At 38.9% G+C, this 59,167-nt stretch overlaps 4 protein-coding genes and 1 pseudogene across 15 annotated transcripts in view; 3 read left to right on the plus strand and 2 right to left on the minus strand.

The window, feature by feature from the left end:
* Positions 1–1,303, plus strand: part of LOC122061649 — a 1,501-nt pseudogene extending 198 nt beyond the window's left edge.
* Positions 1–5,241, minus strand: part of LOC122061897 (non-structural maintenance of chromosomes element 4 homolog A) — a 6,411-nt gene extending 1,170 nt beyond the window's left edge. Inside the window, exons 1-6 of one of the 6 annotated variants that reach the window (XM_042625431.1) lie at positions 4,874–5,241; positions 3,253–3,325; positions 2,864–3,036; positions 2,639–2,719; positions 1,921–2,170; positions 1,719–1,818 (exon numbers count right to left, since the gene is read on the minus strand). In XM_042625431.1, coding sequence (XP_042481365.1) covers positions 1,719–1,818; positions 1,921–2,170; positions 2,639–2,719; positions 2,864–3,026 — 594 coding nt within the window. In that variant the 5' untranslated portion in view covers positions 3,027–3,036; positions 3,253–3,325; positions 4,874–5,241. Of the gene's footprint in view, positions 1–1,718; positions 1,819–1,920; positions 2,171–2,638; positions 2,720–2,863; positions 3,037–3,176; positions 3,329–4,873 lie in introns of all 6 variants that reach the window. The other 5 variants (XM_042625428.1, XM_042625430.1, XM_042625429.1 and 2 more) reach the window with 5 other exon arrangements.
* An 11,242-nt stretch (positions 5,242–16,483) lies between these two features.
* Positions 16,484–21,009, plus strand: LOC122061939 (shootin-1-like). The gene is made up of 3 exons (XM_042625522.1): positions 16,484–16,970; positions 17,167–17,908; positions 19,474–21,009. The coding sequence occupies exons 1-3, from the start codon at positions 16,627–16,629 to the stop codon at positions 20,572–20,574; spliced, it is 2,187 nt and encodes a 728-aa protein (XP_042481456.1). The 5' UTR covers positions 16,484–16,626; the 3' UTR covers positions 20,575–21,009.
* Positions 21,010–33,930: 12,921 nt separating this feature from the next.
* LOC122061915 lies at positions 33,931–42,453 on the plus strand. Of its 3 annotated transcripts, none has more exons than XR_006134750.1 (5): positions 33,931–34,223; positions 34,322–34,444; positions 41,629–41,723; positions 41,932–42,005; positions 42,092–42,453. XR_006134750.1 is itself a non-coding variant. In XM_042625475.1 (4 exons), exons 1-4 carry the CDS (start codon positions 34,101–34,103, stop codon positions 42,186–42,188), a joined length of 417 nt encoding a protein of 138 aa, XP_042481409.1. In that variant the 5' UTR covers positions 33,935–34,100; the 3' UTR covers positions 42,189–42,453. The 3 variants fall into 3 exon arrangements, 1 of the variants encoding a protein (XP_042481409.1); XR_006134751.1 differs by having other exon boundaries at positions 33,932–34,223; positions 41,649–41,723; XM_042625475.1 differs by lacking the exon at positions 41,629–41,723 and having other exon boundaries at positions 33,935–34,223.
* A 366-nt stretch (positions 42,454–42,819) lies between these two features.
* Positions 42,820–55,990, minus strand: LOC122061914 (protein EMSY-LIKE 3-like). Of its 5 annotated transcripts, none has more exons than XM_042625469.1 (10): positions 55,584–55,987; positions 49,085–49,290; positions 48,876–48,985; positions 48,505–48,757; positions 48,190–48,417; positions 48,041–48,109; positions 44,142–44,390; positions 43,987–44,067; positions 43,831–43,894; positions 42,820–43,280 (listed from the first exon to the last, which is right to left on the minus strand). In XM_042625469.1, the coding sequence occupies exons 1-10, from the start codon at positions 55,609–55,611 to the stop codon at positions 43,096–43,098; spliced, it is 1,473 nt and encodes a 490-aa protein (XP_042481403.1). In that variant the 5' UTR covers positions 55,612–55,987; the 3' UTR covers positions 42,820–43,095. The 5 variants fall into 5 exon arrangements, with proteins under 5 accessions (XP_042481403.1, XP_042481405.1, XP_042481408.1 ...); XM_042625471.1 differs by having other exon boundaries at positions 43,987–44,055; positions 55,584–55,985; XM_042625474.1 differs by lacking the exon at positions 42,820–43,280 and adding an exon at positions 43,290–43,701 and having other exon boundaries at positions 55,584–55,990.
* Between the last annotated feature and the right edge of the window lie 3,177 nt (positions 55,991–59,167).

Genomic DNA, 59,167 nt, shown 5'->3' on the forward strand with positions numbered 1-59,167 from the left:
GGGGGGGAGAAAAGAAATTTAGAAGAGTGGTTTACATCAACCTCCTCTGTCGTTTGCCGAAATTACATTTAAACCCACCCAAACTAACACCGTGGAAGAGGTGTTATTTCTTTTAATGGAAAAGACAATTTTAACCCCCTCCTTCTTTACCACTCAATGCCTTCTCCCTAAACTCTCCGGCACGGGTCTTCCCGTCATTCTCATCGGAAAACACGACAACCTCGTCCTCCTCGAAGCTCCATGACACCTCCAAGGGTACTACTCTCACCACTACTCTCTACCAGACCACTGGCAATGCCGCTGGTAACCTCGGCTTCGTCAACATCACAGACCTCAAAGGCGGCAAGGTTGGTTTTGGCTCTGCTGCTCCTGGATCCAAGCTCGATTCCAGCTACACCAAGAGTGTCAAACAGATCCCTTACAACATCTCCATCCTTGAGATCAATGCCCCGATCATCGCTCTAGGGATCTTGATTGCTCCTGCTCCCTCTGCTTCTTCCGTTAACATTACAGCGAGAAGCACAGCTGCAAGACCTTTGCTTCACTCATCCAAAGCTCTGGAGTGCTCAAGGTCTACCAGTCAGCCATGGCTAAGGGTATAACGTTGTTTGCGCCGTCGGACGAAGCGTTTAAAGCCCCCAGAGTACTGGATCTCAGTAAACTAACGAACGCCCAGGTGGTTACATTACTGCAGTACCATGCATTGGCTGGGTACACACCCATCGGGACTTTGAAGACCACCAAGACTCCCATTAGCACTCTTGCAACAAACGGCGCCGGCAAATACGACCTCACAGTGAAAACCGCCGGAGATTCTATCACCTTGGACACCGGTGTCGATTCCTCGAGGGTTGCAGACACGATGATTGATGACACACCAGTGTGCATTTTCACTGTCGACAACATTCTTCTTCCGAGCGAGTTATTCGAGAAGTCGCCTTCTCCAGCACCAGCTTCGGGGCCTGTTTCCTCTCCATCTCCTACTCGTGCAGTTTCTCCAACCCCATCTCCAGTAGCCGTTGAAGCTCCAGGTCCGTCAATTATGTCACCACCCGCACGGGCTATTTCTTTGCCGGAAGGTTCCCTGACAGAAGGAGGGGATAAAATCGTCTTTTCCATTTAAAAAACTAACACCTCTCCCATGGTGTTAGTTTGGGTGGGTTTAAATGTAATTTTTAGATTTTCAAGGGGGATTATGTAATTTCGGCAAACGACAGGGGAGGTTGATGTAAAAAATCCAATTTAGAAATTAGTTTAATCTAGAGCAATAAGAGGGCCGTGTGGTCAGCCATCAACAGGAACCCCTCCCCCTATGCACTTGCACCACATTGTACCCCGTATTTCATTGCCTTCGTTTCAGGAACTTTCAATTCCATGAAGTTCAATCAAACAATGGGGTCCTGTAGATCATTGACCCTGGTATCCTCTAGAGATTTCCCTTTAGTCTATATGTGAAGAAGGTCCCAAAGAAACAGTAATATTTCCAAACACAACCAAAAAAGAAGATTTAGCAAGTGGCTGCTTAAAAAAATACTCCAGATCCTATTTTACAGGATAATACTGCTGCATTTATGAGAAGTACACCTTTCTAGAATATCAAAACTAAGAAGTCATCTTCCAACAACAGTTTTTATGGGATGCTGTGAATGTAAATAGGATCCATGCACTGTCAGAATGCAATCAACAAGCATTACAGCTGGGAAAATTAAGAAACTCACCTCTTCAGGACGAGCACGTTCAGTAACTCCAGTTGGCCTCGCACGTTTACGTGAAACTGGAATCTTTCGCTGCTTTAATTCTGTATCCATCGGCCCAAGCCTTAAAAAATAAAAAAATAAATAAAAAAATCACCCCCAAATATCAAAATGTATGAACCAGGAAAATTATCTTTTCTAAAACAATGATTTAATTGTCATTTACATTGTGCAGCATCCAGAGATCCTCCTAAAAACATGACCAACAGTCTCGCCAATATCGCTCCAAGCCATCGAATTCCGATAGTCATCATGGTTAGCACCCCCTCCACCTTGCCCAAAGTCTCTCAGAAGAGAGGTTACGAAATCAGATGGAGTCACTCCCTCATCTCCATGTGCTTTAACAGAGATTACCATGGTGTTGACAAATTCCAGTAGAGCCTCTGCATCTGCAACCTGTTCTCTGGGCTTCTGAACTAAAAGCCAAATGAGAACAAACAATCAAACAAATGTAACTTGGTACCACATAAGTAAAATTACAAGCTGCAATAAACATAAAATTATATTGCAATATCCAGTAAAACTGCAATCTCCCTACGCAAAAGGGTTAAAATACCCGTGTCACGGAAAAACCAGTCTGCTCGCATCCCCAGAATTAAACACTAATAAAAGAGGTCCATCAACCCCGGCCCCTTAGAAGCCTAGCATCACTAAAGAATAAATAAATAAAACCTCCTCCACCCCCACCCCCTCCACTTTGTTGGTAAATGAGACCTTAAAACAATGCAAAGAAGTTGATACAATCAAGCAGGAGGCAGAGAGAGTGCATTCATCAGCACAAACAACATGATATTCCTGAGTACAATGGAAGTGAAACAAACATCTACACTAATCTGTTTTAAAAGTTTTCTTTTGTCTTTATACCATGAAGTTTCTTTCAGTACCTTTGGGTTGCAATACATCTAGTTCACCGAGGAACTCTTTGAATTCAGGAGTATCAGCTCGAGAAAGATCTTCTCTTTCATCTGCAGGACATTAAAAAATCCATATAGCAATCAAAAGGTCACATCCCAGAAATAGAAACGAGCAAACAGATTAATTATAGAACAATCCCCGCAAAAAGAGTACAGAATTTTCAAAAAGAAAAGTCAAGATAAAGCTGCACAAACCATGAAAACGGTTCTTCCAAGCCTGAAGTTGGGATCGAACGACCCTTCTTTCAGCCTCATTCTGCTGCTGAACACCCTCCATTGTTCTTCTATTCGCTTCTTTGCCTTTCTCTACCCTCGGCTCCTCCATCTCAGTTCTCTCCTGCCTCACAACCCTCGGCATCTCTCTGATTCTTCAACAAACAATAATAATGAAGAGTAAAAAAGCAATTCAGAAACCCTAACTTCCTGTAAAGAAAGCAGAAACCTGAAGAAACCACAATGGCACAATTGAGGAAAGAAAAATTCAAGTGGTTAAATCCAAAACTCTAACCTTAGTTGATAGTTGAGACTAGAGACTGACGATATTGGAGTGGGGGTGAGGAAGTGTGACCACCCGCGAAAATTACCAATTTGCCGCTATATTTATGTAAGCTTCAATTTGGAGCTACTCCTCTCAGTGGGGCTCCTTGCTTTCTTTGTCTTCTTCACAAAAGAAACAATATGATTGATAGCTTTCAAGAACCAGTGTTAAGGAAAAAGTTGTTCCCTGCATTCTTTCTTTTCCAAAGATAGGTAGTATTCTGGGCTGGCATAAAATATTTTATTGAACACAACCCATGGTTGTTTTCAAACATTTAAAGAAACAAAACAATACAAATGAGGAGGAGACAGCTTCTCCCTCCTATAATGGGTCCTGCGAATACGCCAAATAGAGACTATAAAATCATGTAAAACATTCCAAAACTGGGGAAAATAAACTCCGATTTCAATACATTGCTTTTGAATCAATTTTGTGCATCCTTTCAAAAGCCAGAACTATTCAGTCAATTAGCATTGCCACTCAATTAATAAAACTGATTATTGAGAACTGCCGACAAGTTTTGATGTCCAAATGGCTTGAGGCTAGGAAAAATATCTCCAGAGAACTTCTACACCAACCAACCCACCCACACACCACCACTCCCACACCCACTCCCCCCCCAAAAAAAAGAAAAAAGAAAAAGAAGTAGCCAGCGTAGAGAATGGAGATAGCATGTAAGTATGAATAAATCAGACCACTGCAAAGGGGCTTTGCAAGTCTTCATGAATTCCACGAGACCTTCCTCCAAGGAACAAAATGTACAGGATAAATGACTTGGCAAACCCCGAAGTTAGCACATGCATGAATTTATCAGGGTACAGGTCTGTATGTACCATGCACCTATGCCAGTGGAATTCACACCAAATTCAGACTATATGATTTCTTGTCCAATACCCAAATCGACGATGTGATGCACACAATGATTTCATAAGGAAACTATCACCCAATTGGTGCATTTTTAACCAGTTTCTGCTTCAGATGGCTTCTCGAACCTTAAGATTCCAATATTCTGAAAGGTCTAACCTATGGCAGAAGATGATAAATATATGATACCACCCCCCCCCCTCCTGGCCTCCATTGAACAGCCACAGTTGACTCCCTACAAATGACAATTATGTGGACAAGAAGAAGAACTGGTTTCCCAATTCTCCAGTCTCTACTTTAGAGATCTACCAGTAAAATTAAGATTCAGGCAATTCAACCAACTAGGGATGGAAAGTAGTTGTCCTAACCGATAATCAACCAGCCTTTCAGTAAAGTAAATTGATCAAATACGTAGAATACATTAGTTTAAGAGTACCGTAGCAACTGAAACCCTAACAACCCCAACAAAAGGGGGGAAAAAGTGAATAAAGAAGAACACAACAAAGGTAAACGTTAAGACAGACATCCATTCCTGTTAGAACTGGCCTAAACGGTGTCCAGACTCGTTTCTGGCTCTATATGGCTCCAAAGCCCTTTCTAAACTCTTGCACTCAAAAACAAACTATCCTTCCCAAAACCCAGATCGTTGAGGCCTTAGCAGAGAGAGTTTTTACACCCCCCCCTCTCCCCCTAAAACATAAATTGTCTTCCATGTTCATGATTTTCACCTAATCTTAACGCTCAAACACCGAGAGAAGGGGGGGGAGGAGAAAGAGAGAGAGAGAGAGAGAATAGGGCTTTACCTGAGTCGACAGTTACGAGGTTTCCGACGGAAGGCCAAGAAGAGGAGAAGCTATCCAGTAGCGAGAGGCGAGAAGCGGGTATCTCGATTCCTCGGTTCCTCCTGCCCTTTCTTCCCTGTTCCCCCCTCTCTTCTAATAGAGAGAGAGAGAGAGAGAGAGAGAGAGAGAGAGACACAGGGAAGCACAATAGGAAAGAGACGAAGAGTGGATTTGATGGTCAGCTGGACGAGCAAGAAAGAGGGGTTCGAGAATTTGAACTCAATCGCGGGAACCAAAAACCCGTTCGCGCGGTGGGAATTGCGAAAACCATAAAACCCAAACGAAGGACGAGGTCACATCCTCTGCAGCAGCGAGAGGTAAGATACTTTATTTTCCGCCGAGAAATCGTTTACGAAAATAATTCTTATTTGTATTTTTTATCTATTTAATATAAATCATTTTTACATTAAAAAGGGAGAGATCACTTATGCGTGCGTCATAAATAATGTCATTTGATTACTATTAAATATAACAATTTTTTTTCTTTGGTAGAAATTAAAAATATAATAGATTACATAATAAGAAGCCTACAAAACTTATGAACTCGTAAAAATCTAGACTTCTTTTTGGTAAAAATCTAGACTTCAATGCTATAGTATATACTATATATAGTATGGAAAAACTGATGTAAAGGATAGACAAGGCAAAGTAATAGCAAGCTCTCGCCATTCTTGTAGTGTGGGGTCCATTTCAATTTCTCGGTAGTTTGGAGAGCCATTCATGTGGAATCTTCACCTATCTGACCCCTTTATGATGGGTTTAAATCCTATGAGATGAATAATGAGTGATAGTGAGGATTCAACGACTGGGAGGGTCCCACCATGTACCCAATCTCTCCTATGAGAAGGTTCCCATGTGAGTGGAGGATCCAAACCCATTTCTCAAACCCATAACAATAGTAGGAAGAAGTCATGGGTGTAGTTGGTGAGCAATGAACTTAGTACAAGCCGTAAACTAGGACGTCCTGAGTTCGACTCCCACACGGCATACCTTGGGCCATTCACACGGGGTATTTAGTGTTTTTCACTGCTTTCAGTGAAAATTAAATGTTTCTCATTCAACCCTAATATGACCTAGTTCATGAGGTTGTGGGGTCAGTATGGACCCACGGGACTAGTCAAGCCAAAGGCCTAAATAATCGTCATTCAAACAAAAAAACAGAGGAGGAAGTCATGGGAGTGATATCCAGCATATTGTTGACCAAGCTATCAATGCTGGGGAAGAGAGAAGAAATATATGCTTGGGAGGAGAAGAAAAAATATACAAGACTAATGCAAATGGACCAATACGGATGGAAGAACCTAAAAAAAAAGAGCAAATTATGGCAACATCAAAAAAAAAAAAGTAACCCTAAGATGATACATTATCCCGATTCATCTCATTATTTGAGTAGGAGGAGTGAAGATGGTTGATTTTTGGATTTAATCTCAAAAATCAATGGAAATTCAAATTGACTCTATCACCCCTGTATTATGCCATTTAAGTCCATATTTGTATATAAAAATTGGATTGGATGGATTCATCTGTAGGGATCACACGGTCAGTATCGAATGAGAATGGTTATCATACGAAAACTTGATCCGCTCTCATGAAGTACATCTATGAATTGAAGATTTATTCTTTTCTTTGTTAATTCCCACCATATTCGATGTATTGGTCAGCTTTGATCGATAAAACCAGACCATCAAGGCTGGTTTTGGCAATTCCTTATTTCTTTTCTGCTTCTTTCTTATGTAAGGTTCTAAAACTCGGGATCAGTCTCAACCAATACTGATCCAAAATGGGGTCAATATCAAATCATTGGAATAGTTAGAGATCGAACAGAATTATCCCTGTTTTATTTATTTATTTATTTTTAAAGTACATTTTAAAACCATTTTACCCTTAGATTGTATCACTGGATCGATATCAGATCGGTCAAGACTCAGGATAGATCCCGATCAATACTGATGCAATCCGGGTGATTAATTTTACCCAATCCGATTTTCAAACCCATGTTCTCACGTCCCACCCCAACCCAGGTAAAAGTGTCAATTTGGAATCAAAATCCGAAATTGAAGTTGATATTGGTTGGTTTGAAAGCGATCCAAATCAAATTAGAATCGATTTGATTTCAAAGGTGGTGAAACCAAATAAGATTACAGTCACATTGATGCTGGAATTTCAAGGAGACATGCTAGCTTGCAATAGAATAAAATTATTAGTGAAAATGTATTTGTTGGTGATTCATGAATGGTAAACTAAGACCTAAATTGAATATAAAATAAAATCAAACCAAATCGAACCAATTTGATTTCATTTTGTTTTTTTATTTTTTATCCTTATTTACAGTGCAGTTTAGTTTTGGTTTCTTCATTTCGTATCTACAACCAAAATCATATAACTGAAATCAAATCAATTGACACCCTTGTCTTTAAATACAGATTCATGCTAGATTGAGGTTGGCTTACCCAATCTAGGTCTAAGTCGGCATTGAACTTGGACCGTACTTGGGTTGGGCCTTAGTTACTTGTCTCATGGGTTCATTACCATAGTAAGTTTGACAATAGTAATAATACAAGATCGAATATGTATGGTAATTAAAGGTAATAATACATTTAAAAAAGCCACAGAAGGAGAAGAAGAACAAGACCGTTGTAGTTGCCCTCTTGCCACTACAATTGCCCTCGATGGGAAGAGAAATGGAGAAGAGGAAGGGAGAAGGGGAGGATTTGGAGTTTTCTCCTTCGATGCTTGCTCTTGATCGCAGACCACCGGGAATAGAGACAGAGAGGGATTTAGGGTTTCCTCCTTCGAAGGGATTAAGGGGTGAGAAGGGGCAGGATTTGGAATCGGGATCCCCTCTCCATAGAGGGCATCGCCCATAGACTGCCCATAGAGGCATAGAGCCATAAGCATGACAGTGGGTAGATAATATCCAACGGTCAGGAATAGATCACGCTTTTCACCCATTTCAAACCTCAAGAGGTCAAACCCGACACTTTCAATGTCATCATTCTTGACTCAAGGAATTAAAAGAAAATAAGAAAAATTTTCTTATACCACCCTTAAAAATATTATTTATTTCATGTGACCCAAGATTTTGACATAATATTTCGTATCACCCCTCACTTTTACCAAACAACAAACATGCATACATGTATGTGTACTATCAAGCCAGAATCTCCAATTTGGTGGGTTTTCATTTTCGAACCCACACTCCAATTATAGCATCCTTAGTATGTGTTATGCTACCTGTTTGATAAAATGTTTCTGTTGGCTAGGTTCCCTTTTGTTCCTGTAAATATGTTATTGCGTTGGTAAAGGTGAAACAATATCCAAGATGATGTGAAAACACATCAGCTGCTCCTATGATTATCTGATCGTATGAGTCAGCATCCAACATATGTTCATTTTGTTTCAAAAAATACCTCTTATTATCATTGTAATGGCAGAAAGTGGAACAGGTGTTGGATGCTGACTCGTACGATTAAGCGATTGTAAGAATAGCGGATCCTATCTCCCAAGATGCTGGCCCGAATTACTTGGGATTTGGGATGTGACAAAGAACCCAAGAAACTAACTAATGATGTCTAACCTAAATGAAAGTGGGAAAATTGGCTTGAACAAATGATTCATGAGATCAAATGTATCACACATTAATTATTATTATTATTATTATTATTATTTTGCTTTCTTACTTTCCATGGTTCCAATTTTGTTCTGTTTCTTATGATTCTTCAGCCTGAGATGCAGAGAAGATCATCCCTCCCACTGATGAATCTATATTTCTATTTTAGAAAAAAAAAAAAAGGCTTCTTTCTCTCCACCCATGGTGAAGAGAGAATTTCTTCATATTACCTCAACTGGAAGGAGATACTGACTCTACAAATCGTTCGAGAACTGGGTTAACCATTGGATAACTCTGAATTGTTGAGACACCTTAAACGGGTTTGACCTCTTGTGGGTGAAAAGCGTGATCTATCCTTGACCGTTCGTTATTATCTATCCAGGTGTCATGTTACCATGGCTCTATGGGCAGCCTATGGGCAATGCCCTTTATGGAGAGGATCCCGATCCTGGGATTTGGGGTTAATGGGTTGTTTCTTTCTTTTTTTAAGAAACTTAAATGTTTTAATGTGTATTATACATGTATTATCCACGTATAATTCTTCAATCCTTAAGATACTCGAACAAATCCATATCTTTGGTTCTACATGACTAAATATAGTTGTTGTCATTATACATTTGGATATACATATAATATGCATATTATATACGTATTCACTAACTGTGCTCAGTACTCCCCTCCCAAGATCTTGGACATAGTTGAGCTAAAAAGAAAGTCTTTTTTTTTTTTTTGGGGGGGGGGGGGTGTTAGATTTAAAGAAGTTAATCACTCTAACATGGAAGTAGAGATGTAGAATTGATATAGTACAAATTAATTCCCTTTTTATTATCTTTTGTTAAAAACAAGATAGAAAAAACACTACCTTGCTAATGCCGGAAATGCCTAGACAAAATAAATGCGAAAAAACTATGATGTTCCCATTTTGCAGAGTGTTGAAGATGCTCCTACATGCCCTCCCATTGGCCCCATTGTTGGCATATATTTGCACCAATAAGGTGGCATTCTCTTACTCTTGAAACGTTATCAGGTAATAATCCTTTTTTTTTTTTTGGGTTGGTGGGGGTGTTTAGAAAGTAGGTGCTCAAGCATTCATTGGAAGGAAGGGGAAAAAACAGAGGGATCAACCTTTATAGGGAAATTTTCAGCCCGGATTGGTTGGCCAGATGAAAAACGATTAAAAATTCCATACCAAAAAAAATCAAATCCTTAATGGTTTAGTTTCTATTTGAATCATTATGAAACAAGCATAAAGTGCATCAGACTCGACCGATTAACAGTGATAACAAACTCAGCCTTATCCCAACTAAATGTGGTCGACTACATGGATTCACCTAAAAAAAACATTGCAACAACGATAACTCATAAATATCCCACCTGAATGGGTCAATTATATAGATCATTGCCCTCCAAAGAGCTCCATTCGAGGTCATACCTGAGTTAATATCTAAACTACGCATTTTTTTTCTCATGACTTTTCATAGGATCATTTTAGGCCTACCCCTAGCTCTTTTAGTCTCTTCAATTTGGATCAGATCATTCCTTAATATTGGTGTATCCTAGAGTCTTCAATGAACATGGTCATGCCACCTCAAATGAATTTTCTGAACTTATCATGTATCGAGGCAACTCCCAAATCATATCTAACATGGTTATTCTTTATTTTATCCTTATAGTTTTGTAGCACATCCATCTCAACATATTCATCTCTGTTACACTTAAAACTATATATATCACGCTATTTAACTACCCACTTTTCATCCCATACGTTGTAGCCACTTGTACAATTGTCCTATAGAATTTTTCTGTAAATTGAAGAATATGTCAATCACGTAACACTCTGAACGCACTTCTCTTTTTCATCCATCTAAATCCAACCAATTGATGCTAAAAATATAGAATCAAAACTAGGGGAGAAAAAAATACAAGACAAAGCGATCAAATATTATAAAAGAAATCATGTTCCCCATTAAACCCCTGATAGAAGATTGATAAGAGATTGTTAAGTTTCTTAATAAAATACTGAACTTTTATCTTATTAGTTTGATTTAGATTTGTCCTAATTCCTAACTGAAACCAATTTATCACGATTAAAAATAGAACCAAGCTAACTGATTGACCACCCTAGGCATGCGCGTTACCAAATTAGGGGTCACTAAGTGAAATTTGGCTAAATTGTTTTGGTACATAACAAGTTGCAATGAGACTTTATGCGCTTTTATGTGATAAAGGTTAATGGCTACACTCACATAATAGCTATACATCAACACACTAGATACACAATGCTCAACATGAAATTCACTTCTTGAAGAAAGATGAATTTATTGAGAAAGATATCCGAGTATGATTATTCTGAGCTTGGTGGCTATTTTTGTAAATAGTTTACAAAAACATTAAAAACATTAAATTTTATTAATATATACATTTTCAAAGTATTTTAAAGTGGTCGAAATTCCTTGATTAAGCAATTTCAGTAGACTAAGATGGTGATGGTAATTTATATTCATGACATAAACTTGTGAGGTGTTGTATTATTAAGTAGAGAGACTAAATTACTTAGTAATATTATTTAAAGGATTTTTACTTATATCTACCCTAGGGTGCACTTATAAGTTACCATATAAACCAAAGTGAACCTATATTATACTAAACCCTACAATCATGTATCTATATGAGTACACATCCTCTACAATGAGCAGTGAGGTATGTGAACATCACTAATACAATGAGCAATAATATTACTTAAAGGAGTTTTAGTTATATCTACCCTAGTGTGCATTTATAGAAGTTTATAGTCATCCGATTCTCCCTGCATTAATACAGCGGCTGCAGACGATTTTCACACGCTTACCATAACCCTAAATCCCTCGAGTCCGGTGAATACGTACGTGAACATCCCTAGTCTGTGGATATGACATCTATTTTCTCTTTCCTCATTTAATGGATGCCATTTCCACTAATCAGGGACATTCACGTACATTTTAATGTGAAGATTCACCATTCTTCCACTTTTTGTTCGAATACAATCAGCCGTACAAAGAACCATCCCCTGCAACAGATTGAGAACTTGGACTGGATTTACCTAATTGTAGAGAGAGAGAGAGAGAGAGAGAGAGAGAGAGAGAGAGAGAGATTCCAAATCCACCTTAATAGTTCAGGCAGTTCCTGATTGCCAAGTCAAACGTTCAATTCGCAGTTACGTTAGCAGAATCCCAGTTCGTGATATCAATAAATCATTAAGAATTTCCAGTTCTCAGTTCTCAAGTTGGTAATTGGTAGTAGAAATGGAACTCTTACCTGCTCCCTTTCTGTAAAGAAAGACTCTTCCTAACCAGTGACAAGGTTTCCGACGATGACCTGCGGCGGGTGGCAACTTTCCCTCCGAAGCGGCAACGCTCGACACCCCCATTATCGGCCCTGATTTCCAACTTGACTCAGTCTCTATCTCTTACTTCAACGCTTCCAAATTTAACCTAACAGCCAATTGGGATGTGAGCTTTAATATTACAAACCCTAACAAGAAGACGAGTTTCCATTACCAGAGTTTCAGCACTTTCATGCTTTACAGTTGTGAAAAACTCGCGGAGACGTCGGCGTTTGTGACAGATAATGCTACCAAGTCTATGGCGGCGGATCGGAGAAGAGGGGCAGTGATTTTCGATGTGAAGGTGTTGACTTGGAATATGGGAAGAGGTCTAACTTTGACGTCCGTTAAGTGTAGCAGTGTCAGGATCTCGTTTTCATCCGATTCTGGGGTTGGGTCTTTGTCTGGTGGATCTAGAGTATGTGAGACACACCACGCACAACAAAGAGGAAAGCACTAACGTCCCAATAGGTATCTAGGGCTAGAAAGCTAGATTTTATTTTTTATTTTTATTTTTTTTATTAAAAGTGCAAAACAATAGAAAAGTGGTTATCCAGCATTATGAAATGTATCTCTTCCAAATTGTTCTTGACATTCGATAGATAATGTAATGAATATTTCTAGATGGTGTAGAAATATATGGGAAAATCGTCTTTTAAGCCTAAGGCAAGTATATGTCTTCTCACATGTATTTTTTTTTTTTTTTTTAAGGAACAAAATAATGATTAAAAAATAAATATCATGAAAATGTGTAGACTGTAGAGTACCTTATTTGTTCAGAGAACCCTCTCTCATAATATTTTTTTCAAAAAAAAAAAAAAAAAAAATATAATAATATAGGGATTTTTTTCTTTATTAATTAATTGATTTATTTTAGTAGGTAGGGATTTTCTTATTGATACCACCTAAGATGTCAGTAGATTTTTAACCTTGTTTTTTTTTTTCAAAAAATTTATTTAATGCATGGCTAAAAAATGAGTTTTCAAAAAACTTAAAAGTTATTTAATGCAGTTTCTATGTGACATGACAAAATTATTCTCTTTGAAAATATTGTATTAAATGCTTTAAAGAATAAGAATGAACAACTAAATGAAAGTATCAAGTTCTAAATAAAGCAATAAAAATGTCATTTAGGCACTGCCATATAGTATATATTAGTAAAAATCTCTTTTTATTGTGTAATATTAAAAAAACAAAGGGCAAGAGAACATTAGCTCCTAATGCACTAAGGAGCAGGGCTAATGGGAAGATCTGTTCAAGCACCTTTAGCGTAAGGCAACATGGTCTTTTTGCATAAGTCGTATCTAGGCCTAGACACGCGCTGGGAGATAGTGTTTTCTCTTCCTAAAAAAATATGGGCAAGAGAATGCTACTTCTTGTCGTAGGTACATGTAAGTAGGTGCAAGCAATGGGAGGGAACTCAAGCATTCGGTGCTATTGTGTAGGCATAGGCATTATTTCTTCCAAAAAAATTCAATAACTTTTTTTTGTTGTTGTTGTTGTTGTTGCTTTGGGGGGTGTTTGTGTGTGTTAAGAAAGCAAGTGCTTAAGCATTCATCGGAAGCAAGATGGGTTTTCAGCTTGAACCAATTGGACAGATCACAACAACAAAAAATATATGGACTGAACCAAAGCGAACCCTTAACGAATTGGTTCCTCTTGATCTAATCGAACCGGGTTGAATAAAAAAACTATAAATTGAATCAAAACCAGAAGAACCCAATAAAAAAACCAATAGAAATAGATCAAATATTGTAAAAGAAAATATATTTTTCCCCTTAAATTTAAGAGGAATTGTCGCCCTAAATATTAAGTTCTCCACGTTTTTGCAAATATTTCACTCCCCTCCTCATAAATAAAAATATTCTAATCTATCGTGCCTCGGCGTTTGTTATGGACGACATCTGCAATTTTTTATTTTTAATGACTGAAATACCCCTAATCCCTTTAGTTGTTAAGTCTGCTACCCCATCCAACGGACGGCGCCGACGACTCCACCGCGCAGTGATGAGTCACGATCTTCAACGTGTGGGCAACGCTGGAGATTGAATAGATTGAACCTTCTTTTTCCATTCTCTCAGACCCGACGCCTCTTATTCTGGAAATTAATTCTTTTCACGGTTGTAGTCGGAGGAAGCTTCAGATCCTGTCGACCATGGGTTCGGTCGAAGCAGATGGGAGTAAGACCACCAGGAGTTCCTCGTGCCATGTGGTGGCGATGTCGTATCTAGGTCGAGGCCATATCAACCCCATGATGAACCTATGCAAGCTTCTAGCTTTGAGAGGCAGTGGCGGTGATGATGAGCGTGATATTGTAATCACCTCCGTGGTCACGGAAGAGTGGCTGGGTTTCATAGGCTCTGATCCCAAGCCTGCTACTTTGCGGCTACGCTCTATCCCCAACGTCATACCGTCGGAGAAGGGCCGTGCCATCGATTTTGCCGGCTTCGTGGAAGTCTTAATGACGACGATGGAAGGTCCATTCGAGGAGCTTCTGACCAGCTTGAAACACCACCGACGGCTATGATTACTGATAATTACTTGACGTGGGCCGTAGCGGTGGGGAATCGAAGGAATATTCCGGTAGCATCGCTTTGTATCAATTCGCCGTCCGTCTTCTCGATGATCCACCATCAACGCCGGAGAAAATTAGGTTTTTCAGCAAAAGGGCAAAACGTGATCGATATGAAATTGCTAGACTTAACAGCTAAAGGGATGGGGGTATTTCGGTCATTAAGAAAAAAAGTTGCAAACTTAACAGCCATGAGGGGAAGGAAAGTAAAATAATAATCCAGGGAGGAGAGTGACAATTCCTCTAAATTTAATGTATATATGTGAAAAAATGAACCGATAACAACCCAATAGTGGATTGATAAGAGGTCATTAAATCGACGGGATATAATACATAACCGAACTAGACTGAATTTTGTCTTTGGCTTAAAACCGTACCAAAACTGGTTTGATCCAACTAAAATCGGATCAAACTGACTAATTGACACCCCTAAGCCTTTTCCTTACCCAAATCAGTGGGCCAAGAAATGGGATTTAGGCCCAACTGTTTTGGTCTCTAGAAGAAGATCGGGGCCAGTTCCAGTAATGAAGGCCCGATTCACATTTGATTTCATAACTATCATGTTAATATGGGCTTATCTTAGTGTTACTATACCAGTCCATAGCCCATCCTGAATTTGCCCAATTCAGACTTCAGAGTTCCATATATGTAAACATGATTAAAGATGAGAAATAAATCCATTTAATTTGTTGAATTTGGTATCCCAAACTATAAGTTTAATATGTTAATCCAAAACTACCGAAAAGAAAAAAAATTTGGTAATCCACCTAGTTAATGAACTATGACTTTGCATATATTTGAATTGAAATTGTTGAGTTAATTATCCTTATAGACGCCACGTGTTTATTTCGTTGTGACGCAGACCAATATTTGGTCCTCAACTATATCGAGATATTGTGGATTGATTTATCATAAATTGGTTTTATACTTCTATATATATATATATATATTAAACCCTGATATTGTAAAGTAAAGAATATTAAACCCTGATATTGTAAAGTAAAGAATTATAATAATGTAACACTTCTATAGTTTTACAAACCTCTTAAGGTCCAAATGGATAACTTTGATGACATTACTTTTATTAAGAGTGACATTCAAGATCTGGATTAACATTTCCACTCCAACTTTACAAAGAACTTCCATCCCATTGAGGTAATAACATAGAAATGGAAAAAATATTCTATTAGCCATTTGGCGAGTATATACTAATACTTATATGTCTATCTCAATCCTCCTCACAATAAATGACCTTATGGCCCTCCAATATTTCGAAACAATTATTACTATAAAGGCATCTTTTCACACAAAGATATTTAAAAGGATTTTAAAAATTCAGAACAATTATTACCATAACGACACCTTTTCATAGAAGGATATTTAAAACTCAAGTATTCGAAGTTGACCCAGTGGATTCTGATCAAAGTTTTAAACAATGATTTTTTTTTTTTAATATAAGTAAAAGTTGGAAGTAGATAATAGCCAAGAGGCTTGAACTCGATACCTCTATAATTCATCAACTATGATAGACAATTGTTGTTAATTTTAAACAATGATCTCACCACTTGATCCAACAATTTGTGGTCTTGGCCTTGCATGAAGTTGGCCACCTTCATTCATTTCTTAAGCTCACACTCTAGGAGAATGTTTGGTTGCGAAGTTCAAGTTGCACGTCTTCAAGTTGAACCGTAGTCTATTATTACTCTTATAAGCAGTTCATAAAAAATCTCGTCACCAAACATCCCTTTAACAATATATTCCAAATCAAGAGATCGTATTGGTTGGGGGAGCTCCATTGGTATTGCGCTCAAACCATCATGGTAGCACGACCACGAAGATTAGGTTTTGTTCGTGTGCCTAAACGCACCCCATAAGCTTACCGAGTGGACAAAAGGGACACATAGCAGAAGGAATTGGATAAGTTGTTAGGGACATTTGTGTAATTTGAAGGTAGTAAAGAGAGAAATCTTAAATGAGTTGCGTGCTCGAGATCGAACCCTTATATAGAGGAGAGAGTGTGAAGGAAGGGAGAGGGAAAGAGAGGAGAGAAGGGAAAAAAAAAAAAAGTGACGACTCCGAAAACGACGAGAAATCCAAAGAGAAATAAAAGGGAAAAAACCCTAGTTTTGAAATTTTTTTGGAGGAATTGCAGAAAGGTTGATGGAGAAACCATGGCGAAACCCGAAGATGTTGTGATGGAACCATGGGGGACTTGGGAGGAGTTGTTGTTGGCATGCGCCGTTAATCGTCATGGAACCAATAGCTGGGACTCTGTGGCTATGGAAATACAGAACCGAAACACTTCCCTTCGTCTGCTAACGCCACAGAACTGTAAACTGAAGTATCATGACCTTAAACGCCGGTTTATGGCGAAGGACGATAAAACTGTCGTCGGTGAAGACAAATCTGAATCTCCCGACGATAAGGATGGCGAGATTCCGTGGCTCGAAGACTTGAGAAAACTTCGAGTGGCGGAGCTTAGACGGGAGGTCCAACGATATGATGTTTCGATCGTGTAATCTCTCGTGAACAATTCTTTGATTTCGAGTGTTATCAATCTTATTTCTGTTGTTTTTTTTGTTCAAAGATCTGAATTTGAAATCAGTATCTTTTTTTTTTTTTCCTTTTTTACTTGGATGCGTACGATTAGGATCTCTTTCTCTCTCTAACTGTCTCTAAGATCTCCGAGCTTTCGTTCTGTTTTTCTCCAGTTCCTTGCAATTGAAAGTTAAGAGATTGGAGGAAGAGCGTGAGCAGAGCATAAGAGGCAAGGAAAACGGCGAACAGAAACCAGATCTGGAAAATGATTCGGATAGAGACGGAGTCAAAGAGGAGGAGCAGGAGAGAGACACAAAACCGGAGAAATCCTCGCCGGCGAACGTCGCCGAAGCATCAGTCCCCGGCGAAGAATCCGACCGTGAAAACCAGTCGTATAACGAGTCTAATTCGACTGATCCGAAGGTTGAGAATCGTAAGAACGGCGTCGTAGAGGCGGAGAAGAAACCGGAAGCGGTCGAACCAGTTCAAAAACAACTGGATCCGGTTTCCGGTGATTCGAAACATGTCGCCGAGGGGTCTTACTCTCATCACGGCAGTTCGGATACGATAGCGAAAGAGTCGACGGCCCAGCCGGTCCGGAAGTCTCCGGGAATTAATAAGGCGACGAAAGAAGGCAACTCGCCCGAGTTGTGGGAATCGGTAGCCGAGTCCAAAGGTGGCGGAGAGGAGGGCCACAAGGAGAGTAGCGACGTACAAAGCTCCGCGAGTTTGTCGAGGAAGAAACGCCGGAAGAAGGTAATTTCAGGTAGTAGCAGCGGGGAAGAACGGGAGAACGATGAGGTTTCTCCCGCCATCAAAAGGATTTCTGTTAAATCACAACCGTTGATGTCCATCCTCGAGATTATCCGGTCTCACAAATCCGGCTCCGTATTCGAACGCCGGCTCGAAAGTCAGGTATTTACAACATTACCCTTTTATTTTATTTTCTTTCCTTCTCATTTCCCTCCTATTTTGAAAATATTTAAAGATTTAAATAATTAATAATTTGGTTTATCTATGATATAGGCGAAAAATATCATCCATGATCGCTATACTATAGTCTCGACGGCGATATGGCCATCGTCGCCGTTGAGTAGGTGGGACCGCTTATGTTTGGATCAGAAGATCTCTCTAGACTCTTCAGAGAGATCAGTTTCTATAGTTGGACGGTCGGGATCACTTCAAATTAAAGTACTTGAGAGTTGAGATCGTTTCTGGACTCTACTGAAGTGGTAAAGCCCCAAAGGGGTTTTTTTGGGTGGAAAATTCGAAAAAGATTTGAACGTTCTTCATTTTCCTCTTTGTAAAGGTGGGGTAGACGATATTATATAATGACGTGCACTGAATCGTCGGATTGGAATAATATTAACAAACCATGGCGTGGAGTAAAATCGTGCTTTCTGAGGATTTCCCTGCAGGTGTTCAGAAGTCTCGACGTCTTTAAGATGAGGACGCGCGTCGGGCGCTGAGCGTTCAGAGATTCACACGCACGGTTCATCAGGAACCGGCTGTTAATAGTTGGCTGGCCGCGCTCTTTTGAATCAAAATTCACAGCTCAAAGCCCCAAAACACATTTTTATTAATGCGATCGAAAGGTGGGGGCTGGCAAGGTCCATATAACATAACTATGTGTGGCTCCAACGTTATCTTATATGTTTTAGCTTACGTGTCCAATTGTAATTGGACACAAAACTCTCAAAAATGTATGGATGGTCTCCACTTGTGACTCAATGACGAGGTGCACTTGGCGCCAGCTAAATTCAAAATTTAATTAAAATACCATTTAAAAGGTTTTTTTTATCGTGGATTTTGTGTTTGACACATGGAAGGGCCAATTGTCTAATTCAGTTTAGCAGATGATTGCTGCCACTAAATTTATTTAATTGGGATAAAACTGAGTTTGTATTGATATTGACTGATATCGATACTATAACCTTCAATATTTTTGAAAACAAAATACTTATCTTGATACGACCGATCCATAACGGATCGATACGGAGGATACCCGTACCGTATGAAGGTAGTCTTGGATCTCTTTTATGAGGTCTCCAGCTATGCTTGAGTACTTGACGGTGCACTAATTGGGTCAAAGCCTTTGCTCTTGCAGTCTCATCCATTACTGGACCCCACTGGACCTGCTTTTCTTGACTTGAGAGACCTAAGAACCCGGTCTATATGGTGGGCTTGGTTTTTATGCTACCAGGCCCAATATAATAGGCCCACTCGTCAAAGGCGCCAAATCGCCAAATGGCCAAAGGCGCCAACTGCTTTGTTCGTAAAAGTAGCGAGTGGCTGACTGCGCATACGGTTTACGCAATAAGGAGAAATCACTTTTCTGAAATGACGCAAACCGGAAAGTAACAACTAAAATTCTTTACGTCTGCCCCCACTGAACGATTAACAGTAGAAAGTTCAGAAAAACAGCAAAACCAACAGAAAAAGATCAGTTCAGATGATGGAAATTGTGTTCAACTTTGCAGGAAACTTCAGAGTACAGGAACTTAATCAAGCAACATCTAGATCTCGAGGTCGTTCAAGCGAGGTTAGAAGAAGGGCGTTACAGCAGCTGTAGTCGGAAATTCTTTCGGGATTTGCTTCTTCTCTTTAACAACGCCATCGTCTTCTTCCCCAAGAACTCTTCCGAATGGGTAGCTGCTGTTGCGCTTAGGCAGCTAGTTTCTAAGGAGCTGGCCAACAGAAATCGGAAAGTGGGTCAGCCCAAGGAAGACACAACAGCAGCTCCTGCATCCCCTGTTCCACCTCCACCTCCAGCGAAACCGAGACCGAAACCAGAACCGGAACCTCCGGATTCTCAGCTCGCGAAGCCCAAGTCTTCTGGTCCGATCGTCGCCTGCAGAAAGCGCAGCTCGATCTCCACAAAGCCATCGTCTGCTATTGTAGATAAAAAGGGAGAGCAGAAAGCTGCAGCAGAGGCCGAAGAGAAGAAAGTTTCCGATCGGAAACAATCTGACTCCTCAGCTATTGAGGAACAGAACCTCACAAGGAAGAGGACGCGAGAGAGGTCAGGCTTGGGAACTAGAAGCTCGAGAACACGAAGCAAGAGCCGCACCAACAAGAATCTAAAAGCTGGTTCAAGCCAAAACTCCTCCCCTGGTCCGAATTCTGGTTCAACCAGTAAACGATCCGCCCATGACGAAGAACCAAAGACGGAGAGAAAAAGCAACACAACAGGGGCAGTCGCTAAGAAACGAAGCGCAGCGAATTTCTTAAATAGGATGAAACGGACTTCTTCGTCTAACGGAACGCTACTGGAGTCGTTGAAAAGCTCCGTGAACAATTCTAGCAATGGCAAAGGTGGTGGTGGAGAAGCTGCGGCGGAGCAGAAGCGAGGTGGAGGTAAGAGTGACGGGCGTAAGGACCATGGTAGCCGGCAAAGCTCCGGTGGGAAACAAGCGGCGACTAATCAGAGCAGTCCTGCGAAGAGGAGTGTCGGACGACCACCGAAGAGAGCGTCGGCTCCACCGCCTCTGCCTCCACCAGCCCCATCGAAACGGACGAGAGAAACTGTACATACAGAGGTGGTGACTTCGAGGCAGTCGAGGAAACGAGCACGGAGGTGAAGATGATTTGACGATCGCCACCGTTTGAAAAATCGGGAATAAGATGGTGAATCGGATCGGAATCGTCTGCGACCGATCGCGATTGATTCGATTGGGGCCAATTCATGGTCCAAAATCTTAAATTCGGTGAGTTTTCAGATCTGAGGGCCGATTTCTAAGATCTTTTGAGACCAATTCAGATTAAAATCGGCAAGGATGAATACGATTCCTGATTACTGATTCCCGATTCCCAATTCCCGGTTCCCGGTTCCGTGTTTTGAAATCTTAATTGATATCTTCTGTAAATTATGTAGTGGTTTGGGGGTTTTAGTATTTTGTAACAATTTATCATGTTCTTTGGGAATTCCCCCTCTCAAATTGCATAATACCTTGAACCTTCTTTGGGTTCAATCTATTTATTGTTATTACATAATACATTTCTTTGGGTTCGGTCTATTTAGAAGTGTTTAAACTTCTAGTGTCTGACAACCATAGATTAATTTTACTGTTTAGGTAAGGGTGTTAACGGTGCTATTTAGATTTAATTGATTTAGTTCGATTTAGAGTGTAATAAAGAGAAATCGAATCCAAAATCTAACAGTTCCAGTTTGTAAAACCAGAACTATTTATCAAACAATTTCGAATTTCTGATTTATAAAAAGTTTTTGTTTCACGATTTTAAACAGTTTCAATCTTGGGTAAGTTTCGGATTTGAGGTAATTGGTTCATAGACTGTCCTCAGATGGAAAGAAGAGGAAATTCGAAGACAGAAGGAAGAGGTAATAGATTCATAAATGATCCTTAAATGGTTTGGTTTGTTTTGGTTTAATGGTTTTTATGCAGGTTGAAATTGACGGTTTAATGGTCAAAACTGAACCATAGCATTTAATAACCTGTTTCTTCTTGACTCGTGGTTGATTATTCCTGATTCAGATTGGAATCAATTGTGATATCGATACTTGAATCGGGTGTCACAGGCCCTGGAGATATGGCTCTGAACATTTGATTGGTCCATATTCACTCTTCCTCATCAATTGGTCCCTGTAAAATTAAATATTGCGTGTTATTAATGCAATATGAAACACTAAATCTTATCAGAGTGATAGTTACAAAGTGATTAAATTAGAACAATAAAAAAAACACATGCTTTGAAGATTTCCATACTCACCTAAGCAAAATTCAGCCTTAACAAATAGGAAAACATCCAATATCACACTTCAAATCAAACTTGTCATATCAACATCTTCAGTAGCACCTGAAATATAATTAATGTAAAAAATAAAAAAAAATTAGTAAGATAATCCAAACAATAGTACATGTAAATAGTAACAACAATGCTATTAAATGAAATTCAACTTGAAAGCTTATTACTTGATCCAATCTCCTCAAGGTATTCTAAGTTTTCTTCGACATCAATATATGTTGGTGAATGTCTTAGCCAATCCTGTGCACACACCAAGGACTCTACGATCCACGGTCTCAGTGAACTGCGAAATTGGTCTAGAATACAACCACCAGTGCTAAAAGCAAACTCTGAAGCAACTGTTGAAATGGGAATTGGTAAAATATCCCGAGCCTGCCTAGACAGACAACACAAACACAAACCGGCGGGTCATACTGGTGGGTCTAGCACCCGTCGGTAGGTCCAGAGAGAACCGGTGGGTCATACCAGTGGGTGTGGCACCTGCCGGTTGGGCCAAAAGCCTAGGACTAATGGGTCACACTGGTAGGTCCGACGACCAACCGGTACTATCCGCCGGTATTTCGCGGGTTTTGCTGGTTTCCTTCCTTTCTTCATTCCACCTCTTGGAAACCTAATAGAGTGGTACCCACTTCATTTTCCACACATTCTAAGCTTCATCCACTTGATTATTCCATGGATCTAAATCATCATGAAGATTTTGGAAAAGAAATCATACCTTAGCTTGAAAACTCCCAAAACTTGGGATCCTTTTTCCAACTCAAAATGTCACCCCAATAACTTCCAAATCTTTATTTCCCGTCTTAAATCCTTCAAGGAAATTACACAAGGGTTCTCTTATTAGTTATTACTTTGATTTGACCATACACAAGAGGGTTTCATCACATTCCAACGGTTTAGGGTGTTACTTCAAAACGCAGATCTCAAGACACCAATCACTATTCCGGTGACGAAAAGGTAAGGTGCGCCTTCGGAAATCAAGGGGAAAGCCCTCTTCCTACTCTTCTTCTTCTTCCTCTTTTCTCCCTCCTCTTGACTCCTCTCACCAACCTTTGTTGAAAATCATAAATGGGAGAGAGAGAGAGGCATGAATGCTATTTATATCATGGCCAATAAATATCTTCTAAAACCCGTTTGGTTTTGCCCCTTTTTGGACCAAAATGCATTAACTTGTGATACCGGCTAAAATGGCCGACATTATCGGGCGTACGTGGTCTCATTATGACGAGGAGGTCGAAATACACGTGCTTACCTAAGTTGAGCATGCTGAGGTCCATGTTACCCTTACAGGTGGGTCACACCGGTGGGTCTCGCACCTACCAGTGACACCCACCAATTAGCCAAAACAAGCTAACCTTATTGTATTTTGGAGGGAAAAGCGAAATCTTACGCGTACCTCGCTCTCACCATGTGTTGTGGACTAAGTTTTCATCATTCCTTATGACAACATACCTTTCCTATTCGTACATGGCTTTGTGATACGTGCAAGGGCACGGCTTAGGCATGCAAACCACCTCGAGTACAGGCTCACTCTTGTCCGACCACCCCGCATTCGATGTCACCCTTGCTGTCATGTGTCATAGGGCACCAGTATCGACCCTTTCCGGTTTGGACACTACAAGACCAAACCGAACCAACCGGTCAATAAATCGAGTTTAAAGAGTAAGGCTCTACCGTAAGGTTATACCTGGAGAGAGTCTAACTGCTCAACATCGACTGTTGATCTTAGATATGTACCTTGGTACAAGGAAATGCAAGAAGACGCAACAAATCCTTCCTAAGATAAAATGGGGGCGATTACAAGGAGCGCTCCTAAATTCTTTTACCGATATGGTGATGTCACAGGGAAAGTAGAATTTTGACGAAGATGTTAATGAGATGTGGACTGGGATGACGACCTATATTAAGATTGTGGTTAAATAAGTTCTAGGGGTATTAAAGGGTGTGTGTCGAACTCCTAGAGAGACTTGGTGGTGGGATGAGGAGGTATAGGCTACCATTAAATCTAAGAAAGATTGTTTTAAGACTTGGCAAAGGACCAACGAGGTAGAGGATAAAATAAGATATTACTTAGTCAGGAATGAAGCTAAGAAGACTGTGGGGAAAGCAAGGGCAAAGAAATACGATAACCTCGATGAAAACCTTAACACAAGAGGAGGAGAAAAAGAGATACAGAATAGCCAAAATAAGGGAAAGGATGAATAGAGATATTGACCATGTTAGATGCATTAAAAGTGATGATGGCAGAGTACTTGTACAAAATGAAGACATTATAAAGAGATGGGGTGTTTATTTTTGCAACCTGCTAAATGAAGAGACCTTGACTAATAGGATAGACTCAGAAGTAAAATGGGATAGACATCAAGCTAACATTCCTCATGGAGAACTACAACATGTTGGTTTTACTAAAGTTAAAGAAGCCCTACGAAAAATGAAAGCACGTAAAATACTAGGCCCAAATGAGATCCCAATTGAAGCATGGAAGAGCCTAGGAGCACTGGAAGTATCATGGCTAACCAAGTTGTTTAACAAGATTTTGAGTTCTAAAAGAATGCCAGATGATTGGAGGAGAAGCATTGTGGTTCCTATTTATAAAAACAAAAGGAAATTACACTTCCCTCCCCTGGACTATGGCCTAATAGGATTTTCCCTCCATGTACTTTCATAAATGCCAATACCCTCCCCACTAGTTTGAAGATTCTTTCAATCATCTCATTAGTGACTGACGGTGTTAAAATGGCCCGTAAAAAGACTGATTTACCCTTGCCTCACTATGATCTCTCCACCAACACTGGAAAAATGCCTGCACAAACAAACAAAACCAACAAGTAGTTACATGCCATTCCAAATGAACTAAAAATTCTAACTGAACCTGGTAGCATGTAAGAGCGAGAAACTCTTACAATTTCAATGTAAATGAATTTCCGGTTCTTATCAGCCAACAACTTAGTGATCAAACTCTTTGATTTCCCACCACTACTTACGTTCTTGAACTCTTCTTTGTACCCATTTAGAATTTGCACTAGAGAACTCACATCTACTGCCATTATCATGAGTAGAATTCTCTTGGTTCCTCGCAGTTAAAGAACTTAAAAAATGAGAACCAGATGAAGAAGAAAATAAAGGGAAAAAGAAGGGATTGGAACTGATGGTGGTCGCCGGACGCTCTGAAAACCAATACAGCCATTATGGGTCCCTTAGTTTTTAACATAGTCGGCGACGCTCTGAAAACCAACCAGTATGGGTCCCTTAGTTTGTACCATAGCTGAGCTTCGCTGATGATCTCGGCACTGGAGTGCGATTTCTAGTCATCTTCCCCATGGCCGGTAACCCCCTATGTTTGTCATATTCTCCCTTACGCTACCGCTGCTCCCCGGAGCTACGTCACCTCACATCGACTTCAATTTTGGGATTTTAGGGTTGAAGGCAGAGCTAAAGGAGAAGCTTGGAAGGATGTACAAGGTGATAGATACAAACTCAATATTCGTTTTCAAGTTCATAACCCATTTGAGTGGTCGCAAGTCCACTAGTTTCGGTTTGATCTATGATTTTGTAGATAGTGCTAATAAGTACGAGCCCAAGTATAGGCTCATCAGAAATGGACTTGATACCAAGGTTGAGAAGTTGAGAAAGCAAATGAAGGAAAGGAAGAACAGGGAAAATGCAGGGCGGATGAAGAAAGCTTCTGTTTCAGCCTTTTAGGGCTCCAAATCTTATTTCGTGTGGGAAGGGTAATTTTGGTATGAAATGTAATGTCTAAAGCATGAGGTCATCACTTAACAGGGCTATCTAACGGAAGGGGTACGATTGGAAGAATCTTCAAACTATAGGGGAGGGTATTGGCATTTATGAAAGTATGTAGGGGGAAAGTGCTATTAGGTCATAGTCCAGAGGAGGGGAATGTAATTTCCTCTAAAAACAAAGGTGATGTCTAGAACTGCAATAACTACAGAGGTATAAAACAATCACACCATGAAACTATGGGAAAAGGTTATTGAAGCCCACCTCAAAGAAGAAACTACAATAACGGAGAACCAATTTGGTTTTATGCCAAGGAGATCCACAACAGAAGCTATTTACCTTCGAAGAAGACTTATGGAAATATTTAGAGCTCACAAAAATGACCTCCATATGGTCTTTATTGACCTAGAGAAAGCGTATGATAAAGTACCAAGAGATCTCATTTGGCATGTCTTAGGGAAGATAACTAGTTAATTAAATTATGTGGATGTAATTAAGGACATGTATGAGGGAGTGGTGACGAGTGTCAAAACAACAAAAGGCCAAAGTAACGAGATCCCTATTACAATTAAATTACACCAAGGATCAGCTTTGAGCCCTTATCTCATCATGGCTGATCTAACCAAGCACATCCAACACTAGGTCCCGTGGTGTATGTTATTTGCTGATGATATTGCTTTGATTGAGCAGACAGTGGAAGGGATTAATACTAAACTAGAGCTATAGAGATCAAACTTATAATCAAGAAGTTTTAGTATAAGCAGAACAAAGATAGAGTGTATGATTTGTCCGTTTAATTAGACTGTGAGAGGTGATGCAAGGGCAAAACTTGAGGAGCAAGAACTACCACAAAGTGATTTTTAAATATCTGGGGTCAATCATTAGCAAAGAGGGTGATATAGAGAACAATGTCTCCCACAGAATTAAAGTGGGATGGATGAAGTGGAGAAGTGCTTTGACAGTGCTATGTGACAAACGCATGTTTCTTAAACTTAAGGGAAAATTCATCTAGACAGTAATACGACCAGTTATGATGTATGGGGCGGAGTGTTGGGCAGTCAAGAAGAGTAATCTGAATAAATTGGGTGTAGCAGAGATGAGGATGTTGAGAGGGATGTGTGCAAGGTATTAGAGCAGCCAATCTTCGGCCTAACTTGCTTGTAAAAGGGGCAACCAAGTGCCAGAATGAGAGCCTTTAGAAAAGAGCTACCTATCGCAAAACATCTGGTGCTAGTAAATCTCGTTATAAATATATAGCGAAATTTTATATAGAAAATTTACTGATATAACCATATAGCCTTAAAACAATTTTCCCACTTTTACACGGATGGAATTCAATACTTTGTACCCCCTCCATGAATCTCTATATTTGAAGTAGAATTAATGGAAATTTAACCTGATTTAAGCCAATTCCTTACAATGAAAGGTAAAGTGGTCAAAAGTGGAGGCGATCCCACTTTTTAGCTATTATTTTCGACCTTTGATTACCAAAAGAAAAAGTGAAGGAAACTCAGGCTGTATACAACAATGTGATAAAAAAAAAAAAAGTGTTTTCGTGTCCTTTAAGAACACATTTGGAACAAAACATGTAACTGTGAATCTAATAAAAAATATAAAACAATGGACACTACAATTACTAAAAATAATGACAGGTAAGTCCACTGTTTTTTCTTTCTTTCTTTTTTTAATGGAACGGGTATAAAGAAAAAGCACATTTTTTTATATTCTTGAGAAACAAATTAAAAGTGAATTTTTTAGTAGAAACAAAAAAGATTCAACATAATAATTAACAACCCTCTATTCTCTCTAGTCTCAACTTTCACTTCCGATGCAACTTCAAACGCTTTAGTATCACTAGAAGATATAATTTTGTTAATATACATTCCATGCGTGATACCTTTTTTTTTTGGCAAATTGTTTTATTTTTCCAATTTTAATAGAAAAAGTATTTTTGACTTAGAAATATTGATTTGGAACAGAAACATTGTCATACAAATGTCTTAACCAACTCTAAAAATTTCTTAAACATTAAGCTCCCCCAACGCCCCCCCCCCCTCCACCCCCCTTCCAAAAAAAAAATCTACCTTTTCTCTAATCTCATGTTCCTCCAATTATTATTGGCAACAAATTCAAATCAAAATCCATGGTCTTGAACATAATAAGTGGTAATTTTCTATTGGTTAATGGATTCTTTCTTTTTAAAAATGAAAAAGAGAGTAGGGGATTTGTGGGACTCGTGCATATCATATTTTTCTCAATTTTAGGAAAGTAGTTTCAAATAAACAAAAGGAAGAGAAGTGCACAATGCCAGTGTGACAAAAACTCTTGCACGCCCTCTCACATCCCACCTATGAATTTCACATTTTTCTCTTCAATAAATGATCCCTTGGACGATCTATCACTTCCCCTATTACTGCAAATTTGCACTATGGCATCAAATGAAACACCCTCTCTAAACCTATAGATATCAAGATGCCACAAATGCAATTACCCAAAAAAAATAAATGCTGCAAGTGTCTTTTGAGTCATGTTTCTTCATTTTTGTTTGTAAATTAGAAAATTTACTCATTCTATTTTGAATTGGGCTATGAGTTACATTTATTAGGGACCACAAGAAATTTTTTTTTGCCAGAGGATCTCCTATAAAATGTACACCTCTTTTTATCCTTTAAGGTTTAATAAAATTTCCCGAATAATAGATTTGATGAGAGAGAGATGTTATGTGACGACATCTATTATATTTATGGAATTGAGTTCCATGAAAGATAACGTGGCTCCTACACTAGGTGAGAAGCCAATGAAAAAATACATTTTTTATTTTTTAATGGGGAGGGTGGATCGAAGGCCATTCTTAATCAAGTTTTTGTTAGTCTAGGCTAAAATGAATCCCACTCTATTTTTTCAAGAAATTTTCTCTGCAACTTGTTAATATATGATAATATGACTGGAAATTTGTTAAAAAAAAAAAAAATTCTTTTGTGAAGGAGGTTTCGTCCAACAACCAAATACTAATTGGAGCGAATGAAAGATCCCCATTACTTTCAATTCGACAGTTTTATTATATATAGAAATGATTAGCCATACCGACCGACCGTTAGCCGATGGCTTTCAATATGGCAGGCATCATATTGCTTTTTATATAGTGAATAAACTATTCGCTACCAATAACCTGTTTACCTTTTTAATCAATCTGCCACGTGGCAAATCTGATAGCCTGAATTTTGTGAATAGATAAGTCTTTTCCTCACATGTCAAATTTAAATGATACCTCTATATCCATATCATATTGATTCCTAAAACCGTGCTTGTGAGATAGATGGGCTTTCGTTATTTAACACCTAGAAGTCTAAAGATCGACTCAAGTCACAGGTGGATGTGCTTGGGTGCGTATGTTTCCCCCTTCTCTCAGAAATAGGTTGGCCATTAGTCCTATGATACCTTGTAAGAGGTGTTGTAGAATAGATTAACAACGTATGGAGAGTTTCTATGATAATAATAATAAAAATTCTTCTAAAAGAATAAAAGAATATTCTAAAAAAATCTTCTAGAAGAATAAAAGAATATTCTAAGTATGTCATGTTCTTTGTTTTTTTCGTGAAGAGTATGTCAAAATACATTGTGTGGTTGCATGGATTCTCATTAGATAAAAGAACAGGCGAAATTACTCTGCCACCTCTAATAAAATGGAAAATAACATCCAAGCATATGCCCTTGCCACCTTGCGCATGTGCTCTCAATGACCTATGCTGGTGAAGGGTTACACGATCAGGCAGGGCAAGCGATGGTTTGCGTCGTTAGGACCAAACTTACACCCCTATTCTTGTGCATGTGCTCTCAATGATCCTATGCTGGTTAAGGGTTACACAACGTGGCACGGGAATCACTTGCCCCACATTAGGGGTGTCAATCAGTCGGGCCTAGCCTTGGGCCTATGTCCTCGAACCATGACCTGCCTATTTAAGGAATTATTCGGTCTCGGTCGGTGTCGTGTTGGGTTCGGTTGGGTTCTGGGCTATAATCGGGCCTTAAACAAGGTAATATATCAGGGTAATATATCAATAAAAGCCTTAAACGGTCTTTACTTTTCTTAGATTTAAGATACTTTAATTTATTTTGTTAAATCATCAACAATTTTGAAAAGATATTAATACTTAATTACAGTCAACAATTGATAAAAATATTAATATATACCCTATTCTATCCCAAAAAAATCCAAATACCTATATAAATGGTCAGGCTAAACATGTCAGTCTAAGTCGGGCTTATAAACGGGCCGGGACCGTTGGGAGACTCATCGGGCTTACCTCTTGCACCGTGTTCTACCTATTTATAAACAAGAAGATTTAAATCGGACAATAAATGTGTCGAACTTGGTCGGACCTACTGGTGTAGGTTTAAAAATGACACCCCTACCCAACATATTAACAAAGGAGGAGGTTCCCACACTACTGGTGTGTACAGAAATAATTTATTTTAATAACTATGAAAGGACAAATGACGTTGTGGGAATCTATGAATGCATTCCCCTATTAACAATTATACCAAATGATCTTAAAATAATAAGATCTCCTTCCCGTCTATTCTATTGAGATGGGTTCTCTGACCATCATCGATGATTAAGAATTGGACGATAGCGGATCAGGTTTACGAATTAGAATGTACGAGAATTGTCCTAGTCCGTAGATATAGAATTAATTTTCTCTCTCTTCATTTAATAGATTCTATATTTTCCGATCAAGAGTATACGAGAACATTCTCGTACGTGATCCTGATCCGTTCACATTGAGACCATGATATTGGTATTATGTATCGGTATTATTAGAGACTGATATCGATATGGATAGATAGTATCAATGTACATTGAAAGTAAAATGGTAAAAAAAAATTCCTTTCTCCTTTATTCACCATTCACCACAGCCTTGAACAGGATGAACAATAGCAAACTGATTAAGATCCAAAGCAGGTTGATTAGGCTTTACACACATTTTAATTCTCAGATCCACCTAAGCCCAACCTGGTAACCAAGTTCCTCTTTTTTTTTTTTTTTTTAGGGCTTGGGTTGAGAAAGAAAAATATGGGTCCAAATCTCCAATCAGACTAGGGCATTGAGATACCTTCTAATCTCAACATCACTAAAACCAATCTACTAATCTTACAACAATATAAATAAATAAATAAATAAAAAATTCACTAAGATTTATTCAAAAAAAAAAAATTTTTGTCTAAAAAGGAGAAATGAACCCTGCCCCACTTGTGTGTTTCCACGCCCATATGTAGGAGGGAATGAAAAAAACGGTGTTACCCTGGCCTAGATGTCTCCGTCCAATCTCCCATTGGCCTACATGATGGTACAATGGCGGCACAAGTGGACATGGTTCGTATGCCAAGAAAAGGTAAAGGCAGCATAGCTATTACACCAGCACATAGACCAATGAGGCATAGGAACATCAACAACAACAAGATTTCCCTTTTTCATGGCATGGGGTGGCCATTTCGCATCTTCCTGTGCTTGGGTGTAGAGATCACATTGTCTTTTATGTTTATTTTTTCCAAAAAAATAAAAAAAGGAAACAAGAGGAGAAACCCTACCAATCTAGGGTTGCCTACACCTAAACATAGGCAGGTGCAAGAAAAGCACGCCACCCCTCAATCATGTCCACTAAGCAGGCTCCTGCACACCTTTTCATCGACCCGTGCATTGATGTTACCTACACCAAATTCGCATGGTTCTTTCTCTCTTAATAAAAAATTAAAAAAAAATTAAAAATAAAAACCACTGGGGTTGTGTTTGCTTGCTAGGTTACTTTTTTGTTTTTTTCTTCTTTTTGTTAGCAATAGGGGTGGGCCGGTGGGGTCAATGATTTTAAATTCAGAATTGGGTTGAAATTGGTCTTGCTGATTCTGATCCGGATCGATTTGAGTGGGTACAAATAGGTCTTGGAAACCCTAAAATCGATCCCTTAAATCTGAATCACTAGTCTTACAAAAAAAAAAAAAAAATCTGAATCACTAGGGAATTCATCCCCAAAACCCTAAAGTGGTCTGCAAGTGGGTGGGGTTGGGGCCTTGGGGGTGTGTTCTATAAATAAGGATATGTTTCTTCAAGGGTTGTCAAGCAAAGTTTTAAGAATCAGTATGAGATGGCCAATCCATATCGATATTGGCTGACATCAATATTGATACTTTGCCATTATCAAAGTTGGGGTACAGCACGAATAGAAGGTAAAATGGTCAAAATCCATGTTGGTATTTTGTATTTTTTTTTTCTAGGGCAAAAACTTCCTATACAATTGAAACAAATCAATATTGATGGATATTGGATCTTGTGATCTAAATCTAGGATCTCAAGTTAGTAATCAATAGAGTTGGGCTCGGCTCAGCTCCTTGTAAGAGGAGAGAAACTCTCTCTTCGTATGCTAGTAGGGCTCCCATGTGAACTCCACCAAATTAGGCACCTTCTTTCTCTAGGTAAAAAAAATAAAAAAGGTGGGTTTTTTTTAGGAAGAAAAAGTGAGACGTCTGGGTTGAATAAAAAACACAAATAATAGTAAAAAATGTCCGATAGAATACATGTGGCAGCTTACCAGCATACAAAGAGAGTAATTTATCTCCTCGTACGAGGAGCTGAGTCAGACCTAGATTACATTTCCCAATTGATAAATTGGGCAAGAGAATGTTACTCATTTGCTAATCACTGTATCAATGTATAGATCAATGAGAGGCTGCGCGAAAACACCTTCAACACATGAGATAAATGGCAGTGTAGTCTTTTCGTAGTTATTTGTGTCAAGGCCTACAAATGGGTGGGTCTCTCTTTCCCAAACTCATAAACTATTCAGAAATTGAATCGAAAATCTGTGTTGGAAACAGCCGAAGTCTTTACCATTAAGTTATGGCAAACATGATGGTATAGATGGACATAGTATGTTTTAAGATTAGGCTTAGAAGCTTTTTCAAAACTTTTAGTTGGATGGATACGATTCAGCCATCATATGCTTTAAACTTTTAACCTTCAGCCTTCTTAAATATTACATTTGGATCATAATAGTTCTTAGCCTTAAATCTTTTTAAACACTGGATTCGGATTATGATTGTTCATCCAACATTTTGAATCATGGTATTCTTCATTAATTGTCACACTAATTGGAAATTTAGGTTTAGTGGATTTTTTTGGGGGGGGGGGGATAAAGAGATTTATTGGATTATCAATGTTAGAAAAGATAACGGTTGGACATTGAAGTAAAATATTGGACCCCAGATTTTAACAAGTGGTGCATATTAAGATCAAGTGTCTATCTAACAATCCTTGGGTTTTTGGAGGAAGTTTTCCTTTGCCCACTATGAAGACGTGAATTAAGCATCTAAGATTATAGGGTTATTACTACTCTCTGTTATTTGTTAGATGTCTGAAACACCCCTAATTGTTCTTTGGCACCAATCTTGAGGTAATGAATGCATGTGAAGAAATTCATCCTTTCACCATGGCTGGAGGAAAACCATACTCCTAATGGCTCGTTATCGAAGTTTATATTCCTAGTTCAACTATCTTTAGTAGGGGTGAATTGATGCGTTCAGTCCAAATCTTGGTCAGAATTGGTATTTGCTGTCCATTGGCCCAAGACTGAAGTCAACCTAATAAGATGTGGATTGGTTTCATGTGAGAGAGAGAGAGAGAGAGAGAGAGAGAGAGAGAGATCAGCCGTTGGGATACCCAACATAGCATCCAATGGACAGGAGAACCCAAGCACACATCCCAACATATGTGTGCACACCTCCAGGTTCTCTCAATTGTCAGATGTGCACTAGAATACCCAACGGCAGGAGAGGATGTGATTCTAAAGATGCTTGCATACCTTTCTTTGGTGGCTCAAAGGATATTTTTCCAATTTCTATGGAGTTATGTTCGATTTTCTATCAATTTCAGTTTCAATTGGTCCAACCGATTTCTATTTCTATCGGTTTTATAAAATCCAGACCAAAGGAGTTGGTCCGATCCACCCGAAACCAGTCAAACCCATACGCCGAATCCATCCGAACCACTACGTTTCGGTTCGCACTCCCTAGTTCGAACGTCATTTGTTATTGTTCCATACGGTGGAGCTTACTGAATAAAGCCTCACCGGATAATAAGCCAAGAGGAAGAGGCCAACCACACCTTTGATGCACATACACCATCCGTGTTAGTGTGTAACTCATCAAAACGGCATGCTATGGTGTATTATTAATCAAACGGTCATATCCTTGCCATTTATCAATCAAGCAAACATTTTTGATCGATTATCGAATGAAGAAGCAAGCTTAACTCGATTCAACGGCCACGATTGGAATATAGGATATGGACCCCCCCAAAAAAAAGTAGGAGTTAGGGAATACCCTTGAGTTATGAATCACGGAATCCTACGGTTGCAAGCAACGCAATAAAATGGTTCTAAAACGAGTCATCAAGTTGGAGGACCAGAGTCTCGCCGTCTTTCATCACTTCTTCCATTTCTGTTTTCAACAATAAACAATAGCATCTCATCATCTGTATCTGCGCAGGCTCAGCACCTAACCCACAACCAGACCCTGTTCTACCCTCTTTTGGGTAGGAGCAATTACAGAGAAAATGACGAGGAGGAGTTCTGTTTTGTGGAGTTTTTTTGAAGTTGAAACCAGCGATGGGGTGAAGCTCCATAGGCGAATCTTCAAACCAAGAGGGGAACCTGAGGATAATTTGATAATTGTACAGGTTTATCCCTACTCGCTCTTGGGTAATTGTCAACCGATGTTTAAAGAAATTGCAGTTGGGTTAGCAGAGAGAGTTTATAAAGTTGTAACCTTTGACAGGTAAGTCGACCGGGAGAGCTCCTCTCATGGGTTCTTCCGAAACCCGTGGTCTTATCGCTGTCGGCAAATGGGTTTGTGAAAATATGTCCACTGATAGGATTTTGTTGGTGGGTTCTTCTGCAGGTATGATTTTAAAACCTACCCTTCTTCTTTTTTTTGGGTGGGGTGGGTGGTTGGGGGTTGTGTGGGAAGGGGGTATTCCCAGGATTCTTCTGATTATACTGCTTGTTTCATTGATGGATCTTTGGTGTTTTAAAGAATGAATTGGGTTTTGTACGAGGTGGCCATGAGATTCATGGAGGGCTTTGCATGTCAATAATGTTCTCTTACTTCTTTTTTTAATAGTTGTGTAGAATTCCAAGGGTAAGTTTCTTTTATTGACATATATAGGATGCTTAATCTACTGCTATGATGAACTATTGAGTTTGGTGAAGTGAATCTCGTTTATTTTCTGTTTTGATGAGATGGTCTTAGAGCTATTATTGCTTTTGCCCAAGTCTTGTAGAGATCTATATCTGATTGTCTCAGGAAGTTTTTATGCAAAGTATTTTCAGGCATCACGATAAAGCTTGAAGTGCTGGAAGTCTGCAGAGATTTTGGAAATTGCTATTATTACTTATGAGCTATTGGTAAACTCATGGATCCTCTATTCTAGCTAAGACATTGGTGGATGATCATCACATGGAACCAAAATCTGGGCATTTAAGAAAGGGTCTTTACAGATTTCTTGTACATTCTTAATGATTTGGATTGGATAGAGAATGAATATCAGGTTAAAATTTTTAGCAAGCATTGAGTTTCTTGGAAGTCAGATTGCACTAGTAAACTAAAGGCAACATATTGATGGATCATGTCAGTGTTAATATCATCATGGCGGGTTACCATGGCATATTAGGTCTCCGATGCCCACCTCTCAGCATATTTTTCTGGAGCTTCACTAGGATTTCCACGAAAGCTTTAAGAAAAAGTAGATTCCGGATTACTCTTGCTTGGAAACAAAGGACGGATCGAAGGAGGGTCTATGACGCACGGGGTCTGGGATCTGAAGATAGATCTTCATAAATAGTAAATTGCATAGGAATGGAATTATGGAACTGTGAAGCCCATATGGCGTTCAAACTAGAGGAGGCGACACAAGCATTTACATAGAGTTTATCCATGACATGTGAGGGGAGTAGTCTTGTGAGTAGTCATGGATTCGTACAAACTTTAACCATAAGCTATGGGATTAGTGATGAGAATTGAAGAAATGGGGCCATAGCTTGCGTAGGAGAGATTTAAGAGGAAATTGATATATCTTATCAATAGGTTGATGTGTTGGCCTCTAAATTAGGGTCGAGTGGTGCTCTAAAGAGGGAAGATCAGACCCCAAAGGCGACACAAGCATTTACATAGACATTATCCATGGCATGTGAGGGGAGTGGTCTTGTGAGTAGTCATGGCTTCTTACAAACTTTAACCATAAGCTATGGAATTCGTGATGAGAATTGGGGAAATGGGGCCATAGCTTGCGTAGGAGAGATTTAAGAGGAAATTGATATATCAAATTATCAATAGGTTGATGTGTTGGCCTCTAAATTAGGGTCGAGTGGTCCTCTAAAGAGGGAAGATTAGACCCCAAAATATCTCAGAATTTATCTTCTTCTTCTTCTTCTTCCTCTTTTGGGTAGAATTTATCTTCTATTCAAGCTAAGGAGAAATTTGATATCTCAATAGGCCGATCTGTTGGCATCCAAATTAGGGTCAAGTGGCGCTCTAAAGAGGGATGATTAGACTCCAAAATATCTCAGGATTTATCTACTGTTTAAGAGGTGTAATGGGGATTTTGGTATTCACGGACAGAATAGGGCAGGGGTTTGGACAACACATGATTGGAAGCATTTATGGACAACCTTTTTCTCTTAATGATAGCTAAAGAATTTATCAAGAAATTTGGAAGAAAACACATTACCAAGACTGATCATAGAGAGTGATCAGTTCCAAGTATACAGAAAGAGAAGGCGTCGTTGATTTCATTTCTTCTCAGTGACTGTTTGAAGCACAAGCACTTCCTTGGAGCAGCCCAAGCCTGTTAAGGAACCCAAATGGAGATGAACCAAGGACCAATTTAGTTTTGGTCCAATATGATGTTATAGTCCCTTTTTTTTTTTTAAGTTATATTTAGATTTATTATTTGGATTTATCTTTATCTTGTAATCTTTTACTTGGGCTAGAGTTATTTTTAGTTTTAGAATTTGATTTAGAGTTTTGTTTCGGTTTTAGATTCTAGTTAGGAGTCTTTTATTATATTCTTTAAACACGTAATTGAATGTTTCAGATTAGAATGAATTGAGTTTTTGGTTGAAGCCTGCATGTCTGGTTGTGTGCTTCCCCCCCCCCCCCCCCACCAAAAATAAAAAAAAAAAAAAACTTTGTTCGATTGGTACTAGCAGTACCCTTGTTTTTATTTTGTTCTCTTTCCTTCCTTACTTCTTCCTTCTCAGATCTTGGGTATTGAAGACCTTCCATAGACAATTCAAATCCCCCAAGACCCTAACCAGAAAGCCCTTTAATATTAGTTATCAAGCCTGCAACTGAGACGAGTTCTTCTTCTGCCGCCAGAAACAATTTCAGGCAGGTTTCCTTTGATGATTTGATGGCTGTTTCGCTGGTTTATCATTTGGATTTCATAGGGTTATGACATGTGAATCATGTCCCAAAGTCTTGCTATGGGTTTGCCATGTGGGAGTTCTCCTCATAGCAGGCCTCTCCTATTACTGATGATTCACGCTTCACGAAAGGAGGAAGACAAAGTTCTTCTTCATGTTACTTTACTCCCTTCTTGTGCACTTACATGTTACACTACCGTTGTTCTGTTATTACATTCTACCTTTATTTTGCTTTCGATTCCAAAACTACCCCTTCCACTAATACGTTACGTTCGCTTTGCTTGTGTCTTTAAGTTTAAAAAATTATGGTAGTGCTATTATTTATTACTCATCTTTTAATTGCTGATCGTTATAAAACTACGTATTTGCCATTACCTTTACAATTGAGACTTCACAAGCTCGGGTGGGCCCATAGGAACCAAATATGGTTTTGTGACTTGGGTTCCGAACCAATTTAATATCAGAGCAAACATGGCCATGGATTTCTTTGTGTTTAGGTTTAGAGTTCACTTGCCCAACAGAAAGCTTGTTATTTTGTTTATTGATTAAGGGCAAAGCAACAATTTCGTTTCACGATATGTGGTGGGGATGTTATCAAAGACTAACTAGATCATCATTGAGTTTGAGGATGTTGTCTTCATCGAGTTCTCAATTTCTTAATAATGTGATGGTACTTATTGTGAAGTATTTGATTCTTCATAGGGCATTATTAAATTTCGAGAGTGGTTGGAAGAACGAAGAGGCATCGTTGATTGCAACAGAAATTTGTGCACCCTACAACCTTTTTACATGCTCTAGACATTTGTTCTTCAAGGGTTGGCTTACGATTCGGTAAATCCGAAAGATCCAACACCAGCGATCCAACCTCACTAAGAATAGCTGAGAACAGCAATGGAAGGCAAGAAGATTGTGGAATATGTAGTGACGGAAGCTAGTTGGTGGAGTCAATTCTGTCCGTCATTGCTGCCCTTTAACAAAACTACGTAGTGGCTATTTCCAAGATGCGCTGGAAATAGCAGGAATCCATACTAATGAACTGCCAGATAGACCTCTAACAAGCTACGCAAACAAGCCTAGCTGCTACTGCACAATCCCTTTACCCGTAGCTCAACCTTTGGTTCCCCTGCCTCCTTAGCTACACCGATCTGCTTACTTAGCTCAAACAACCAGATTTGCATAGGCCTTTTCTTGCTGGAGTGCATTAGCGCATCTGGGTTATTTCTTGCTGCTGATCTACAACCACACTGTTGTTTACTTCACTGGTCACGACATGTTATCTTTTGATATTGATTGAGGAGTTTGATGGAGTTTAGCTTACTGAATCCATATGAGGTTTCTTTTTCTGCAAAGAATGAACAGGTCGAGGAAGGCATGGAGAGTAAAATTCCACACACTCATCGGCACCATCAAATGTATCATCCGTATCAGGAAGTAGTGAAGCTACTAGAGAAAGGCTAAGTGAAGTTCTTCTCGGGACTTCTCTTTTCGTCTTTTAAAATCTTCTCTTCTCTTCTTGCATATCACCGATTTTCCAAGTGTAGTCTATGGTAGGGAGGGCCATTCTCGTAGGAAGTAGCATACTCATGTTGCCTGCTTTTGTTCCTTTCATCTGGAAGGCTGGTTCGGTAATAGTTCAAATCCGGCAACACCAAAATTTCATATTTTTTTATTTTCTTCGAGTTGTAGAGAAGGAGCAAGCCCCCATTCGAATACTCTTATTCTTGCCCTCCTACAAAACTTGTGGACGAGTTTTTCTCAACACTGAGAGTATTAATGCAGGAGCATTTCCTTGGTCCGGCCCAAGTCTGTTGAGGAGCCTAGATGGAGATGAACCAAGGGCCAATTTTGTTTTGGTACAATAGTAGTTTATTTCTCTATTTAGATTTAGATTTAGATTTAAATTTTTTTTATCTTGTTGTCTTTTACTCGGGCTAGAGTTCTTTTAATTTTAGAATTTGATTCGGAGTTTTGTCTCAGTTTTAGAGTCTAGTTAGGAGTCTTCTATTATTTTCTTTAAATACATGGTCCTAACCGAAAGTTTCAGATTAGAAGAATGAATTGAGTTTTTTTGGTTGAAACCCACGTGGCTGGTTGTGTGCTCTCTCCCCCACCCCCTTTTCTTTCTTGCTACGATCTCTCTCATCTCTCCCCCCAGCGATACCTCCTTACTCCCTATCCCTTCTTCTTCTTATTATTTCTACTACCCCTACTTTTTTCTGTCAGTACTAGTAGAACCCTTATTTGGATTTTGATCTCTCTCCTACCTTACTTCTTCCTTCTCAGATCTTGGGTATATGAAGCCCTATCATAGGCAAATTCAAATCCCCTAAGACCCAAACCCCAAAGCCCTTTAATCTTGGTTTTCATACCCAGGGTTTAAAGTATCGGTCTATATCGTATTGTATCGTATCGGTATCGATATGTATCGTAACGGTGTGCCTAAAAGGGTTACTATATGATAGGTTTAAATTATTGGCCCTTATCGTATCAGTATCCGTGGGTATCAATACGATATGCAATGCCGATACTTTAAACCTTGTTCATACCTGCAATTGAGATGGGTTCTTGTTCTACGGATAGGCACAATTTCAGGCAGCTTTCTTTGATTATTCGATGTCTATTTCGCTTGGTATCTCTAGATTTCATAGGATTGTGAGTTGCGAATCTTGTCCCACAAAGTCTTGGATTGATTGGGTTTGGCGTGTGGGAGTTCTATCCCAAGCTTCTCCGTAAGAAGTACAAAACTACCCTTAATAAAGGGTACCCACAACTTAGACAAAAAGTAAGGGTATATGACAAGTATGCCCTTGCACCCTTGCAGTAGCACTACAGTATTCTTAACACTACCCCTCAATCTGGAGGATAACTGTCACCCATGCCTAGCTTGGAACACCCTTAAAGAAACACATTTTTAAACAAGGCTGTATAAAATAAGTCAACAAGCTGTTGAGTAGAACCGAAAAAAGGTGTGGAGATTAACTTACGCATTACAACATCATGAACAAAATGGCAGTCAACTTCAATATGCTTAGTATTCTCATGAAGCGCTGGATTACTGGATGGCAGCCTGATTATCACAGTACACGTCAATAGCTCTATTGTACAAAAAAATAAGCTCTTGAAGAAAATATTTCAGCCACATAAATTCTGTTGTAGTATGAGCCATGGCCCTATACTCAGCTTCAGTCCTGGACCTCGCTACTATGATGGTCTAGCTCTGCTTTATGTGTTTTCATTTTTGTTTTCATTTGTTTGCACTTCTGTGCAGTAACATATCTGAGGGCTTCATTATTTGCCATTATGATTGTGTAAGGTGGATCTTTAGAAAAAAAAAAAAAAAAAATAGGACTTGTTGCAAGTTTATCTTGTGGTGTTGGTGTTCATGCAAATAGAAAGGATTATGATCTCTATTTTGTTGTGTCGAACATTCCTTTTTTGAGTAGCCAGAAACAGAAAAAGAAAAAAAATGAAGAGAGAGATCATGCTTTCTTCTTTTCTGCCTACTAGATTATCTAGTCTGCCTAATACCTTAAGATGTGCCTGTCTTATAAATTATCATTGTTCCAGTAAATATGATTCCTTGGTTCATTATCTTGATTGTCTGGGTCCTTGGACATTGTCACATGCGATCAACCAAAATATTGGAAATCTGAATCATGATGTATTCTTATGCTTGCTTACAGAATAATTTGAGACTCTGAATGCAACAAAACCTTGTGAGGACTGAGAATGGCATGTAATGGAAACTTAAAATAATGAAATCAAAATTCTTGATCAACAAAATGTGAAGGAATTCTAAATGTCACACTCAGTTGCTTAAGGTGATTACTATCTTTACTAATTCAATATCAAATGAACAAAAGGAAGTCCTATACAAATTATGATTATTCAAGACACAATTATAGGTATTGCTTCTCTGCCAAGATCCTCTAGTATTTGGAATGCTATCACTGAGCTATTGTAATGTTAGTTGGAAGTTAGAATAGGAAATGCTTATCAAGTGAAAGAAAAATAACACTGATCGGTACAGGACAGCCTTGAAGATCTCTCTCTATTATTAGAATAGTCAGGATGTTATCAGCTCTAGGGGGAATTTTCTCAGTGAGAAAAATAGGTCGGCAAACACAATAGCTGATGAGATTGCAAAACCGGGGGTTGTTGAGAGACGTTCTATGTTTGTAGGGCATTACTTTGTGATGTAATTTTCTTTTGTTTCTTTTAGGCCATGGGCCAGCTCTTCTTCTTGTTAAATCTTTCATTATCTATGAAAAAGAAAAAATCTTCATCAATGGCGCCCTAAATTATCTTCTATTATGCTACACCAATGATGTGAATGTTAAAACCGATGATTAAGAAGATGAAAAGTAAAAGGGAAAAGATTGTTATGGGAAATAATGAAGTTAGAAGATAGGATTTGATAAATGTTAAATGGGCTAAAGTATATCATGCCAAATAAAAATGAGGAGCCTGATTAGAAACTTGAAGCATATAATTGCTTCCGAGTCTTGATTAGGAAGCAAGAATTTTGTGTTGAGAAAAATGTGGGGGAAGCGTGTAGTCAATAATGAAAAGTGCTTCCGGGGAAAGGTTAAAATATACAAGTTGTGTGCTTCTTGTGTCTTGTGTTCTGTTTGTCTAATTTGTTTTCTCTGATTTCAGTAACTGTTTATTCCCACCAGGCAATTGAGATAGAATGTTGGGATGTGCACTGCATGGGCATAATCTAATTAGGTTATCGGTATAAACTTACAAAGGTAGGTTGGAAGACTTGTAATTACAGTCTTGATGATTTAGACTTCCATTAATTTAATGAGTTCATGTAAGTCTTGTTCACTAATCCATGTGAAAATATTTTTTATTGATTCATTCTCTGTTTAATGCAATAGGCCGATGATATAATATGATGATTGAAATATCATACTCCAATAGTAGACCCGCTAATCTTGCTTGTTTCTGGAATAGGTGCTTCAATTTCAGAAGCTACTGTTCATCGGATACAAGAAGTTGTTGGCTAGTGAATTTGGGGTACCTCTTTGGTATGCTTTCTTCAATCCTATTTTGATGATACTGCAACGCCATTTTACAATCTCCAGATCCAAAACTCTTTTCTTATGTGAACCAGGGATGGATATGCTGATGTCAAGCAGTTTGTGAACAAACTGAAATCTGTCACAGGACGAGCTGAGACCCATCTAATTGAAGGAGTTGGGCACAGATGATGGTTTGAGTCTTCAGTTCATTGCATCTTTGTCACATTAATTAAAAAAGCACAACCCAGTGCACGAGGCTCTTGCTACTGTAAGGTCTGAGAGAGGCAAGTGTACGCAACCTTACCCCTGGCTTCGTAGAAGAGATTGTTTTCAAGTTTTGAACTTGTGACCAACATGTTACAATGATGCAACTTAACCGTTGTGTCACAAGCTTGCCCACTCCTTGTGACAGTAATTGCAGCATATATTCATTTAGTTTCAAGTGGTTGCAAAAGATGATGTTGGTAGTCCCATTACATTTAGACATTGCAGCAGGTTCTGAGATATCGTTGGTGGTATCATGATTGGGTTACGGTATCATGATTCAACCGTGGCCATGGATGGTCAGTCCAGAATCCGTGTGGAAGGAATAAACAGGATTTACTGTGAGTTGGTCACCTTGAATCCAATTCCCCCATGATTCTGTTAGTGCTGATTTCTTTTTCTGTTTCTATTGGTTTTGATTTGCAGGAGTTCTATCATTGATTACCATGCATTTTACCATTAAAAGTTGGTGCTCTTGAGTTGCAAACATGCTACCATTAGACAACGAGTTTGCATGCAAGGACAACGAATCAAAGTGAAGAAGTGGGGAATCAAATAAGTACAACCTGCAACACTAGAGAAGCAGCTCTTTTCAAGACACTAGTTACAAGGTCACAGGTTATTCACTGATCAAAATAATTTTACATGGCTTTCCTTAACTTTACCAGTGACTTTCCACTGGATAAATGAGATCAACCCCTCCTTTCACAACTGCAGCTGTTATTCCACAGGGGTAGAACGTATATAAGATTATAACATGGGAATTATACATGGGGTGGGCTATTCATGGATGTACGTTGTTGAGAGACCCAAGGTGTGAATTCCTGGAAAATCACATGTCATCTTCACCGTCGTCCCTGTCATGGTGATCATCAGCTGTTACTCTACCTTCTCTGTTAATCTGATCGTCACCTTCTGAACCTTCACGTCTGCCTTCTCCGCCCATCTCATCATCAATATCTGCTGAGCGCTGGTTGCCACCAAATTGCCTATTTCTCCACCCCCGCTGTCGGTCATCTGTTTTTAAAGGCAACAAGATCATATGGCGTTAGCACTCCATTCACAAGAAAAATGCTTCTTGCAGATCGACTAAGGCTTTTATTGTAATGATACAATTATGGTTCAACATTGTATTGTATTTGGAAACTGGCATCAAAAAAGATGAGAGAAAAAGAGAAGCAGGCATCGATAAGGAGGGGTGTATTAAAAAAAATTAACTCTTATTTTTTGTTGTTTCTCCATAAATTGGTGTGCCAAATATCAATTCTGCTAACATTGTTCCATGTAGTCAATTGCTACACATTCAGCATTTGGGGTTGGGGGGGGGTTGTCAGCTCTTTTTCTTTTAACTAGAAACTGGTATAAGAGTCACCGGAGACTTGCGTTGAAACATCAGGCGATATTTGTAATGGTGAAGCCTTATCCTTTTCCTGAGAAACTACTGAATTCAATGCAGAACTGACTGGTAAGAATTATACAAAACGAGAACGTACGTCTCAAGCTATCAGGAAACAAAAGATGTAATGTACAACATAAAGTACAGGAAGGTCTTAAATATTTTTATTACCACTTTCGCCATCCGATGTGTCTGCTAGCCTTGCAATTGCTTCGATAAGTGATTGTTCATGCTCCTGCCATATCAAAAACACAAAATAGCTTGCATTGCAGTCCAATGGAAATCACAATATTAGCAGAGCAATATGAGAACCATTGCTATACTTACTTTCAGCATTTTTTTCGCCTTCTCTATCTCATGAGGATCAGGATGGCTAGTATTGAAAACCCTCTCGACCTGCTCAAATAACTTCAACAAGGAATTAAAGAAAATAAACATTTACACCTTTACAACAGATGACTGGTTTAGCTGTCGATGCATACCTCCTTAATTAGAGTGTCTGTGTGGAGTATTTCAATGTCATCTGAAGCTTTCTTTCCAATTCCATTCTGTGAAGGTGGGAAGTCTTTCTTTGACTGACCCTTCGCAACAGCCCCTCTCCCTCTTCCTGCACCTGGAAGAGCACCACCACGACCAATGCTCTTCTTAACCCCACGACCTGATCCACCACGGCCACCTCGACGAGAAATTCCTGGATCTTCACCTTCCCATTGAATATCCTCCGGTGAGATCTGCCAACAAAATTTTTTATTCCAATCGTCAGACCAACACAAACAACCACCTCCACCTAAGTCTTGTTTTTTTTAAACAAATACTAGCTTAAAAAAGAATCAAAAGCCCAGGTGACGGAATAAAAAGTTCCATGTTGGAAGCTACAAAATGCTATTTAACAGCATTTCTGTGTCATCTGGGTAATATACAGTAACGGGTGTTAAAACAGTGGGGTCAACAAACTCTCCTCCCTTACCAGTACCTATTCATACAGCAGTTTGTCTTCTTTGGAAAGGTCAATAAGCTCTCAAATGGCAACAAAATCATGCCAAGCAAACAATTGTGGTTCTCGAATGGAGAAATGACCGAAATAGCCCATACAACAAATAGAATATTGAAAAAGGAAAATAGCCATGTTTCGCAACTATACCCAAGGAAGAGTTGAAATGAGGACTCCCCAATAAGAAACATCATTACTTGCATCTTGAGGTGCCTTGTGATTTTAATATAACCACAATTACCAAAATTCAGGTGATAGCAACAGGTTTTAACTCACCAGGCTGACCATAAGATGTTTGTTTCTCATGCAAGGTTCGAAATCTCGTTTCGTTTCGGTGTTTCGTGGATTCAGAAACTGAAGTATCGTTCCGTTTCGTTTCGGCGAAATTTCAGCCAAAATGGTGTATTTTTTTTGTTTGTTTTGGTTGACTGTTTCGTTGGTCAAACGGCAATATTTTGACCTGAAACTTGACGAATAATTTATTTTAAGGTTAATAAACATGCTTAGAACATAAAAATGCAAAAATATTAAGACATGATATTGTTTTAGAGTTGCACATTTGTTTGGCAGCAACCGTCGAACTGTTCTGAAAATTTTACTTAGTTTTGGAGAAAGAACTTTACTTGTCCTAAACTTTGAATGTTTAGATTTTGTAAGAATCCAATGGAAGTCAAAATGTGTTATGATATAGCTAATTAGAGGCTTGTTGGAGACTTGAAGTGTTTTTCAATCAAAATATGCAAATGGAACCAAAACCACCGAGACAGAATCGAAATTTCGACCGAAATACCAAATTTCGCCGAGATATGGTATTTATAACACATGGAATGTACCGAGATGACCGAGATACTGAAACGATACCAAAATTTTGGCTGAAATTGCGAAATTTCATCGTGATTTTGAACCATGTTCCCATGTCAATTTAATAGCATCTCACAACTGGTAAAAGAATATATCAATGTTGAAACTCACTTTTGGGTCAATAAATCCATCCACCTACTTGCACAAGGAGAAAACCTTGACCCATTTGAGAGATGATGAAAGAGAACGATGCTTAGGTTGTACATAAAGATGATCGTCCAATTTCTTCTAATGTCAAAGTGTTATGATCCTAGAATTACTTGACCACAGAACACAACCCCCTCCCCCCAACCACCAAAAAAAAAGATCTTTTTGGCGATTCTAGTTACCAGATGTCTTGGTTCAGCTTGCCCATCAGAAGCCCTATCATTTTTGTTATGTAACACCGTACCACAGATGGGATAAAGTCTATTGTTTCCAACTATAACACCACCTTTTCCATCTCCATGGCAGGTAAATCCACCAGCTTTATCAAACACATCCCTGACTTTTATATTATGAACCACCATACTCGCAAAGTGTAAGGTAATGAATTAGGTTACATTGATTCCCCATCAGCAAGAAGGCTGAAAGACTCTCATGACCAGGCTTGTAACCTATCATTCACAATAGTCCACAAAAAAGAACTGAACTATAGTTGCACCACTTTAACTTGCACACAATCACAGGGTACAAAGGCTGATCCGTACCATCTAAGATATCAAACTATGAATGTAATCTAGAAGATTCAAGAACTACCAAGTGTTCCAATTTCACCTTTCTTCTCCCTTATTCAACCTCTTGTCGTTTAATAGCTGCAGAACTGAGTAACCACTATATCCTACACCCTTTTAATTTTGCCAGAGATCAGAATCTGTTCACACACATCCCATGGAATACATTTGGCCACTTTGTATTATTATCAGCAGGAAAAAACTACCAAGACACTTCAAATTATGAGCCGTACCCAGATCCAACACTTCGTGAACCAATGACCATGCAAGAAATGGAGTCTTTGCCAAACCAAATCTGCATTGTCCAAGGAACATAAGCACCAATCATAAGGTTTTCCTTCAATCATCCACAGTTGTTCTGATATTTCACTTGTAGGCTCGACCTATTGCCAAAATTCCTTTCCATAAAATAGTCCCACGGCTCCACCTAACTAGAGATGTTTCTCAATCATTAAGCACAACCTATTTGGCATCACTCCCTTCCCCAAAGGCTAACATTTTCAATATGGAGAACTCAAAAGCACTTGGAAAGTACAGCTTACATAGATTAATTTGAAAATACTCCAGCTTCTAACTCCTTTACTTTGTCGTGCAGACATCCAACTCCACTAAGTGAAATCACATTGATCCTTCACTCCACTCCATGAGAAATCATAGGTACGACTGTTACTATTGTTATTAGACATAGACATATTTTAATGACGGAGCTGTAGAAAAATCTAAAACCAACAAGAAGAATCTTTATCCTTCTCCTTCATGGTGTAACAAGCATTTGTTCAAATTATAATTCTGGAATAAAAAAGTTGAACTATATGCATACCATAGGAAAATCGAGCTTACACATACTTGGTTCTGAGCCATTGACTTATCACAACTAAGTATATTTCCAACAGGATGAAAATTCATTCAACTTGATTAGTTGAATCTTTTCAACTTTCAGAGTGTTCACTCTCTTTTCTCCTTTTTTTTTCTTTTTTTTTTTTTGTGGGGGTGGGGTGGGGTGGTGTGTGGGGGACCTTTTTTTAGTATTTTTTTAAGCTACTACATTTTGTTGCTTCTCAACTCAAGAACCCCAAACAACTCCCTAGTGCCTAAACCATAAAATCAGAAGAAACGCAGTAGTCTATCCATGATAGAGGATCACCAACTCCTAAACTGCGACACCTATCATACTTTAACAATTAAAGGAGAAAATCAGAAAATAACAAATCTAACGATGTCAAGTTGCTGAAACCCAAACTCAAACTACATAAAATTCACTATACTGACTTGGGAATCGACATAGATGTCTTCCTTTTCTTAAATCACTTCTTTCTATATAAATTACATGGACCTATTAAATTCCTCTTCAAAAGGCATTCCTCAATATTTGTTCTCCAAGTTTCCCAATAGGAAAATCATGAGGAGTTAAGCAAAAGAAATACATAACGCATTTTCATCACCCATATTGCACTTGTGCCAAAAAAAAAAACATAAATAAGAGGGGGTTGTCAGGTAAGAAGGAAAGATATAGCAGGTATGATAAATGCATCCATATATGAATCAGGCATAGATTAGGTTAGCATAACATCATCTAGGAAGAAGCAGAAGGTGCATGAGGTGTATTCACCTATCTCAACAAACAAGCGAAGTGGATGCATGGATTCATCTCTGTATACACTAACTTAAAATACTTTTTCACATTAACTTCATATGCTTTCTGATATTTGCAATAGAGACTTTTTTAAAGAATAGGGGTTATTTAACAAAAGTTGCAACACAGGTGTATCTATGAAACAGTGGGCGAAAAAAAAAAGCAGTCTGGCCACAGAAGTACCTCTTTAAGGTTAACCCATTCCCATGTCTCAACCGGTGTGTTCATATCATAGACTAGAGCATGCCGTCCCTGACAATAAATCATAAATATTAAGGCCAATTAGGCATTACAACAGAATGAAATCATGAATATTAAACAGCCAAACATACCTCAACAGGGTTGTAATCAGTTATAACGGCTTCATAGAAGTTGTTATCTTCAGGCCATCTTGTCTTCACCCTCCGCCCAATCAATGGATCAAATGCTGCTGCTTCACTTGGTTCATTTGCAACAAGAGCACCAGAGGAAGCACGATTAGGAACTTGGCCCCTTCCAGTTGGACCTGTAGAGGTGTGCTGCATGGACTTCATTGAGGATGCACCAGGCATTGTCAGACCCTGTTAAAAAAAAAGGGGGGGGGGTACAAATGCATATTAATTAACAGTCTTTGTACAGAACATATAACGAAAAAAAACTTAACTTACTGCTTTAGGCTTCTTGCCTCTAGCTCCTATCGCAACTCCTCGTTTTGCAGCTGAAGATGATGGCTGCATTGACCCAGCCCCTGTTTGGGGGTGCAACGATGGGGATGGTGCACCTAATGACAGAGAAGGTACAGACTGTGATGTCTTCTGCTTCTTGCGTGACGCTGAGACAGTAGGACTGGGCATTGGATCGTGAACTGGTTGAGCATTACTGAGCAGCCCGGGTAGGTGTCCACCTGCCTGTCTCCACTCCCTAATGTCATTATGCAACACAGCTTCCAATTAAAAGAGGAATTGGCCAAAACTTGTCAGAAAGCTGACAAATCGGATCTCAGAGAAATAGCAAAGCTGGACTCATTATATTATCAGACCTTATCCTCCTGATGATATCATCTGCATTAACTCTGCCTAAAAGCACTCTGTGCTCATCATCTGATACCCGCAACTCTTTTCTAAGTTCTGTTATTAAACTTTCCTTCTCCTGAAAATAAGTACATCTCAATGTTATAATTCAAACCTCACCAGCAGAGACCATAAAAATTAGATTTTGATGGCATTCAAACAAACTGAAGATACACACCCAAGTAATGGCATCTGATTGAGCTTTAAAAGCCCGAAGTACCGAACTGTATGCTTCTTGTTCAAGTTGGTGGATCTGGGTCTCCATGTCACTATGCATTCTAGCGTACGGGACAGAACCCACAACAGTAGATCTCCCATTCCCTGCAACACGACCTCCTCTGTGAACCCTGTTTTGATGTGATGGAGGAAGATCATCATCTGTTCCTGCAATCAAGTCATAAAAAAAAACTTGAATAAGATCATGAGATCAAAAGTCGAGATTATTTCTGGTAGAAGAGGTCTAAGATACTCGAATCAGGTATTTGAGCATGAGAAATCAACAAGGTCCATTAAACTAGATTATTGAAAGGATTTATAAGCGAAAGGCAGCAACGAATGAAATACACTTATGATACTTCCTGCAGAAGAATCAAACTATCTGATCCATAGCCATCAGTATTCAGGAATTATTAATTAATAATAATATATCTTTACAAAAAAAAGCTAGTCTCCAATAAAAATTACAAAATCCAAAGCTACAAACTGGACAACTGGATAGAGCTGCTTAGAAATATCTATGTTGCTTGAAATTCTTATCCCTATCAACTGTGTAGTGATAGAGTAGAGTTAATAGGTCTGCCGTGCATATTGATCCAAAAATACCAGTGATACTGATAGCAGCTTCACTTATAATCCCAACCAATTGAATTTTCGTCTTAAGGAGTTAGTATGGGTATAGGGTCATATCCCGTATCAACTCAGCTGACACTCGCCCAGATTGACCGAGTTTGAGCACAACATGGTTATCCAGATTGTCATAAAACAGTTGCGGAGGATCACCAAGTCAACTCTGACCAATTCCTATATGACTCGGACAGTTCAACCCATCCAATCCCAATCATGAATCCATTTCTGTGACAGTGTATTTTTTTGTATTCTTCCTCTGTTTAGCCTTAATTTCTATTAGAAACAATTGACAACAAAAAAGGCAGTAAGAAACAGGACATTCAGAGAAAAGCCGTGGACCTGTCAAGAAAAAGCATTCATCTGAAGGTGAAAGTAGCTTCTTTTTCAATGGGGAAGGTTTTAAATTAAAAACCAAAAAACAGTGTGCACAGTAGTGGGCAGGCAGGAGATCACAAAACAAGATTCCTCCGCAACCACCATGATTGTAAGGATAGCAAATGGGATGGCAAGCACATTGGGCCAAAAACGACAATGTCACTCATGGCAACTGCACCTAATCCATGTACCTATCAAAAGAAAACAGTCAACCAACTGCAAAGGAAGCTTCTTTAGCATGGGGAGGAAACAGTTCAAATTAAAATACTAATAGAAGAAGGTGGAGTAGCCGTGAAGCAGGAGATCGCAAAAAAAGATTCGTCAGTAGACCACCATGAATCGATCTAGGGAGAAGAGGGGGTCCTAAATATTTAAAACCTTTTAAGGATGATACAAAAAAGTCAGTCGAACAGAGGATCAAAACTTTTTAAACGTTCATTGAGAAGTTATGAGAAGTAGAAAGCCCCATCTAAGGTTTACAACTACAAAAGTGAGATGGCCTAAACAAGTGACAACAGAATTAGTGATGCAAGCAAAAGATCCAAAAGCAACAATTAGGACCAGGTTCACATTAACCCACATTAAAAACAAGATTATTTTGGTTTTCTAACGCAAAAACTAATCTCTCTTTGAGTGTTACCCATTCTGGTGCTGCATGGAAAAGGACAATTCAATTATTTTATCAACATCACAAAGGCACTGCAACTGTGACAATCTGTTGCTTCTGCTGCTCCAACACTTCGGTATCAGAAATGAATCAACACACAAACATACACCTCTTAGTTGTATATTTCATGTCACTTCAGTAACTTTGGCAAAATACTTGGGCACAATTTTTTGGAAAATGTAAATACCACTCATGATGCGATCCCGGGGTCGAAAAACCTTGTTTGGATTCTCTATGGGCCCACCCATACACTAAACAATTCAAATGTTAAGAGTAATGGAAAATCTGTAATTTACAAGCAAGAGTAAATCTATTGAAAGGGAAAATCAGTGGGAATTAATTCCTAAAGGTAAGGGTAGCTCTGGAAATGACAGTACTATGGACAACACTTTGAGAAAATAAAATAAAGAAGCAACATATCATAGAGGGGCAGAAGAAGTCATTTTCAACCTCCCAACAGCGAAGAGAAGGGCCGAGGTCGAACCTGACTTCAACAGAGGTTTCTTACTCAGTATAGACCCTTTCAGTCTGATGTTTAAGGAAAATATTAGCAACACCTTGGGCTCTTAAAGTCCCTCCGGAGGGGGGTAGCTAGACAAGCCACAGCGGGAGGAAGTAGTGTGAAAGTTGTGGAATCAAAATGAGTCAGAAACAAGTGAACAAGGCCTGACAGGTTAAAACCCAAGAAAAAGACTTATGACTGAGCACCAACCAGAATGAATCCCAACGAGCAGTTGGTCCCGCATAGTTCAATTCAATTAGACCCAAAAGAGAAGAAGCGAACGGAAATTGAAATTTAAATAAATAATAGACATACGCTATATGGTAGAACTGAGAATGGAAAGCTTTCTTTTTGCCTCCCTGCTCGCTCTGTTTACATTCGGAACCCAGCTTCACCACTGTATCACACTGTGGCCACACTGATGGAGAAGACTACTAGGCCACTCTCTGAAGGTTCACTTGGTTGGTATCTACAAATGTCAGGTTAACCCAATTGTCTAGTTCAACTATATTTGGGTGATGTGGAGCGGTGTGTGAATGGCACCCGCAAAATCGGTAAAGTATTGAGGAACCGTTCCATGGAGGATTTCAAATGAAGGGAATAAACGACATCGAGTCGAAGATCAAGTGAAAGGAGTACGAATGTTTCTATGTAGTAGAACAAGGATCATATTGGTGACGCACATGAATCTTTAAAGGGAAAAATAAAAATAAAAATAACAAAAGAAAGGAACATAGCAACACCTCAGAAACATCCCACCTAAATAGGGTCGGCTACATGAATCCTTACCCTCCAGACAACTATATCAGAGGTCATACTGGTGTCAAGCCCTAAACTCAGCATGTCTTTCCTCACTACTTCTCCTATGGTCATTTTAGGCCTGCCCCTAACTCTTTTAGCCGCTTCCATCTAAATCTGATCACTCCTCCTTACTGGTGCATCCCAAGGCCTCCGTTGAACATGATCATACCACCTCAAATGACTCCCTCGGAGCATATCCTGAATCGGGGGCAAATCCCAAATCAACTCCAATGCAATCATTACTTTATCCCTCCTAGTTTTGTTGCGCATCCATCTCAACATCATCATCTCTACTACACTCAGCTTATCTATATTACATTTCTTGACTACCCAACGTTCTGTCCCATACATCATAGCCACTCTTACGCCTACCCTATAAAAATTTCCTTTGATTTGCACAGGAATACATCGATCACACCACTACGAATGCGCCTCTCCACTTCATCCATCATGCTTTAATTCTATGAGAAACGTTATCTTCTATATCACCATCCTTGTTAATGGTTGACCCCAAATATCCGAAGTAACACTTTGCGATATCTCTATCTCCTCAGTTTCACCATTTCATTATTCGCGTTAGTGTGACTAAAGTTACATACCCTATACTACATCTTTATTTTACTTATCTTAAAACCTCTTGACTCTCAGGTTGATCTCTATAACTCCAACTTAGTGTTAATCCCTACTACTGTCTCATCCACCAAAATAATATCATCAACAAAAAGCATACAACAAGGCTAGCATTTGAGTTTTTTGCTTGAAGTTTGTGGGGCCAATTACTTGTGTGATAAGGCTTTATACGAACCTTCATCAACCTTCTCATGAACACCCGAAAATACCAAATCAGTTAAGGAACAACATGGTGGTAACTAAATATACAAGGAAGAGAGAGATCGAGGACAACAAAAAGTATCATGGCGCCACACTAATAAGACACAATATGGAATTGTGAGAGTAATTAAGCAAAAACTACGACACTAGGCTGTAGAATTGAAAAATCAATTCAATTTTATGTTGGGGATATCAAAAGCTGATGCCAATTTCTTCTTTAGTCAATGTATTGAATAAAGAACTGCTAATGTCCTAATTGACATGGAGAAAAAACGTGAGAAGTTCCTAAGGTCAAGTTTTGTTCAAAACCTTGGGTTCAACTGAACCATTGTTATATTTTTACTAAATTCAATCAAAACCTATCTATTTCGACTATTTTCGACCGAGAGCTCAAGGTGCTCCAAGTTTCAACACTGCCAAGGAGGATTGCCAAAAACTTCGACTTTTGCCCAAACCACTTCATTGGCCACCACTCTTTTGCATTCTCATATGCATAAACCATTCTACAACTTGGATTTGCATGATTGGAGCTTGAAGATAATCATCATTCGTTAAAATGTACCCTGCCCAACCATTTGTTCCAGTTCTAACCAGTTCCAATCTCAATGAGGCATTCCCTAAGTTTGATACCTTTGGTATGTTGATGGTGGGGCTTAGAAGAGGGTTGTCATCAACAATTGTGCCTAAAATATGTTATCGGATGCCTATGTGCTGCATTCAAAGGAGTGGCTACGAATTCTTCAGTCAAATGCAACTCGTGGATCAGACCCGCCAAAAAACTCCACCTGGATTGAGTGTTGAGTGTTGTATGCTTATATTTCCCTAACCTAACGTATGTTTTGATTGTTTTAATTGGATTTTACATTTCCAATAGCCAAATTATATGTAGTCATTGTTTATAATAGGGCTAGTGTACAACTTGTATGCTTGTATTTCCCTAACCTAACGTATGTTTTGATTGTTTTAATTGGATTTTACATTTCCAATAACCGAATTATATGTAGTCATTGTTTATAATAGGGCTAGTGAACAACAACATTCAACGTACAATAGCAAACGTGGGTCCAAACCACAAGCATCATTTGGGTGGTTTATAGAGAAACCAATTCAGGCAAAAACCATTTTCTGGGATTTGAAACCTAGATTTCAATTTTGGCCAAATCTTAGGACCTTGATAGGGCAGCCATAAGGGCTAACGAACTTACTCTCTTTTAGGCTTCAATAATCATAGTTTTGAGGACTTGATATGAGTTGTAGCTTATATAATATATATTTGGCTACATTATAGTCAAATGTTTTGAAGTCTGTACACCCTGACGATTGGGTTCAACAGCATCATATTATAAGATTGAAACTAAGCACAGAAATATTAAGAACATAGTAAGTATCTAAATGAGGAGTGAGGACTTCCGAAGATGAATTAAATTTTTTTAGAACTTTATACTTGGTTAATTTTAGTGACAATAACTCCAGCTTGCATCCTGTTACAATCCTTAAGTTCCAAAATGTATTTTTCCTATTTTCAATGGTACATTCTAACCACTGTTCTTCTTATTCCATTTCTTGCATTGACCAACTGAGCAGGAAATTTGGGCATACACCGGGCTAATTGACGAGAAAGGAATTGAACAACACCAACCTTTGTTGTTAATATTTTATATCAATAAAGAAGGTTAAGAGAATAAAGATTTATTGAGTAGTAGAACATAGCGTTCTGCTTAACCACTTATACCAGTTTTTAAGAGCATTGACCCTTACCAGATAAGACATATGTCTGGCATCAATTGATCCCATACAAGCCTCAAAAACTGGAGAAAAGACAGGAATGAATAAACAAATCTCCAAAATAAAATTTGGGGGGAGGGGGGAGGAGGGATTACACTAAGTTTTTGCCCAAGGTGAAGCAGCAGCAGCTCCCATTCCTGAAGGAATTTAACCTCGAACCAGTAATCTTACAGAAACAATGAAACATATGGTATTTTTTTTGGATAAATAAATAAATTCATCACCAAGCAAGAGAAAACATACAAGGGAATAGAGGGGGGAGACGAGGGGCCCAAAGGCAACAAACCAAAAGGAGAAAAACACTGAACTAGCAGCTAAGGGGGGAACTGCTAATCAAAGGGGACAGCATAGAGGGGCTAAAACAAGATAGAGAACCATATGGTATTGATTAGTTTAAACAGAAACTCTGTCTCTTCTTTAGGATTAGGACTTCTCTAGCACCATAAGGCAATCACATTGCAACCCACAAGAACCAATATGAAGTCTTCCTTGTTATCTTCAAAAAGTTTAGCAAAAGAAAAGAAGCAACGGAAAGCCATAGTCACCTTTTTAAGACCTAGAGCTGGTTTCAACTCAATTAAGCAAAGGTAGCTACGAAAGATTACAGCAAGCTAAAACCCTGATGTTCCTATAAGATTTATTTCAGCTCAAAACCCTAAGTTATCCATCAAGCACTAAACCCTAATTCCGCCCTCCAAGTTCACAAGCCAGCTATCAAACCTCGTTCAATGCATTGGGCAATAGAATATCGCAAAAATAGTAATGCTCGGAAAATTTCCGAAATCCTAACCCCGAAACATGAAGCAACGCACCATAAGCAGCTGAGAGGTCATTAAAACGCGTTAAAGATACCATCTTGAAGCAACTCACCGCTGCTGTCGGAAAGTCCGTAGTCCATAGCCCGGTTTCACCAACCAGATCTTCACTTTGAAAAACCCTAGGATCCACCGCGAACGTCAAGATTTCGTGACAAAAGGAGAAAAACTCTTCAAGAACAGAAGCTGTGATTGAGCATAACCGAGATCGTTTCGATCTCCCTCTGCATTCCTTTAAGAAGAATCTCCAAAAACCTAAACCATGAGCTCCAAAACGACAATTCGAAGGGGATTTCGAAACGCAAGACAGAATTTTTTCATAAGATAGTGAAAAATCAGTTGAGATAGCAAGCGGCAGGGGAGAGAAAGAACGAGCGAGACCGACCACAGTCAGGGAAGCGAGGGGGAATGCGAGTAAAGAAGTCGGACTTGAAATCTTTTTTATAACACTTATTTCTTTAATTGATTATAATTGGATTTGAGGTCCGCCCCCTCTTGCCTCGCTTAAATAATAGAGTCTACTGCGTGTGCGATCTAGGGCTTTGGAAAGCCTGAACTTCTATTTTAAGTTCAAAACCATATCCCATTAAATATTTACACGTGGAAAGATAGGTTTATACGTCGGGTTGGTACTTGGAAGGAAATCGATCTAGTAGGTTTTTTTTTTTTGGTAAGAGATCTAGTTTGGTTAACCATCATAGTTGACATATTTAGATTCTGGAATAATATTTTGAAGAAGAATAAATGGAATTTAATATGTTTCACAAATTCGAAAGGATTCCATTAAAAAAAAAAATGAACTATAAGAAAATATTTGATTTAAATTAATCCAAAAATTATTCATGAAAATATGTAAATTCGTTTATGGAAAAGGGATTTGTTGCCACGTTCGTGGTCAATGCACATAGGCCAATGGCAATGTCTAGGAAGGGACGGGGTGGTCATTTCATTAATCTATGTGAGAGGGTGCAAGGGGAAGTTATTGGGTAGTTTTCTTTTTCTCATTCATTTATAATTTTTTGTCAACTCAACGTCATTTGTTTGCATGGGAAAAAAAATTTGGGGAGGGGTGGGATAATTATCTTCATTTTCAAGTGAATATCAAAAATGATTATTATTTTGTTAGGTGGGGTAGGATATTAATAGACAAAGATCCAGGATTAGGGATTTTGACAGCCTACATGACTGCTTATTCATCCCACCCCACATCTCATTAAAGTCTCATGATTTTTGCATTGTCATGGAAAATGAGCAAGCTCTATGCCCTTCTTTATCCACAACCTTTGTTCATTAAGGAGAAGTTCTTTCATTGTCAAGTATGGCATACGTAGATCTAAGGTTCTATTGTCGAGTATCGTAATCTTGAGCCCTAGGTGGAGGAGCCCTCTATTTGTCATCGAACCACCGTAGGGTCTCTGACCTCCAGCCCATGGACCATCATTGCCGTCGCCTCTGTCATGCATGCACCCATGAGGAGGCCCTGTACAACCATAGGAGCAGAATCCTTCACCTAGGAACTATACTCTGGATCATACGGAGTCCTCTCCTTAAGGCAAGTTTGCAATCAGAGCCCTTTCTCTATGGAGTAATTGTGCCTAGCTTCACTTAGTCTAATTTAAGTACCCATTGTGAACTCGAGTAGCGTCATCTTCTTCTTCTTCTTAGGCTTGGCAATCGTAATTTCACTTACACTTAGGACACTCAAAAACTCACCACAGCTAGTGAGTTGAGAATTGGCATCAATAGTAATAGTCTCCTGGGTCTTCAGCTTTGCACGCTAGGCTTTAATGGCTCACACACCAATTCCTCCCCAAGCTTTCGACATATTTTGTGCCCTTATTCTTATTTTTCTCTTCGTCAATGTATAGATTTAAAATATTTTGAGCATAAAAATAACCCAATTACCCAAGATTAAACCCTTTATGTATTTTTTATGTTGTGCCTTGCTTTTAAGAAGTTTTATTTGAGTTAAGGCCCCTTTAGGGGTAGTTGGTGTAATACCCAATAATACATCAAGTGTACCGAACTCATATGGGAGATTGGTGAGGTGTCCCCCCTTTGAGAATACGACAAGTAATAGGGGGCTTAGGATATCAGTCAAGGTGAGCAAACTTTAGAACCACATTGCCTAGGAGAGGATGTCGGGCTAGTTGATAAGCTCTAGCCTCTTTAACATTGTATAATTACATTTTAAAGTCTTGAGGCCCATGGGCCAAAGAGGACAATATTGTGCCAAGGTTAATGAGACTGATTGTAATAGTGTTACAAGTGGCATCAAAGCGGACTCTACTAGTGTGGAGCCACAACAGAGACTTGTGGCCAAGGGGAGAGAATGTGACACCTGACAATATGGTTAGTGTATCAAACCCTCCTGAGAGTTCAGTGAGGTATCCCCACCAAGAATACAATAAGTACCAGGGGTTTAGGAGATCGATAATGATGTGCAAACTTTTGTCCCATGTCACCTAGGGGGTTGAGTTTCAAAGCATTGAGGCCCATGGTTAATGGGGCCCACTACACATGAGACCAACCCCTTTCTCTTTCCCACCCCTTTTGTCCTGTCAAACCAACAGTCCCTTATAAAATAAAGTGAGATGGCACCGTTGAGAGTATGAGTAATAATATGAGGAATCTATCTTTTTTATGTTTTTTTTTTTTTATTTCAAATATTTGGCCTACGAGTTTTTTGGCTAATTAAAGAAACGAAGGTTAGTGAAAGTAAAGACACTATTAATATGCTAACCAACAAGTAAGTTAGTTACGAGATTCAATAAATATACTTTTAGTTGTTGCATTGTGTCCTTGTTTTGTCTTAGTGTCATCCAATCAAGATACTAAATAATGTCTCAAATATAAAAACAGAAAAGTTGATCGTTTATAAATTTTTGGGTATATAATATGTGGGGAATGAGAATGCAATAATAAATTCTTGAACTATTCACTTTAAAAATATATATATTAAAGTAGAGTACATTCAAATCGTTCTCAATCGATATCTAACAGATTATATGACTTGCCATGTGTCACATTTGATGGCTCATTTCAATCGTATATCAAATTATGTTTGAGGATCGCATTATTTCTCAGCTATACAACTTGTTTAAAAACTTTTACTCCTTATTATGTGTTCAAACTTATATTTCAACACAAAGATTAGTGTTATACAAATGAAAATTAACACGTTAATACTAGTTGAAGAGATATTCAAGTGAGTTATACAAATGTTGACAATACATGTCTATAATGCAATATTATAACAAAGGAGAATATATGCCATTATAAGGAAGAAAATTTTGAAAGAAGTCAATCATTTTTTATTTGGGGGATATATATTTTATTGTAATGGGTGGAGAGTAAGAGGAGCTAAAGGAATCATGATTATAAGCACAAAAAGCTAAGGAGTGGAAAGAGGTCAATCTGTCTTACTTGCCACAGACAAGGCCATCCTGGTTAGAGGTTTGGTGACACTATTCGCCTCATAGAAATATAAAACAAATAACAACTAGGAAATTGACTACAAGTGGTGGATGTCCCTAAGAATTTTCAACCAGAGCAAAGGGGGGGGGAAGTGAACTTGTATTGTGGTTGAAAGATATTCAACCGGAGTTATCTGAATCCTAAGAAGGTTGGGGGGGGGGG

Source organism: Macadamia integrifolia, chromosome 14 (genome assembly GCF_013358625.1).
Source record: "Macadamia integrifolia cultivar HAES 741 chromosome 14, SCU_Mint_v3, whole genome shotgun sequence".
NCBI lineage: Eukaryota > Viridiplantae > Streptophyta > Magnoliopsida > Proteales > Proteaceae > Macadamia > Macadamia integrifolia.

Coding starts and splice junctions, on each gene's coding strand:
- LOC122061939 (XM_042625522.1), top strand. CDS start 16,627: ATGGCGAAACCCGAAGATGTTGTGATGGAACCATGGGGGACTTGGGAG. Junction 16,971..17,166: donor CGATATGATGTTTCGATCGT/GTAATCTCTCGT, acceptor GTTTTTCTCCAG/TTCCTTGCAATTGAAAGTTA. Junction 17,909..19,473: donor AACGCCGGCTCGAAAGTCAG/GTATTTACAACA, acceptor TCAACTTTGCAG/GAAACTTCAGAGTACAGGAA.
- LOC122061915 (XM_042625475.1), top strand. CDS start 34,101: ATGACGAGGAGGAGTTCTGTTTTGTGGAGTTTTTTTGAAGTTGAAACC. Junction 34,224..34,321: donor ATAATTTGATAATTGTACAG/GTTTATCCCTAC, acceptor AACCTTTGACAG/GTAAGTCGACCGGGAGAGCT. Junction 34,445..41,931: donor GTTGGTGGGTTCTTCTGCAG/GTATGATTTTAA, acceptor TTTCTGGAATAG/GTGCTTCAATTTCAGAAGCT.
- LOC122061914 (XM_042625469.1), bottom strand. CDS start 55,611: ATGGACTACGGACTTTCCGACAGCAGCG. Junction 49,291..55,583: donor CGGACTTTCCGACAGCAGCG/GTGAGTTGCTTC, acceptor ACTTGATTGCAG/GAACAGATGATGATCTTCCT. Junction 43,895..43,986: donor AGGCGAAAAAAATGCTGAAA/GTAAGTATAGCA, acceptor TTGATATGGCAG/GAGCATGAACAATCACTTAT.